Source organism: Drosophila serrata, unplaced genomic scaffold (assembly GCF_035046125.1).
Source record: "Drosophila serrata isolate PLE 108 unplaced genomic scaffold, ASM3504612v1 contig_107, whole genome shotgun sequence".
Lineage (NCBI taxonomy): Eukaryota > Metazoa > Arthropoda > Insecta > Diptera > Drosophilidae > Drosophila > Drosophila serrata.
Genome location: NW_028257005.1, coordinates 1 through 72,089, shown reverse-complemented (window position 1 = coordinate 72,089; position 72,089 = coordinate 1). Strand labels below are relative to the sequence as shown.

Below are 72,089 nucleotides of genomic sequence, written 5' to 3'. Positions count from 1 at the left end.
AAAATTAAAGTATTGACATCTTTTATTATTCGTAAATTTTGTGTCAAATTTTCTAAAAATCGGAACGATCAAGAAATTAAAAATATTAAAAATTCTACCTTATTCTGTTTTCAACAGATTTGCATCAAATTTGAGATATAGCAATTTTTATATTACTCTTTAATTCTCTGTAAAATTTTATGAAAATCGGACTAATATATCATAAGCTCCCATAGGAACGATCGAGAAATTAATACAATTAAAAATTATATCTCTTTCAGTTTTCAACAGATTTTCATCAAATTTGAGATGTTGCCATTTAATATTATTCTACAATTTTGTGTAAAATTTTTTGAAAATCTGACTACTGTATCATATCGAACGATCGATATCATAGGAACGATCCAGAAAATAATAAAATTAAAAATTATAACTAAATAAATTAAAAATTATAAATTAAGGAATAGGCATCTTTTATTATACTTAAATTTTGTGTCAAATTTTATAAAAATCGGAACGATCCAGAAATTAATAAAATTAAAAATTATAACTTTATTATTTTTCAAAAGAATTTTATAAAAATTAAAGTATTGACATCTTTTATTATTCGTAAATTTTGTGTCAAATTTTCTAAAAATCGGAACGATCAAGAAATTAAAAATATTAAAAATTCTACCTTATTCTGTTTTCAATAGATTTGCATCAAATTTGAGATATAGCAATTTTTATATTACTCTTTAATTCTCTGTAAAATTTAATGAAAATCGGACTAATATATCATAAGCTCCCATAGGAACGATCGAGAAATTAATACAATTAAAAATTATATCTCTTTCAGTTTTCAACAGATTTTCATTAAATTTGAGATGTTGCCATTTAATATTATTCTACAATTTTGTGTAAAATTTTTTGAAAATCTGACTACTGTATCATATCGAACGATCGATATTATAGGAACGATCCAGAAATTAATAAAATTAAAAATTATAACTTTTTTATTTTTCAACATAATTTTATAAAAATTAAAGTATAGGCATATTTTATTATTTTAAATTTTGTGTCAAATTTTATAAAAATCGGAACGATCAAGAAATTAATAAAATTAAAAATGTTAACTTATTTTGTTTTCAATAGATTTGCATCAAAATTGAGATACAGCAATTTTTATATTACTCTTTAATTCTCTGTAAAATTTTATGAAAATCGGACTAATATATCATATAGCTCCCATAGGAACGATCGAGAAATTAATACAATTAAAAATTATAACTTTTTCAGTTTGCAACAGATTTTCATCAAATTTGAGATGTTGCCATTTAATATTATTCTACAATTTTGTGTAAAATTTTTTGAAAATCGGACTTTTGTAACATATTGAACGATCAATATCATAGGAACGATCCAGAAATTAATAAAATTAAAAATTATATCTTTTTTATTTTTCAACAGAATTTTATAAAAATTAAAGTATTGACATCTTTTATTATTCTTAAATTTTGTGTCAAATTTTATAAAAATCGGAACGATCAAGAAATTATAAAATTAAAAATGTTAACTTATTCTGTTTTCAACAGATTTGCATCAAAATTGAGATATAGCAATTTTTATATTACTCTTTAATTCTCTGTAAAATTTTATGAAAATCGGACTAATATATCATATAGCTCCCATAGGAACGATCGAGAAATTCATACAATTGAAAATTATATCTTTTTCAGTTTTCAACAGATTTTCATCAAATTTGAGATGTCGCCATTTAATATTATTCTACAATCTTTTGTAAAATTTTTTGAAAATCTGACTACTGAATCATATCGAACGATCGATATCATAGGAACGATCCAGAAAATAATAAAATTAAAAATTATAACTAAATAACTTAAAAATTATAAATTAAGGAATAGGCATCTTTTATTATTCTTAAATTTTGTGTCAAATTTTATAAAAATCGGAACGATCAAGAAATTAATAAAATTAAAAATTCTACCTTATTCTGTTTTCAACAGATTTGCATCAAATTTGAGATATAGCAATTTTAATATTACTCTTTAATTTTCTGTACAATTTTATGAAAATCGGACTAATATATCATATAGCTCCCATAGGAACGATCGAGAAATTAATACAATTAAAAATTATAATTTTTTCAGTCTTTAACAGATTTTCATCAAATTTGAGATGTTGTCATTTAATATTATTCTACAATTTTGTGTAAATTTTTTTTTGAAAATCGGACTACGATCGATATCATTGGAACGATCCAGAAATTAATAAAATTAAAAATTATAACTTTATTATTTTTCAAAAGAATTTTATAAAAATTAAAGTATTGACATCTTTTATTATTCGTAAATTTTGTGTCAAATTTTCTAAAAATCGGAACGATCAATAAATTAATAAAATTAAAAATTCTACCTTATTCTGTTTTCAACAGATTTGCATCAAATTTGAGATATAGCAATTTTTATATTACTCTTTAATTTTCTGTACAATTTTATGAAAATCAGACTAATATATCATATAGCTCCCATAGGAACGATCGAGAAATTAATACAATTAAAAATTATAATTTTTTCAGTCTTTAACAGATTTTCATCAAATTTGAGATGTTGTCATTTAATATTATTCTACAATTTTGTGTAAATTTTTTTTTGAAAATCGGACTACGATCGATATCATTGGAACGATCCAGAAATAAATAAAATTAAAAATTATAACTTTATTATTTTTCAAAAGAATTTTATAAAAATTAAAGTATTGACATCTTTTATTATTCGTAAATTTTGTGTCAAATTTTCTAAAAATCGGAACGATCAAGAAATTAATAAAATTAAAAATTCTACCTTATTCTGTTTTCAACAGATTTGCATCAAATTTAAGATATAGCAATTTTTATATTACTCTTTAATTCTCTGTAAAATTTTATGAAAATCATAAGCTCCCATAGGAACGATCGAGAAATTAATACAATTAAAAATTATATCTCTTTCAGTTTTCAACAGATTTTCATCAAATTTGAGATGTTGCCATTTAATATTATTCTACAATTTTGTGTAAAATTTTTTGAAAATCTGACTACTGTATCATATCGAACGATCGATATCATAGGAACGATCCAGAAATTAATAAAATTAAAAATTATAACTTTTTTATTTTTCAACAGAATTTTATAAAAATTAAAGTATAGGCATATTTTATTATTTTAAATTTTGTGTCAAATTTTATAAAAATCGGAACGATCAAGAAATTAATAAAATTAAAAATTCTACCTTATTCTGTTTTCAACAGATTTGCATCAAATTTGAGATATAGCAATTTTTATATTACTCTTTAATTTTCTGTACAATTTTATGAAAATCGGACTAATATATCATATAGCTCCCATAGGAACGATCGAGAAATTAATACAATTAAAAATTATAATTTTTTCAGTCTTTAACAGATTTTCATCAAATTTGAGATGTTGTCATTTAATATTATTCTACAATTTTGTGTAAATTTTTTTTTGAAAATCGGACTACTATCGATATCATAGGAACGATCCAGAAATTAATAAAATTAAAAATTATAACTTTTTTATTTTTCAACATAATTTTATAAAAATTAAAGTATAGGCATATTTTATTATTTTAAATTTTGTGTCAAATTTTATAAAAATCGGAACGATCAAGAAATTAATAAAATTAAAAATGTTAACTTATTCTGTTTTCAATAGATTTGCATCAAAATTGAGATACAGCAATTTTTATATTACTCTTTAATTCTCTGTGAAATTTTATGAAAATCGGACTAATATATCATATAGCTCCCATAGGAACGATCGAGAAATTAATACAATTAAAAATTATAACTTTTTCAGTTTGCAACAGATTTTCATCAAATTTGAGATGTTGCCATTTAATATTATTCTACAATTTTGTGTAAATTTTTTTGAAAATCGGACTTTTGTAACATATTGAACGATCAATATCATAGGAACGATCCAGAAATTAATAAAATTAAAAATTATAACTTTATTATTTTTCAACAGAATTTAATAAAAATTAAAGTATTGACATCTTTTATTATTCTTAAATTTTGTGTCAAATTTTATAAAAATCGGAACGATCAAGAAATTAATAAAATTAAAAATTCTACCTTATTCTGTTTTCAACAGATTTGCATCAAATTTGAGATATAGCAATTTTTATATTACTCTTTAATTTTCTGTACAATTTTATGAAAATCGGACTAATATATCATATAGCTCCCATAGGAACGATCGAGAAATTAATACAATTAAAAATTATAATTTTTTCAGTCTTTAACAGATTTTCATCAAATTTGAGATGTTGTCATTTAATATTATTCTACAATTTTGTGTAAATTTTTTTTTGAAAATCGGACTACGATCGATATCATAGGAACGATCCAGAAATTAATAAAATTAAAAATTATAACTTTTTTATTTTTCAACAAATTTTTTAAAAATTAAAGTATAGGCATATTTTATTATTTTAAATTTTGTGTCAAATTTTATAAAAATCGGAACGATCAAGAAATTAATAAAATTAAAAATGTTAACTTATTCTGTTTTCAATAGATTTGCATCAAAATTGAGATACAGCAATTTTTATATTACTCTTTAATTCTCTGTAAAATTTTATGAAAATCGGACTAATATATCATATAGCTCCCATAGGAACGATTGAGAAATTAATACAATTGAAAATTATATCTTTTTCAGTTTTCAACAGATTTTCATCAAATTTGAGATGTTGCCATTTAATATTATTCTACAATCTTTTGTAAAATTTTTTGAAAATCTGACTACTGAATCATATCGAACGATCGATATCATAGGAACGATCCAGAAAATAATAAAATTAAAAATTATAACTAAATAAATTAAAAATTATAAATTAAGGAATAGGCATCTTTTATTATTCTTAAATTTTGTGTCAAATTTTATAAAAATCGGAACGATCAAGAAATTAATAAAATTAAAAATTCTACCTTATTCTGTTTTCAACAGATTTGCATCAAATTTGAGATATAGCAATTTTTATATTACTCTTTAATTTTCTGTACAATTTTATGAAAATCACACTAATATATCATATAGCTCCCATAGGAACGATCGAGAAATTAATACAATTAAAAATTATAATTTTTTCAGTCTTTAACAGATTTTCATCAAATTTGAGATGTTGTCATTTAATATTATTCTACAATTTTGTGTAAATTTTTTTTTGAAAATCGGACTACGATCGATATCATAGGAACGATCCAGAAATTAATAAAATTAAAAATTATAACTTTTTCAGTTTTCAACAAATTTTCATCAAATTTGAGATGTTGCCATTTAATATTATTCTACAATTTTGTGTAAAATTTTTTGAAAATCTGACTACTGTATCATATCGAACGATCGATATCATAGGAACGATCCAGAAATTAATAAAATTAAAAATTATAACTTTTTTATTTTTCAACAGAATTTTATAAAAATTAAAGTATAGGCATATTTTATTATTTTAAATTTTGTTTCAAATCTTATAAAAATCGGAACGATCAAGAAATTAATAAAATTAAAAATGTTAACTTATTCTGTTTTCAATAGATTTGCATCAAAATTGAGATACAGCAATTTTTATATTACTCTTTAATTCTCTGTGAAATTTTATGAAAATCGGACTAATATATCATATAGCTCCCATAGGAACGATCGAGAAATTAATACAATTAAAAATTATAACTTTTTCAGTTTGCAACAGATTTTCATCAAATTTGAGATGTTGCCATTTAATATTATTCTACAATTTTGTGTAAAATATTTTGAAAATCGGACTTTTGTAACATATTGAACGATCAATATCATAGGAACGATCCAGAAATTAATAAAATTAAAAATGATATCTTTTTTATTTTTCAACAGAATTTTATAAAAATTAAAGCATTGACATCTTTTATTATTCTTAAATTTTGTGTCAAATTTTATAAAAATCGGAACGATCAAGAAATTAATAAAATTAAAAATGTTAACTTATTCTGTTTTCAACAGATTTGCATCAAAATTGAGATATAGCAATTTTTATATTACTCTTTAATTCTCTGTAAAATTTTATGAAAATCGGACTAATATATCATATAGCTCCCATAGGAACGATCGAGAAATTCATACAATTGAAAATTATATCTTTTTCAGTTTTCAACAGATTTTCATCAAATTTGAGATGTTGCCATTTAATATTATTCTACAATCTTTTGTAAAATTTTTTGAAAATCTGACTACTGAATCATATCGAACGATCGATATCATAGGAACGATCCAGAAAATAATAAAATTAAAAATTATAACTAAATAAATTAAAAATTATAAATTAAGGAATAGGCATCTTTTATTATTCTTAAATTTTGTGTCAAATTTTATAAAAATCGGAACGATCAAGAAATTAATAAAATTAAAAATTCTACCTTATTCTGTTTTCAACAGATTTGCATCAAATTTGAGATATAGCAATTTTTATATTACTCTTTAATTTTCTGTACAATTTTATGAAAATCACACTAATATATCATATAGCTCCCATAGGAACGATCGAGAAATTAATACAATTAAAAATTATAATTTTTTCAGTCTTTAACAGATTTTCATCAAATTTGAGATGTTGTCATTTAATATTATTCTACAATTTTGTGTAAATTTTTTTTTGAAAATCGGACTACGATCGATATCATTGGAACGATCCAGAAATTAATAAAATTAAAAATTATAACTTTATTATTTTTCAAAAGAATTTTATAAAAATTAAAGTATTGACATCTTTTATTATTCGTAAATTTTGTGTCAAATTTTCTAAAAATCGGAACGATCAAGAAATTAAAAATATTAAAAATTCTACCTTATTCTGTTTTCAACAGATTTGCATCAAATTTAAGATATAGCAATTTTTATATTACTCTTTAATTCTCTGTAAAATTTTATGAAAATCATAAGCTCCCATAGGAACGATCGAGAAATTAATACAATTAAAAATTATATCTCTTTCAGTTTTCAACAGATTTTCATCAAATTTGAGATGTTGCCATTTAATATTATTCTACAATTTTGTGTAAAATTTTTTGAAAATCTGACTACTGTATCATATCGAACGATCGATATCATAGGAACGATCCAGAAATTAATAAAATTAAAAATTATAACTTTTTTATTTTTCAACAGAATTTTATAAAAATTAAAGTATAGGCATATTTTATTATTTTAAATTTTGTGTCAAATTTTATAAAAATCGGAACGATCAAGAAATTAATAAAATTAAAAATGTTAACTTATTCTGTTTTCAATAGATTTGCATCAAAATTGAGATACAGCAATTTTTATATTACTCTTTTATTCTCTGTGAAATTTTATGAAAATCGGACTAATATATCATATAGCTCCCATAGGAACGATCGAGAAATTAATACAATTAAAAATTATAATTTTTTCAGTCTTTAACAGATTTTCATCAAATTTGAGATGTTGTCATTTAATATTATTCTACAATTTTGTGTACATTTTTTTTTGAAAATCGGACTACGATCGATATCATAGGAACGATCCAGAAATTAATAAAATTAAAAATTATAACTTTTTCAGTTTTCAACAAATTTTCATCAAATTTGAGATGTTGCCATTTAATATTATTCTACAATTTTGTGTAACATTTTTGGAAAATCTGATTACTATCATATAGCTCCCATAGGAACGATCGAGAAATTAATAAAATTAGAACTTATAAATATTTCAGTTTTCAACCGATTTTCATAAAATTTGAGATATACCCATTTTATATTAGTCTTAAATTTTGTGTCAAATTTTATGAAAATCGGACGATTATATCATATAGGTGCCATACAAACGATGGTTAGATATAGAGGAAAATTGCAAATCTGTGAATGTAAACTGTAAATATAATATGTATAGGTGAATGAAATGAAAGCAGGTACTACTTCATTGTTTTTTAACATAAATATATATAATTTATATTGTATGGATTCCTAGTCATCTATGTTCTATCTGCAAGGGTACATAAACTTCGGCGTGCCGAAGTTATCTTCCTTTCTTGGTAACAATCGTATGTATGGCATCTACATGATATAGTAGTTCGATTTTCATAAAATTTGTCGCAAAATTCTAGATTAATATATAATGGTTAAATATCAAATTTTATGAAAGTCAGTTGAGAACTATCTAAGGTAAAAGTTGTATACCCTTACAGGGTATTATAATTTCAGTCAGAAGTTTGCAAGGCAGTGAAGGAGGCACCACGGACCATATAAAGTATATATATCCTTGATCAGGATCAACAGCCGAGTCGATCTAGCCATGTACGTCTGGTCGTCTGTAGTTGGTCTTCAATAAACTCTCACTCGGGTATATGTCGGAACGTGCCGGATCGGACGACTGCCATAGGAATGATCGGAAAATTTTTACAAAAAAAATGATAACATTTTCAGTTTTCATCAAAAGTTAACCAAATTAGAGATAAAGCTAATATATTTTACTTTACAATTTTGTGTAAATTTTTATAAAAATCGTACTAATATATCATATAGCTCCCATAGAAACGATCGAGAAATTAATAAAATTAAAAATGATAACTTATTCTGTTTTCAACAGATTTGCATAAAATTTGAGATATTGCAATTTTTATATTACTCTATAATTTTTTGTAAAATTTTATGAAAGTCGGACTAATATATCATATAGCTCCCATAGGAACGATCGAGAAATTAATACAATTAAAAATTATAATTTTTTCAGTCTTTAACAGATTTTCATCAAATTTGAGATGTTGTCATTTAATATTATTCTACAATTTTGTGTAAATTTTTTTTTGAAAATCGGACTACGATCGATATCATTGGAACGATCCAGAAATTAATAAAATTAAAAATTATAACTTTATTATTTTTCAAAAGAATTTTATAAAAATTAAAGTATTGACATCTTTTATTATTCGTAAATTTTGTGTCAAATTTTCTAAAAATCGGAACGATCAATAAATTAATAAAATTAAAAATTCTACCTTATTCTGTTTTCAACAGATTTGCATCAAATTTGAGATATAGCAATTTTTATATTACTCTTTAATTTTCTGTACAATTTTATGAAAATCATAAGCTCCCATAGGAACGATCGAGAAATTAATACAATTAAAAATTATATCTCTTTCAGTTTTCAACAGATTTTCATCAAATTTGAGATGTTGCCATTTAATATTATTCTACAATTTTGTGTAAAATTTTATGAAAATCTGACTACTGTATCATATCGAACGATCGATATCATAGGAACGATCCAGAAATTAATAAAATTAAAAATTATAACTTTTTTATTTTTCAACAGAATTTTATAAAAATTAAAGTATAGGCATATTTTATTATTTTAAATTTTGTGTCAAATTTTATAAAAATCGGAACGATCAAGAAATTAATAAAATTAAAAATGTTAACTTATTCTGTTTTCAATAGATTTGCATCAAAATTGAGATACAGCAATTTTTATATTACTCTTTAATTCTCTGTGAAATTTTATGAAAATCGGACTAATATATCATATAGCTCCCATAGGAACGATCGAGAAATTAATACAATTAAAAATTATAACTTTTTCAGTTTGCAACAGATTTTCATCAAATTTGAGATGTTGCCATTTAATATTATTCTACAATTTTGTGTAAATTTTTTTGAAAATCGGACTTTTGTAACATATTGAACGATCAATATCATAGGAACGATCCAGAAATTAATAAAATTAAAAATTATAACTTTATTATTTTTCAACAGAATTTAATAAAAATTAAAGTATTGACATCTTTTATTATTCTTAAATTTTGTGTCAAATTTTATAAAAATCGGAACGATCAAGAAATTAATAAAATTAAAAATGTTAACTTATTCTGTTTTCAACAGATTTGCATCAAAGTTGAGATATAGCAATTTTTATATTACTCTTTAATTTTCTGTACAATTTTATGAAAATCGGACTAATATATCATATAGCTTCCATAGGAACGATCGAGAAATTAATACAATTAAAAATTATAATTTTTTCAGTCTTTAATAGATTTTCATCAAATTTGAGATGTTGTCATTTAATATTATTCTACAATTTTGTGTAAATTTTTTTTTGAAAATCGGACTACGATCGATATCATAGGAACGATCCAGAAATTAATAAAATTAAAAATTATAACTTTTTCAGTTTTCAACAAATTTTCATCAAATTTGAGATGTTGCCATTTAATATTATTCTACAATTTTGTGTAAAATTTTTTGAAAAGCTGACTACTGTGTCATATCGAACGATCGATATCATAGGAACGATCCAGAAATTAATAAAATTAAAAATTATAACTTTTTTATTTTTCAACATAATTTTATAAAAATTAAAGTATAGGCATATTTTATTATTTTAAATTTTGTGTCAAATTTTATAAAAATCGGAACGATCAAGAAATTAATAAAATTAAAAATGTTAACTTATTCTGTTTTCAATAGATTTGCATCAAAATTGAGATACAGCAATTTTTATATTACTCTTTAATTCTCTGTAAAATTTTATGAAAATCGGACTAATATATCATATAGCTCCCATAGGAACGATCGAGAAATTAATACAATTAAAAATTATAACTTTTTCAGTTTGCAACAGATTTTCATCAAATTTGAGATGTTGCCATTTAATATTATTCTACAATTTTGTGTAAAATATTTTGAAAATCGGACTTTTGTAACATATTGAACGATCAATATCATAGGAACGATCCAGAAATTAATAAAATTAAAAATGATATCTTTTTTATTTTTCAACAGAATTTTATAAAAATTAAAGCATTGACATCTTTTATTATTCTTAAATTTTGTGTCAAATTTTATAAAAATCGGAACGATCAAGAAATTAATAAAATTAAAAATGTTAACTTATTCTGTTTTCAACAGATTTGCATCAAAATTGAGATATAGCAATTTTTATATTACTCTTTAATTCTCTGTAAAATTTTATGAAAATCGGACTAATATATCATATAGCTCCCATAGGAACGATCGAGAAATTCATACAATTGAAAATTATATCTTTTTCAGTTTTCAACAGATTTTCATCAAATTTGAGATGTTGCCATTTAATATTATTCTACAATCTTTTGTAAAATTTTTTGAAAATCTGACTACTGAATCATATCGAACGATCGATATCATAGGAACGATCCAGAAAATAATAAAATTAAAAATTATAACTAAATAAATTAAAAATTATAAATTAAGGAATAGGCATCTTTTATTATTCTTAAATTTTGTGTCAAATTTTATAAAAATCGGAACGATCAAGAAATTAATAAAATTAAAAATTCTACCTTATTCTGTTTTCAACAGATTTGCATCAAATTTGAGATATAGCAATTTTTATATTACTCTTTAATTTTCTGTACAATTTTATGAAAATCACACTAATATATCATATAGCTCCCATAGGAACGATCGAGAAATTAATACAATTAAAAATTATAATTTTTTCAGTCTTTAACAGATTTTCATCAAATTTGAGATGTTGTCATTTAATATTATTCTACAATTTTGTGTAAATTTTTTTTTGAAAATCGGACTACGATCGATATCATTGGAACGATCCAGAAATTAATAAAATTAAAAATTATAACTTTATTATTTTTCAAAAGAATTTTATAAAAATTAAAGTATTGACATCTTTTATTATTCGTAAATTTTGTGTCAAATTTTCTAAAAATCGGAACGATCAAGAAATTAAAAATATTAAAAATTCTACCTTATTCTGTTTTCAACAGATTTGCATCAAATTTAAGATATAGCAATTTTTATATTACTCTTTAATTCTCTGTAAAATTTTATGAAAATCATAAGCTCCCATAGGAACGATCGAGAAATTAATACAATTAAAAATTATATCTCTTTCAGTTTTCAACAGATTTTCATCAAATTTGAGATGTTGCCATTTAATATTATTCTACAATTTTGTGTAAAATTTTTTGAAAATCTGACTACTGTATCATATCGAACGATCGATATCATAGGAACGATCCAGAAATTAATAAAATTAAAAATTATAACTTTTTTATTTTTCAACAGAATTTTATAAAAATTAAAGTATAGGCATATTTTATTATTTTAAATTTTGTGTCAAATTTTATAAAAATCGGAACGATCAAGAAATTAATAAAATTAAAAATGTTAACTTATTCTGTTTTCAATAGATTTGCATCAAAATTGAGATACAGCAATTTTTATATTACTCTTTTATTCTCTGTGAAATTTTATGAAAATCGGACTAATATATCATATAGCTCCCATAGGAACGATCGAGAAATTAATACAATTAAAAATTATAATTTTTTCAGTCTTTAACAGATTTTCATCAAATTTGAGATGTTGTCATTTAATATTATTCTACAATTTTGTGTACATTTTTTTTTGAAAATCGGACTACGATCGATATCATAGGAACGATCCAGAAATTAATAAAATTAAAAATTATAACTTTTTCAGTTTTCAACAAATTTTCATCAAATTTGAGATGTTGCCATTTAATATTATTCTACAATTTTGTGTAACATTTTTGGAAAATCTGATTACTATCATATAGCTCCCATAGGAACGATCGAGAAATTAATAAAATTAGAACTTATAAATATTTCAGTTTTCAACCGATTTTCATAAAATTTGAGATATACCCATTTTATATTAGTCTTAAATTTTGTGTCAAATTTTATGAAAATCGGACGATTATATCATATAGGTGCCATACAAACGATGGTTAGATATAGAGGAAAATTGCAAATCTGTGAATGTAAACTGTAAATATAATATGTATAGGTGAATGAAATGAAAGCAGGTACTACTTCATTGTTTTTTAACATAAATATATATAATTTATATTGTATGGATTCCTAGTCATCTATGTTCTATCTGCAAGGGTACATAAACTTCGGCGTGCCGAAGTTATCTTCCTTTCTTGGTAACAATCGTATGTATGGCATCTACATGATATAGTAGTTCGATTTTCATAAAATTTGTCGCAAAATTCTAGATTAATATATAATGGTTAAATATCAAATTTTATGAAAGTCAGTTGAGAACTATCTAAGGTAAAAGTTGTATACCCTTACAGGGTATTATAATTTCAGTCAGAAGTTTGCAAGGCAGTGAAGGAGGCACCACGGACCATATAAAGTATATATATCCTTGATCAGGATCAACAGCCGAGTCGATCTAGCCATGTACGTCTGGTCGTCTGTAGTTGGTCTTCAATAAACTCTCACTCGGGTATATGTCGGAACGTGCCGGATCGGACGACTGCCATAGGAATGATCGGAAAATTTTTACAAAAAAAATGATAACATTTTCAGTTTTCATCAAAAGTTAACCAAATTAGAGATAAAGCCAATATATTTTACTTTACAATTTTGTGTAAATTTTTATAAAAATCGTACTAATATATCATATAGCTCCCATAGAAACGATCGAGAAATTAATAAAATTAAAAATGATAACTTATTCTGTTTTCAACAGATTTGCATAAAATTTGAGATATTGCAATTTTTATATTACTCTATAATTTTTTGTAAAATTTTATGAAAGTCGGACTAATATATCATATAGCTCCCATAGGAACGATCGAGAAATTAATACAATTAAAAATTATAATTTTTTCAGTCTTTAACAGATTTTCATCAAATTTGAGATGTTGTCATTTAATATTATTCTACAATTTTGTGTAAATTTTTTTTTGAAAATCGGACTACGATCGATATCATTGGAACGATCCAGAAATTAATAAAATTAAAAATTATAACTTTATTATTTTTCAAAAGAATTTTATAAAAATTAAAGTATTGACATCTTTTATTATTCGTAAATTTTGTGTCAAATTTTCTAAAAATCGGAACGATCAATAAATTAATAAAATTAAAAATTCTACCTTATTCTGTTTTCAACAGATTTGCATCAAATTTGAGATATAGCAATTTTTATATTACTCTTTAATTTTCTGTACAATTTTATGAAAATCATAAGCTCCCATAGGAACGATCGAGAAATTAATACAATTAAAAATTATATCTCTTTCAGTTTTCAACAGATTTTCATCAAATTTGAGATGTTGCCATTTAATATTATTCTACAATTTTGTGTAAAATTTTATGAAAATCTGACTACTGTATCATATCGAACGATCGATATCATAGGAACGATCCAGAAATTAATAAAATTAAAAATTATAACTTTTTTATTTTTCAACAGAATTTTATAAAAATTAAAGTATAGGCATATTTTATTATTTTAAATTTTGTGTCAAATTTTATAAAAATCGGAACGATCAAGAAATTAATAAAATTAAAAATGTTAACTTATTCTGTTTTCAATAGATTTGCATCAAAATTGAGATACAGCAATTTTTATATTACTCTTTAATTCTCTGTGAAATTTTATGAAAATCGGACTAATATATCATATAGCTCCCATAGGAACGATCGAGAAATTAATACAATTAAAAATTATAACTTTTTCAGTTTGCAACAGATTTTCATCAAATTTGAGATGTTGCCATTTAATATTATTCTACAATTTTGTGTAAATTTTTTTGAAAATCGGACTTTTGTAACATATTGAACGATCAATATCATAGGAACGATCCAGAAATTAATAAAATTAAAAATTATAACTTTATTATTTTTCAACAGAATTTAATAAAAATTAAAGTATTGACATCTTTTATTATTCTTAAATTTTGTGTCAAATTTTATAAAAATCGGAACGATCAAGAAATTAATAAAATTAAAAATGTTAACTTATTCTGTTTTCAACAGATTTGCATCAAAGTTGAGATATAGCAATTTTTATATTACTCTTTAATTTTCTGTACAATTTTATGAAAATCGGACTAATATATCATATAGCTTCCATAGGAACGATCGAGAAATTAATACAATTAAAAATTATAATTTTTTCAGTCTTTAATAGATTTTCATCAAATTTGAGATGTTGTCATTTAATATTATTCTACAATTTTGTGTAAATTTTTTTTTGAAAATCGGACTACGATCGATATCATAGGAACGATCCAGAAATTAATAAAATTAAAAATTATAACTTTTTCAGTTTTCAACAAATTTTCATCAAATTTGAGATGTTGCCATTTAATATTATTCTACAATTTTGTGTAAAATTTTTTGAAAAGCTGACTACTGTGTCATATCGAACGATCGATATCATAGGAACGATCCAGAAATTAATAAAATTAAAAATTATAACTTTTTTATTTTTCAACATAATTTTATAAAAATTAAAGTATAGGCATATTTTATTATTTTAAATTTTGTGTCAAATTTTATAAAAATCGGAACGATCAAGAAATTAATAAAATTAAAAATGTTAACTTATTCTGTTTTCAATAGATTTGCATCAAAATTGAGATACAGCAATTTTTATATTACTCTTTAATTCTCTGTAAAATTTTATGAAAATCGGACTAATATATCATATAGCTCCCATAGGAACGATCGAGAAATTAATACAATTTAAAATTATAACTTTTTCAGTTTGCAACAGATTTTCATCAAATTTGAGATGTTGCCATTTAATATTATTCTACAATTTTGTGTAAAATTTTTTGAAAATCGGACTTTTGTAACATATTGAACGATCAATATCATAGGAACGATCCAGAAATTAATAAAATTAAAAATTATATCTTTTTTATTTTTCAACAGAATTTTATAAAAATTAAAGCATTGACATCTTTTATTATTCTTAAATTTTGTGTCAAATTTTATAAAAATCGGAACGATCAAGAAATTAATAAAATTAAAAATGTTAACTTATTCTGTTTTCAACAGATTTGCATCAAAATTGAGATATAGCAATTTTTATATTACTCTTTAATTCTCTGTAAAATTTTATGAAAATCGGACTAATATATCATATAGCTCCCATAGGAACGATCGAGAAATTCATACAATTGAAAATTATATCTTTTTCAGTTTTCAACAGATTTTCATCAAATTTGAGATGTTGCCATTTAATATTATTCTACAATCTTTTGTAAAATTTTTTGAAAATCGGACTTTTGTAACATATTGAACGATCAATATCATAGGAACGATCCAGAAATTAATAAAATTAAAAATTATAACTTTATTATTTTTCAACAGAATTTAATAAAAATTAAAGTATTGACATCTTTTATTATTCTTAAATTTTGTGTCAAATTTTATAAAAATCGGAACGATCAAGAAATTAATAAAATTAAAAATTCTACCTTATTCTGTTTTCAACAGATTTGCATCAAATTTGAGATATAGCAATTTTTATATTACTCTTTAATTTTCTGTACAATTTTATGAAAATCGGACTAATATATCATATAGCTTCCATAGGAACGATCGAGAAATTAATACAATTAAAAATTATAATTTTTTCAGTCTTTAACAGATTTTCATCAAATTTGAGATGTTGTCATTTAATATTATTCTACAATTTTGTGTAAATTTTTTTTTGAAAATCGGACTACGATCGATATCATAGGAACGATCCAGAAATTAATAAAATTAAAAATTATAACTTTTTCAGTTTTCAACAAATTTTCATCAAATTTGAGATGTTGCCATTTAATATTATTCTACAATTTTGTGTAAAATTTTTTGAAAATCTGACTACTGTATCATATCGAACGATCGATATCATAGGAACGATCCAGAAATTAATAAAATTAAAAATTATAACTTTTTTATTTTTCAACATAATTTTATAAAAATTAAAGTATAGGCATATTTTATTATTTTAAATTTTGTGTCAAATTTTATAAAAATCGGAACGATCAAGAAATTAATAAAATTAAAAATGTTAACTTATTCTGTTTTCAATAGATTTGCATCAAAATTGAGATACAGCAATTTTTATATTACTCTTTAATTCTCTGTAAAATTTTATGAAAATCGGACTAATATATCATATAGCTCCCATAGGAACGATCGAGAAATTAATACAATTTAAAATTATAACTTTTTCAGTTTGCAACAGATTTTCATCAAATTTGAGATGTTGCCATTTAATATTATTCTACAATTTTGTGTAAAATTTTTTGAAAATCGGACTTTTGTAACATATTGAACGATCAATATCATAGGAACGATCCAGAAATTAATAAAATTAAAAATTATATCTTTTTTATTTTTCAACAGAATTTTATAAAAATTAAAGCATTGACATCTTTTATTATTCTTAAATTTTGTGTCAAATTTTATAAAAATCGGAACGATCAAGAAATTAATAAAATTAAAAATGTTAACTTATTCTGTTTTCAACAGATTTGCATCAAAATTGAGATATAGCAATTTTTATATTACTCTTTAATTCTCTGTAAAATTTTATGAAAATCGGACTAATATATCATATAGCTCCCATAGGAACGATCGAGAAATTCATACAATTGAAAATTATATCTTTTTCAGTTTTCAACAGATTTTCATCAAATTTGAGATGTTGCCATTTAATATTATTCTACAATCTTTTGTAAAATTTTTTGAAAATCTGACTACTGAATCATATCGAACGATCGATATCATAGGAACGATCCAGAAAGTAATAAAATTAAAAATTATAACTAAATAAATTAAAAATTATAAATTAAAGAATAGGCATCTTTTATTATTCTTAAATTTTGTGTCAAATTTTATAAAAATCGGAACGATCAAGAAATTAATAAAATTAAAAATTCTACCTTATTCTGTTTTCAACAGATTTGCATCAAATTTGAGATATAGCAATTTTTATATTACTCTATAATTTTTTGTAAAATTTTATGAAAGTCGGACTAATATATCATATAGCTCCCATAGGAACGATCGAGAAATTAATACAATTAAAAATTATAATTTTTTCAGTTTGCAACAGATTTTCATCAAATTTGAGATGTTGCCATTTAATATTATTCTACAATTTTGTGTAAATTTTTTTGAAAATCGGACTTTTGTAACATATTGAACGATCAATATCATAGGAACGATCCAGAAATGAATAAAATTAAAAATTATAACTTTATTATTTTTCAACAGAATTTAATAAAAATTAAAGTATTGACATCTTTTATTATTCTTAAATTTTGTGTCAAATTTTATAAAAATCGGAACGATCAAGAAATTAATAAAATTAAAAATTCTACCTTATTCTGTTTTCAACAGATTTGCATCAAATTTGAGATATAGCAATTTTTATATTACTCTTTAATTTTCTGTACAATTTTATGAAAATCGGACTAATATATCATATAGCTCCCATAGGAACGATCGAGAAATTAATACAATTAAAAATTATAATTTTTTCAGTCTTTAACAGATTTTCATCAAATTTGAGATGTTGTCATTTAATATTATTCTACAATTTTGTGTCATTTTTTTTTGAAAATCGGACTACGATCGATATCATAGGAACGATCCAGAAATTAATAAAATTAAAAATTATAACTTTTTCAGTTTTCAACAAATTTTCATCAAATTTGAGATGTTGCCATTTAATATTATTCTACAATTTTGTGTAAAATTTTTTGAAAATCTGACTACTGTATCATATCGAACGATCGATATCATAGGAACGATCCAGAAATTAATAAAATTAAAAATTATAACTTTTTTATTTTTCAACATAATTTTATAAAAATTAAAGTATAGGCATATTTTATTATTTTAAATTTTGTGTCAAATTTTATAAAAATCGGAACGATCAAGAAATTAATAAAATTAAAAATGTTAACTTATTCTGTTTTCAATAGATTTGCATCAAAATTGAGATACAGCAATTTTTATATTACTCTTTAATTCTCTGTAAAATTTTATGAAAATCGGACTAATATATCATATAGCTCCCATAGGAACGATCGAGAAATTAATACAATTAAAAATTATAACTTTTTCTGTTTTCAACGGATTCTTATCAAATTTGAGATATTACCATTTCATATCATTCTTCAATTTTGTGTTAAATTTTATGAAAATCGGACTTTTGTAACATATTGAACGATCAATATCATAGGAACGATCCAGAAATTAATAAAATTAAAAATTATATCTTTTTTATTTTTCAACAGAATTTTATAAAAATTAAAGCATTGACATCTTTTATTATTCTTAAATTTTGTGTCAAATTTTAGAAAAATCGGAACGATCAAGAAATTAATAAAATTAAAAATGTTAACTTATTCTGTTTTCAACAGATTTGCATCAAAATTGAGATATAGCAATTTTTATATTACTCTTTAATTCTCTGTAAAATTTTATGAAAATCGGACTAATATATCATATAGCTCCCATAGGAACGATCGAGAAATTCATACAATTGAAAATTATATCTTTTTCAGTTTTCAACAGATTTTCATCAAATTTGAGATGTTGCCATTTAATATTATTCTACAATCTTTTGTAAAATTTTTTGAAAATCTGACTACTGAATCATATCGAACGATCGATATCATAGGAACGATCCAGAAAATAATAAAATTAAAAATTATAACTAAATAAATTAAAAATTATAAATTAAGGAATAGGCATCTTTTATTATTCTTAAATTTTGTGTCAAATTTTATAAAAATCGGAACGATCAAGAAATTAATAAAATTAAAAATTCTACCTTATTCTGTTTTCAACAGATTTGCATCAAATTTGAGATATAGCAATTTTTATATTACTCTTTAATTTTCTGTACAATTTTATGAAAATCGGACTAATATATCATATAGCTCCCATTGGAACGATCGAGAAATTAATACAATTAAAAATTATAATTTTTTCAGTCTTTAACAGATTTTCATCAAATTTGAGATGTTGTCATTTAATATTATTCTACAATTTTGTGTAAATTTTTTTTTGAAAATCGGACTACGATCGATATCATTGGAACGATCCAGAAATTAATAAAATTAAAAATTATAACTTTATTATTTTTCAAAAGAATTTTATAAAAATTAAAGTATTGACATCTTTTATTATTCGTAAATTTTGTGTCAAATTTTCTAAAAATCGGAACGATCAAGAAATTAAAAATATTAAAAATTCTACCTTATTCTGTTTTCAACAGATTTGCATCAAATTTAAGATATAGCAATTTTTATATTACTCTGTAATTCTCTGTAAAATTTTATGAAAATCATAAGCTCTCATAGGAACGATCGAGAAATTAATACAATTAAAAATTATATCTCTTTCAGTTTTCAACAGATTTTCATCAAATTTGAGATGTTGCCATTTAATATTATTCTACAATTTTGTGTAAAATTTTTTGAAAATCTGACTACTGTATCATATCGAACGATCGATATCATAGGAACGATCCAGAAATTAATAAAATTAAAAATTATAACTTTTTTATTTTTCAACAGAATTTTATAAAAATTAAAGTATAGGCATATTTTATTATTTTAAATTTTGTGTCAAATTTTATAAAAATCGGAACGATCAAGAAATTAATAAAATTAAAAATGTTAACTTATTCTGTTTTCAATAGATTTGCATCAAAATTGAGATACAGCAATTTTTATATTACTCTTTAATTCTCTGTAAAATTTTATGAAAATCGGACTAATATATCATATAGCTCCCATAGGAACGATCGAGAAATTAATACAATTAAAAATTATAACTTTTTCAGTTTGCAACAGATTTTCATCAAATTTGAGATGTTGCCATTTAATATTATTCTACAATTTTGTGTAAATTTTTTTGAAAATCGGACTTTTGTAACATATTGAACGATCAATATCATAGGAACGATCCAGAAATTAATAAAATTAAAAATTATAACTTTATTATTTTTCAACAGAATTTAATAAAAATTAAAGTATTGACATCTTTTATTATTCTTAAATTTTGTGTCAAATTTTATAAAAATCGGAACGATCAAGAAATTAATAAAATTAAAAATTCTACCTTATTCTGTTTTCAACAGGTAGGTAGGTAGGTTGCAGTGGTGAGGCCCATTGCTGGGGCCTCCAATTAGAGCTAAGCTCCTTTTTGCTCCACTCCCTCTGTTTGTTGTTGATTATACACCATCAGTACCATCCGGAGTCAGCCAGGAAACCTAGGATTGCCGAAACTTTCAGCTTTCCTATGTTTCTCAGTGACTCCATCTGGTAGGCACCGAAGTAGCGAAATCTGATGTGGTTTAGCGCTGGGCAGAAGCATAGCAGATGTTCCGGTGTCTCTTGCTCTGTAGGTTGCTTACAGCTTCTACAGATTGCGTTGTATGGCAGTCCCAGCTTCATTGCGTGCGAACCGATCGCCCAATGTCCCGTGGTGAGTGCCGTGAACCTACTGATATCCCGCTTGCTGTTGGATAGCAGTTCCCTGGTTCGTTTTTCGTCGTACCTCGGCCAGTATTCCCTTGACCTTCTGTGATCACTCTTGCTTTGCCATTCTTTATTGGCTATCTGCCTAAAGTAGTCATGGATCCTCGTCTGGATCGCGTTTAGGGAGATCGGTAATTCGAAGTCAGAACTTAGCCCTGCCGAGCCTGCACGGGCTAGTTCGTCCGCCTTCTCATTTCCTGGGATCACGTTGTGTCCCAGTACCCAAGTTACTTGTACCTTATTTTTGTCGGCAAGTCTATTAAGGGCCTTCTTGCATTCTGCCACAAGTCGTGAATTCGTTTTCACGGCAGATAGGGATTTTATAGCCGCTTGGCTATCCGAGTAGATTCGAACTCTATTGCCCCTGAGGTCCTGCCTTAAGGAAAGTTCGACTGCTTCCCTTATGGCTAGTAACTCAGCCTGAAAGACCGTCGCTGAGTTAGAGAGATTGAAAGCCTGTTCAATTCTCCAATTTTCAGCGAAGATCCCAGCCCCTACGCCGCAGCTCATTTTTGAGCCATCGGTGTAGAGGGACACCTCGTTCTCCTCTACCACTCTGCCCCTACTCCAGTCTTCCCTTGATGGGTATGATGTCGAGAATGCATTCCCGAATTTCATTTCCGCGATCATGTAGTCGGTCTTAACGTCTGTGTTAATGCCACTGTTTGCAAGGATCTTGCCGTGCCCGGCGCCGTAGTCCCTCCAGCAATTGCTCGCCTTCAGTCTTACTGCGCTCTGTGCCGCAGTGTCCTTCACGAACAGCTCTATCGGCATTATATGCAGGATGGCGTTGAGAGCAGCCGCGGGGCATGAGCGCATTGCACCCACTGCCCCCGCACTCGCTGCCCGTTGCATCCGTGTCAGCTTCGTTCTGTTGTAAGCCCTAGTTAGTGCCGGCCACCATACTAGGGCTCCGTATGTAAGAATTGGTCTTACCACTGCAGTGTAGAGCCATAAAATTATCTTTGGGTGCAGTCCCCATTTGTTTCCAAACATTTTCCTGCAGGAGTAGAATGCGATGCTTGCTTTCCTTACTCTTTCTGCAATGTTATCTTTCCATAAGAGCTTTTTATCCAGGATAACTCCTAGATACTTCGCTCGCTCCGATAGTTTCAGCTCCATGCCATTAATACTGGGCATGTTGAAGGGTGGTATCTTAGTTCTTCGCGTTTTCAACAGATTTGCATCAAATTTGAGATATAGCAATTTTTATATTACTCTTTAATTTTCTGTACAATTTTATGAAAATCGGACTAATATATCATATAGCTCCCATAGGAACGATCGAGAAATTAATACAATTAAAAATTATAATTTTTTCAGTCTTTAACAGATTTTCATCAAATTTGAGATGTTGTCATTTAATATTATTCTACAATTTTGTGTACATTTTTTTTTGAAAATCGGACTACGATCGATATCATAGGAACGATCCAGAAATTAATAAAATTAAAAATTATAACTTTTTCAGTTTTCAACAAATTTTCATCAAATTTGAGATGTTGCCATTTAATATTATTCTACAATTTTGTGTAACATTTTTGGAAAATCTGATTACTATCATATAGCTCCCATAGGAACGATCGAGAAATTAATAAAATTAGAACTTATAAATATTTCAGTTTTCAACCGATTTTCATAAAATTTGAGATATACCCATTTTATATTAGTCTTAAATTTTGTGTCAAATTTTATGAAAATCGGACGATTATATCATATAGGTGCCATACAAACGATGGTTAGATATAGAGGAAAATTGCAAATCTGTGAATGTAATCTGTAAATATAATATGTATAGGTGAATGAAATGAAAGCAGGTACAACTTCATTGTTTTTTAACATAAATATATATAATTTATATTGTATGGATTCCTAGTCATCTATGTTCTATCTGCAAGGGTACATAAACTTCGGCGTGCCGAAGTTATCTTCCTTTCTTGGTAACAATCGTATGTATGGCATCTACATGATATAGTAGTTCGATTTTCATAAAATTTGTCGCAAAATTCTAGATTAATATATAATGGTTAAATATCAAATTTTATGAAAGTCAGTTGAGAATTATCTAAGGTAAAAGTTGTATACCCTTACAGGGTATTATAATTTCAGTCAGAAGTTTGCAAGGCAGTGAAGGAGGCACCACGGACCATATAAAGTATATATATCCTTGATCAGGATCAACAGCCGAGTCGATCTAGCCATGTACGTCTGGTCGTCTGTAGTTGGTCTTCAATAAACTCTCACTCGGGTATATGTCGGAACGTGCCGGATCGGACGACTGCCATAGGAATGATCGGAAAATTTTTACAAAAAAAATTATAACATTTTCAGTTTTCATCAAAAGTTAACCAAATTAGAGATAAAGCCAATTTATTTTACTTTACAATTTTGTGTAAATTTTTATAAAAATCGTACTAATATATCATATAGCTCCCATAGGAACGATCGAGAAATTAATACAATTAAAAATTATAATTTTTTCAGTCTTTAACAGATTTTCATCAAATTTGAGATGTTGTCATTTAATATTATTCTACAATTTTGTGTAAATTTTTTTTTGAAAATCGGACTACGATCGATATCATTGGAACGATCCAGAAATTAATAAAATTAAAAATTATAACTTTATTATTTTTCAAAAGAATTTTATAAAAATTAAAGTATTGACATCTTTTATTATTCGTAAATTTTGTGTCAAATTTTCTAAAAATCGGAACGATCAATAAATTAATAAAATTAAAAATTCTACCTTATTCTGTTTTCAACAGATTTGCATCAAATTTGAGAAATAGCAATTTTTATATTACTCTTTAATTTTCTGTACAATTTTATGAAAATCGGACTAATATATCATATAGCTCCCATAGGAACGATCGAGAAATTAATACAATTAAAAATTATAATTTTTTCAGTCTTTAACAGATTTTCATCAAATTTGAGATGTTGTCATTTAATATTATTCTACAATTTTGTGTAAATTTTTTTTTGAAAATCGGACTACGATCGATATCATTGGAACGATCCAGAAATTAATAAAATTAAAAATTATAACTTTATTATTTTTCAACAGAATTTTATAAAAATTAAAGTATTGACATCTTTTATTATTCGTAAATTTTGTGTCAAATTTTCTAAAAATCGGAACGATCAAGAAATTAAAAATATTAAAAATTCTACCTTATTCTGTTTTCAACAGATTTTCATAAAATTTGAGATATACCCATTTTATATTAGTTTTAAATTTTGTGTAAAATTTTATGAAAATCAGACGATTATATCATATGGGTGCCATACAAAGATCGTTAGATGTAGAGGAAAAATGCAAATCTGTGAATGTAAAACTGTAAATATAATATGTATAGGTGAATGAAATGAAAGCTGGTACTACTTCAATGTTTTTTAACATAAATATATATAATTTATATTGTATGGATTATGGGTACATTAACTTCGGCGTGCCGAAGTTATCTTCCTTTCTTGGTAACAATTGTATGTATGGCATCTACATGATATAGTAGTTCGATTTTTATAAAATTTAACACAAAATTCTAGAATAATTTATATTGGTTACATATAAATTTTATGAAAGTCAGTTGAGAACTAAAAAAGGTAAAATTTGTATACCCTTGGAGGGTATTATAATTTCAGTCAGAAGTTTGCAACGCAGTGAAGGAGGCACCACCGACCATATAAAGTATATATATTCTTGATCAGGATCAACAGCCGAGTCGATCTAGCCATTTACGTCTGTTCGTCTGTCCGCTTCTAAGCAAACTAGTCTCTTAGTTTTGAAGGTATCTGAATAGAACTTTGTAGTTGGTTTTCAATATAGTCTCACTCGGGTATATGCCGGAACGGCCCGGATCGGACGACAGCCATAGGAATGATCGGAAATAAAGAAAAAAAAATTATAACATTTTCAGTTTTGAGATATAGCCAATTTATTTTACTTTACAATTTTGACTAAAATTTTACGAAAATCGGACTACCATATCATATAGGAACCTATCGAGAAATTAATACAATTAAAAATTATAATTTTTTCAGCTTTTAACAGATCTTCATCAAATTTGCGATGTTGTCATTCAATATTATTCTACAATTTTGTGTAAATTTTTTTGAAAAATTTTGAATCGAACGATCGATATCATAGGAACGATCGAGAAATTAATACAATTAAAAATTATAACTTTTTTATTTTTCAACAGAATTTTATAAAAATTAAAGTATAGGAATCTTTTATTATTCTTCAATTTTGTGTCAAATTTTATAAAAATCGGAACGATCGAGAAATTAATACAATTAAAAATTATAACTTTTTCAGTTTTCAACAAATTTTCATCAAATTTGAGATGTTGCCATTTAATATTATTCTACAATTTTGTGTAAAATTTTTTGAAAATCTTACAACTATCATATAGCTCTCATAGGAACGATCAAGAAATTAATAAAATTAAAACTTATAAATATTTCAGTTTCAACCGATTTTCATAAAATTTGAGATATACCCATTTTATATTAGTCTTAAATTTTGTGTCAAATTTTATGAAAATCGGAGGATTATATCATATAGGTGCCATACAAACGATCGTTAGATGTAGAGGAAAAATGCAAATCTGTGAATGTAAAACTGTAAATATAATTTGTATAGGTGAATGAAATGAAAGCAGGTACAACTTCATTGTTTTTTAACATAAATATATATAATTTATATTGTATGGATTCCAAGTCATCTATGTTCTATCTGCAAGGGTACATAAACTTCGGCGTGCCGCAGTTATCTTCCTTTCTTGGGAACAATCGAATGTATGTCATTCACATGATATAGTAGTTCGATTTTTATAAAATTTAACACAAAATTCTAGATTAGTATATAATGGTTAAATATTAAATTTTAAGAAAAAAAGTTGAGAACTAAATAAGGTAAAATTTGTATACCCTTGCAGGGTATTATAATTTCAGTCAGAAGTTTGGAACGCAGTGAAGGAGGCACAACGGACCATATAAAGTATATATATCCTTTATCAGGATCAACAGCCGAGTCGATCTAGCCATGTACGTCTGTTCGTCTGTAGTTGGTCTTCAATAAACTCTCACTCGGGTATATGTCGGAACGTGCCGGATCGGACGACTGCCATAGGAATGATCGGAAAATTTTTACAAAAAAAATTATAACATTTTCAGTTTTCATCAGAAGTTAACCAAATTAGAGATAAAGCCAATTTATTTTACTTTACAATTTATTGTAAAGTTTTATAAAAATCGTACTAATATATCATATAGCTCCCATAGGAACGATCGAGAAATTAAGACAATTAAAAATTATAACTTTTTCAGTTTTAAACAAATTTTCATCAAATTTGAGATGTTGCCATTTAATATTATTCTACAATTTTGTATAAAATTTTTTGAAAATCTGACTACTGAAACATATCGAACGATCGATATCATAGGAACGATCCAGAAAATAATAAAATTAAAAATTATAACTAAATAAATTAAAAATTATAAATTAAGGAATAGGCATCTTTTATTATTCTTAAATTTTGTGTCAAATTTTATAAAAATCGGAACGATCAAGAAATTAATAAAATTAAAAATTCTACCTTATTCTGTTTTCAACAGATTTGCATCAAAATTGAGAAATAGCAATTTTTATATTACTCTTTAATTTTCTGTACAATTTTATGAAAATCGGAATAATATATCATATAGCTCCCATAGGAACGATCGAGAAATTAATACAATTGAAAATTATATCTTTTTCAGTTTTCAACAGATTTTCATCAAATTTTAGATGTTGCCATTTAATATTATTCTACAATTTTGTGTAAAATTTTTTGAAAATCTGACTACTGAATCATTCGAACGATCGATATCATAGGAACGATCCAGAAAATAATAAAATTAAAAATTATAACTAAATAAATTAAAAATTATAAATTAAGGAATAGGCATCTTTTATTATTCTTAAATTTTGTGTCAAATTTTATAAAAATCGGAACGATCAAGAAATTAATAAAATTAAAAATTCTACCTTATTCTGTTTTCAACAGATTTGCATCAAATTTGAGAAATAGCAATTTTTATATTACTCTTTAATTTTCTGTACAATTTTATGAAAATCGGACTAATATATCATATAGCTCCCATAGGAACGATCGAGAAATTAATACAATTAAAAATTATAATTTTTTCAGTCTTTAACAGATTTTCATAAAATTTCAGATATACCCATTTTATATTAGTCTTAAATTTTGTGTCAAATTTTATGAAAATCGGACGATTATATCATATAGGTGCCATACAAACGATGGTTAGATATAGAGGAAAATTGCAAATCTGTGAATGTAAAACTGTAAATATAATATGTATAGGTGAATGAAATGAAAGCAGGTACTACTTCATTGTTTTTTAACATAAATATATATAATTTATATTGTATGGATTCCTAGTCATCTATGTTCTATCTGCAAGGGTACATAAACTTCGGCGTGCAGAAGTTGTCTTCCTTTTTTGGTAACAATCGAATGTATGGCATCTACATGATACAATAGTTAGATTTTTATAAAATTTAACACAAAATTCTAGATTAATATATAATGGTTAAATATCAAATTTTATGAAAGTCAGTTGAGAACTAACTAAGGTAAAATTTGTATACCCTTGCAGGGTATTATAATTTCAGTCAGAAGTTTGCAACGCAGTGAAGGAGGCACCACCGACCATATAAAGTATATATATTCTTGATCAGGATCAACAGCCGAGTCGATCTAGTCATGAACCATCTACCATATCATATAGCTCCCATAGGAACGATCGAGAAATTAATAATATTAAAAATGTTAACTTATTCTGTTTTCAACAGATTTAAATCATTTTTGAGATATAGCAATTTTTATATTACTCTTTCATTTTTTGTAAAATTTTATGAAAATCGGACTACCATATCATATAGCTCCCATAGGAACGATCGAGAAATTAATACAATTAAAAACTATAACTTTTTCAGTTTTCAACGAATTTTCATCAAATTTGAGATGTTGCCATTTAATATTATTCTACAATTTTGTGTAAAATTTTTTGAAAATCTTACAACTATCATATAGCTCTCATAAGAACGATAAAGAAATTAATAAAATTAGAACTTATAAATATTTCTGTTTTCAACCGATTTTCATAAAATTTGAGATATAGCCATTTTATATTAGTCTTAAATTTTGTGTCAAATTTTATGAAAATCGGACGATTATATCATATAGGTGCCATACAAACGATCGTTAGATGTAGAGGAAAAATGCAAATCTGTGAATGTAAAACTGTAAATATAATATGTATAGGTGAATGAAATGAAAGCAGGTACAACTTCATTGTTTTTTAACATAAATATATATAATTTATATTGTATGGATTCCTAGTCATCTATGTTCTATCTGCAAGGGTACATAAACTTCGGCGTGCAGAAGTTATCTTCCTTTTTTGGTAACAATCGAATGTATGGCATCTACATGATACAATAGTTAGATTTTTATAAAATTTAACACAAAATTCTAGATTAATATATAATGGTTAAATATCAAATTTTATAAAAGTCAGTTGAGAACTAACTAAGGTAAAATTTGTATACCCTTGCAGGGTATTATAATTTCAGTCAGAAGTTTGGAACGCAGTGATGGAGGCACCACGGACCATATAAAGTATATATATCCTTGATCAGGATTAACAGCCGAGTCGATCTAGCCATGTACGTCTGTTCGTCTGTAGTTGGTGTTCAATACACTCTCACTCGGGTATATGTCGGAACGTGCCGGATCGGACGACTGCCATAGGAATGATCGGAAAATTTTTCCAAAAAAAAATTATAACATTTTCAGTTTTCATCAGAAGTTAACCAAATTTGAGATAAAGCCAATTTATTTTACTTAACAATTTTGTGTACAATTTTATGAAAATTGGACTTCTTTATCATATAGCTCTCATATGACGATCGAGAAATTAATAAAATTAAAAATTATAATATTTTCAGTTTTTAACAAACTTTCATCAAATTTAAGATGTTGCCATTAAATATTATTCTACAATTTTTTGTAAATTTATTTGAGGATCGGACTACTGTATCATATCGAACGATCGATATCATAGGAACGATCGAGAAATTAATTAAATTAAAAATTATAACTTTTTTATTTTTTAAAAGATTTTCATAAAATTTGAGCTATAGCCATTTTATATTAGTCTTAAATTTTGTGTTAAATTTTATGAAAATCGGTGCCATACAAATGATCGTTAGATGTGGAGGAAAAATGCAAATCTGTGAATGTAAAACTGTAAATATAATATGTATAGGTGAATGAAATGAAAGCAGGTACTACTTTATTGTTTTTTAGCATAAATATATGTAAGGTAGTGAGGTTCAGGCGGACAACGGATACATATGGGTTTCGTTGTGAATAGCGTTTGAACGATCGAGAGAGCAGAGGGAGCGTGGATGAGTTGCGAAAAAGAAGTAAACAGAAGCAGTCGCATTTTTCGGGAGTCTTTCGAAAGTTGTTAAAATCGTTAAAGTTGTTAAAGTCGTTTAAGTTATTATATTATTCTCAGCATACTAATTCTAAATAAACATTATAATACAAACTCTACATTTGGGGGCTCGTACCGGGTCTGAGATAAACAATTAAGAAAAGAGTTAAATTAACTAGTGAGTGACTAAAAGCTGTGAACAGAAGTTGTGAAATTCGGTTGAAAAAAGAAACTGCGTAGTAAAGCGATTCAGGTAGAAAAAAGATCAAAGAAGACAACTGCGCAGTTTAATTCTGTACTCTTATATTCCTTTCGCTGTGACTTGGATACGGAAAAAAATAACGCGTAGAACGCCGGCAAAAAATAGAAGAGAAGTACAAGATATGGAAGAAGTCGATGAGGAGCAGAAAGAAGCAGTGGAACTGAAAGAAAATGAGAATGTATTGGAAGTTTCAGATATGAAGAATAAAATCGACAATATATTGCAGTTGTTGTCATTAAAAATTCAAATTGATGAGAGCACAAATGGCCGCGCCAAGCCACAAATTGATAATTTTGAGAAAGTGGTAAACGATTTTGATGGTCAATTGGTGCAACAATGGTTTGAAATGTTCGAAAAAAATGCAGATGCATACGATCTCACACTTAAACAGATGTATGTACAAGCCAGAGGCAAGATGATAGGTGCAGCCAAATTGTTTCTACAGTCAGTGTGTGTGAGCGAATATAATGAGCTAAAGAGAGCACTGATAGAAGAGTTTTCAAGCAGTACCACCAGCGCCGACGTGCATCGCCAGTTGCAAAGCAGGAAGAAAAAGAAGAGCGAGACATTTCACGAATATATTTTACATTTACGTCAGATTGCCATGGCAGGAAAGGTTGAGGAATCAGCGGTGCTGCAGTACATCGTAAACGGACTAGTTGATGTAAAAAATGAGTACAAAGCAATACTTTATTCGTGCAAGACCTTCAAATCCCTCAGAGAACAATATGAAATTATAATGCAACTGGACGATAAGCCTCGTAATTCGTGGAACAAGCGGAGTGCATCACCAAATAACCAACAGAAACGAAAGGAATTCTGTTTCAAGTGTGGTTCAGCAGAGCATAAAATCAAAGATTGTCAGTCTCCAACGAAGTGCTTCAAATGCAATGAGAACGGTCATATTGCTAAAAATTGCCCGTTTGTAGAAGCAAATGTTCGCAAGGTGGTTGACCAAAGCCGTTTCAAACTAATCTCCGTAAATGGTGCTGAAATAAATTGTTTGATCGATACAGGATCGGATGATTCACTTGTCACGAAGAAGATTGCTGAAAAAATTGGAAACATTGATATTTATAAAAGTGCATCGTTGTTGAGTGGTCTGGGCCAGAAAAAAACAAAGCCTATTTGATTTTTCACCGCTGAAGTTGTTGCCAATCAGTTATTCACGCAGCAAATGTTTCTAGTCGTGCCCAATGACGTCATCGATTGTGGAGCGTTGCTAGGTCATGATTTTACCAGAAAGTTCAACTTTTACTTGGACGACAATGGCTTCAAATTGACGGGTTTGAGAACTGAAGATAAAGAAGCAGATGGATTTGGCTCCGATGTTTATAATATTAAAGAAGCATCTAATTTGGTTACTGTTTCACCCAGGTATAAAGAAGCAGTGTCAAAACTCGTCGAAAAAGTCCAGAGAAGCCCATCAAACCCTTCTAACCAGTGTCCAGTCGAGCTGAAGATCACTTCAGATGGCGTAATAAAACCATTTCATCAGTCACCATCTCGTCTGTCTGGAAACGAAGCCGAGGCTGTTAAAAACCAAATAACCGAATGGTTGACCCAGGGAATAATAAGTAAGTCATCATCGAACGTGGCCAGCAGAGTTGTAGTGGTCAAGAAGAAAGACAGTTCCCTTCGAGTCTGTATTGACTACAGAAAACTGAACAGCATGGTTGGCGGATTGTTTTCCAGTACCGTTGATGGAAGAAGTATTGGAAAAACTTCAAGAGGCCGCATTTTTCTCAACTCTGGATCTTGAAAATGGGTTTTTTTCACGTAGTTGTGGCGGAGGCTAGCAAACCGCTTACTGCATTTGTAACAAAAGAAGGACTCTTTGAATTTAACAAAGCTCCGTTCGGATTTAAAAATTCACCGGCGGCATTTATCAGATTTGTTAATCACATATTTCAAGACCTGATCAACGACAATGTGATGCAGTTATACATGGACGTCATTATTGTATACGCATCCACAGCGGACGAATGCATGAAAAAGACAAGACGTGTACTAGAAACAGCAATGCAGTTTGGACTGAAGATAAAATGGAAGAGATGTAGCTTCATGCAGTCCCGAATACACTTTTTAGGACACACTGTGGAAAATGGAAAGATATGGCCAGGCGAAGAAAAAACATCGGCTGTAAATAAATTTAAAAAACACAAAAATATACGAGCGGTGCAGTCATTTCTTGGTTTAACAGGTTTTTTCAGAAATTTAATTCCAGGTTACGCTAATATTTCCCGACCGTTGACCAATCCCCTCAGAAAGGACGTCGAATTCCAAATAGGAAGCGCAGAACTGCAGTCCCTTCAAGAGCTTAACGGATTCTCTCCTGCGAACCGGTGCTACACATATACTCGCGAACAGCACAAACTAAGCTGCACACCGATGCATGTAAGGACGGATTTGGGGCAGTTTTACTGCAGGTATTTAATGGCCAACTGCACCCGGTTTATTTCTGAAGTAAGAAGACGTCAGCTTCAGAGGCCGAAAGACATAGCTACATCTTAAAGGCGAAGGCTATCTATTTAGCGCTCAGAAAGTTTCGTCATTTCCTCATGGGCATTCACTTCAAGCTTGTCACAGATTGCTCCGCGTTCAAAGACACCACCAGAAAAGACGATATTCCGAGAGAAGTTGCAGCGTACGTAATGTATCTACAGGACTTCAGTTGCAATGTTGTTCACAAGCCAGGGAACAAGATGAAACACATGGATCACCTGAGTCGCCATCCAGAGTCAGTTTGGATTGTAACAGCAGAAGTAGCAGAATGACGAATACAGTAAAGCAATTCTGGTCATTCTCCAGGATGGTCCATATCAAAATTTTAAGATGAAAGGCGATATCCTTTACCGAACAGTCGAAGGCAAGGATCTTATTGTTGTGCCTAAATCGATGGAAAAAGATGTCATTCGAGAGTCTCATGAAGTCGGCCACTTTGCAGTTAAAAAAACAATTTATTCCGTAAAGCAGCAGTTTTGGATCCCTCACCTAGAGCGGAAGGTAACGAATTTTATAGCCAACTGTATTAAATGCATTATTTACAGTAAGAAGATGGGAAAGCAAGAAAGGCTATTGCACTGCATCGCCAAAGGAGATACCCCGTTGCATACACTACATATCGACCATCTGGGGCCAATGGACGCCACATCAAAGCAGTACAAATATATACTGGCAATTGTTGATGGATTCGCCAAGTTTGTTTGGCTCTATCCCTCGAAAACTACAGGACAGGAAGAGGATATCAGGAGATTCACTGATTGGTCCAATGTGTTTGGATTTCCTAAACGTGTTGTCAGTGATCGTGGCTCCGCATTTTGGAGCGTTTAAAGAGTGGCTGAATATCAACAAAGTGGAACACTTCAACTACTGGAGTAGCTCGTGGAAACGGCCAAGTTGAGCGTATTAACCGATCAATCATTGCTGTCATCGCCAAGGTATCGGCAGAAGAGCCTAGCAAGTGGTTCAAATATGTGCCTCAGGTGCAAAAAGCTATAAACTCACAAGTAAATTCCTAAACAAAAATGTCGCCATTTGAGCTGTTGTTTGGGACACGAATGTACAGCCATGCAGAAGAGCGTTTGCAAGAAATCCTAAATGAACAGTTTGTCTCTCAGTTTAATCTTGAGCGACAAGAAATGCGAGAAACAGCTAAAAAAAACATTGAAGAGGCGCAGCAAATATATAAGCGAAACTACGACAAAAAGCGCAAGCGTGCTCACAACTACAGATTGGGTGATCTCGTCGCAATCAAGAGGACTCAGTTTGTCGCAGCAAAGAAGCTGGCTAGCCCGTATTTAGGACCATATGAGGTCGTCCAAATTAAGCGAAATGGGCGGTACGACGTGCGCAAAGCAACCGAAGTGGAAGGACTAAACTTAACCAGTACTAGCTGCGATAACATGAAGCTGTGGAGGTTCGTAGCCCACAACGACGACGAGTTGGTTTCATCTGGGTCAGAGTGTAAAGTAGTGAGGTACAGGCGGACAACAGATACATATGGGTTTCGTTATGAATGGCGTTTGAACGATCGAGAGAGCAGAGGGAGCGTGGATGAGTTGCGAAAAAGAAGTAAACAGAAGCAGTCGCATTTTTCGGGAGTCTTTTGAAAGTTGTTAAAGTCGTTAAAGTTGTTAAAGTCGTTTAAGTTATTATATTAATCTCAGCATACTTATTCTAAATAAACATTATAATACAAACTCTACATATATATAATTTATATTGTATGGATTCCTAGTCATCTATGTTCTATCTGCAAGGGTACATAAACTTCGGCGTACATAAACTTCGAACGATCGAGAGAGCAGAGGGAGCGTGGATGAGTTGCGAAAAAGAAGTAAACAGAAGCAGTCGCATTTTTCGGGAGTCTTTTGAAAGTTGTTAAAGTCGTTAAAGTCGTTTAAGTTATTATATTAAATGGAACGCGAAACTCGAAAATGGAACGCGACCACGAATCGACATCAGAAGTGGGATCGGGTCCTCAACCTAATACATTAGTTGGACCATGGCGTTCCATCATGGAACTACCAAATCAAAATTTAATCGAACTTGGGCGAGAAATTAAAACAACAGATCCTGATGCAGAACAAAGAAAAGCTAAGTACAAAGTTTTCTGGTAAAAGATTGAATAATATTGTTATGTTAAGAGGCATTGGGAGTAATGGAATATGTAGTACTGTACAAGTTCTAAGTAACGTAAAAATTGATAATAATTATATTGAAATTTTGTTTTATGTAATAGGCGATGATCACATGCAAAAGGATATCGTCATTGGACGTAAAATACTAAAACAGGGTTTTGATATTGTCATTTCATTAAACAAATTTACGATTTCAAGAGCCAAAATAATTAATTTGTGAGCCAGCTGATATTGATACAGAACTTGACAGAGAAAATAAAAAAAAAACTAAATTCATTGTTGGCAAAGTACTCAAATTGTTTTATCAAAGGAATTCTATGCACTAAAGTTAAAGTAGGTGAAATGAAAATTAGATTGATCGATCCTAGTAAAACTGTTCAGAGAAGGCCATACCGATTAAGTCCATGCGAGCGAGATTTAGTTCGAGGGAAAATTGAGGAGCTGTTGAGGTGTAATAATAAGGCCAAGCTGTTCACCTTATGCAAGCCCTATACTGTTAGTTAAAAAGAAAAATGGTTCGGACAGACTCTGCGTTGACTATAGAGAGCTAAATTCAAACACAGTGGCTGATAAATATCCGCTGCCACTTATACAGGATCAAATAAATAGACTTCGAGGAGTTAATTATTTTACGTGTCTAAATATGGCCAGTGGATACTACCAAATTCCTATGGATGCTGATTCTATAGAGTACACAGCGTTTGTGACGCCAGATGGTCAGTATGAATTTGTGTCTATGCCATTCGGGCTTAGAAATGCGCCTTCTGTTTTTCAGCGATTAGTAATCCAGGCGCTAGGGGATTTTGTCGAATTCTTATGTTATCGTCTATATGGATGATATTATGATAACTACCACAACATTAGAGGAAGCTTTTGAAAGATTGGAGATTGTTTTAAATGTTCTGACAGAGGCTGGATTTTCGTTTAATATTACAAAGTGTTCCTTCCTGAAAACATCGGTGCAATATTTAGGCTTTAGTGTCAGTGCTGGGGAATTCGTCCAAACCCTCAGAAAATTTAAATTTTTAAATTAAATAAATTTAATTGGAAAGCAGAACATGAGCAGATACGGAAGAAGGTTATTTCTATACTTACTGATGAGCCAGCTCTTGTTATTTTTGACCCAAATTATCCAATTGAACTGCATACAGATGCAAATTGCAGTGGCTACGGTGCAATTTTATTACACAGAATTAATAACAAACCCCAGGTAATAGAATATTTTAGCAAAACAACTTCACCTGCAGAGTCAAGATATCACTCGTATGAGTTAGAAACCTTAGCGGTCGTAAACTCCATTAAACATTTTCGACATTATTTGTTGGGCAGGAACTTTACAGTTTTTACCGACTGTAACTCATTGAAGGCGTCAAGAAATAAGCAAGATTTGACTCCTAGAGTACAGCGATGGTGGGCCTTTTTGCAGTCATTTACATTTGATATTCAATATAGAGAAGGGAAAAGAATGGCACATGTTGACTTTTTGTCGAGAAACCCTATCGCACCAGGGTACTTTGCTGTAAAAGTAGTTGAAGAGAAGAGAGTTAACTTGGCTGAAATTTCAAGTAATTGGCTAATTGCTGAACAACGTCGAGACTCAGACATAGCCGAAATTGTAAACAAATTAAAAGACATTTCTCTTGCTGAAGATATTGCGAAAACTTATGAACTAAGGGCAGAAATTCTCCACTGAAAAATTCAGAATAATGGCAGAACCCTTTGTTTACCGGTGGTGCCGCGTGCTTTTAGATGGTCCGTCATAAACCAAGTCCATGAGTCAATTATGCATTTAGGCTTTGAAAAGACACTTGATAAAGTTTACGATTTTTATTGGCTTGATAATATGTCAAAATACATTAAGAAATTTGTAGAGAATTGCATCACTTGCAAAATGTCGAAATCACGTTCAGGAAAAATTCAAGCTGAACTGCATCCAATCCCAAAAGTAAATATTCCTTGGCATACTAACCACATCGACATAACAGGGAAATTAAGTGGTAAAAGTGACCAGAAGGAGTATATTATTGTTCAAGTTGACGCGTTTGCCAAGTATGTCTATCTTAGTCATACTCTTAAACTAGACAGTGACAGTTGCATAGAAGCTGTAAAGTCCGCTGTTTCGTTGTTTGGAGTACCAAACCGAATAATAGCCGACCAGGGAAGGTGTTTTACAGGAGCAAAGTTTAGTCAATTTTGTTCTGATCAGAAAATAAATTTGCATTTGATTACCACCGGTACTAGTCGAGCTAATGGCCAAGTCTTGGCAGGATGTGCTAGGAGAGGTGCAGTTAGCAATTAATTGTACAACTAACCGAGTGACGAAGGCAAGACCTCTAGAAATGTTATTGGGAAAAGTATCAAGGCCGAAGTTAACCTGTCAAACGTGAGAGCGCAAGCTGAAAAGAATGTTGTATCTACAGAAGTGTATGATAAAGAACAGTTTGATAAAAGTAAGGCGAAAGTACGTAGACACAATGTTGCAGATTTTGTTTTACTAAAAAAACGAGCAAAGGCATCAAACCAAGTTGAGTCAAAAATTCAAGGGGCCTTTCGAAATAACAGAGGTATTAGAGGGTGACAGGTACGTTTTAAAGTCATTAACCAGTAAACGAACTTATAAGTATGCGCATGAAGATTTAAGAAAGTTACCAGAAGGGAAAGTACCCGATGAGCTGAATGTGTTTGATGACTATAATAATGAAAATAATGAGAATATTGAGAATGTTGAACATGTTGAAGTTATTGACGAAAGAGAAGTGCCTCAATAAGGGTGGCAAAGATATGTTGTACTGCTGGCCAAAGGAAATGGCAGAGTACTTGGATGGTGTAATGTAAGCACAAAAATGAAATGTTTGAAAAGAGAATGTAAAGAGACAGTATCGTGGCCTGAGTGGACGATAATGAGATAATGTAATATTAATGTAAGCACAAGTGCAAAATAAGCTGATGTTTGTTTTGATCATGGCGTGTGGTGCATTAGATATTTGGAATATTGAATTGAGTTAAAGAATTGGATTAAAGAAAAAGAAAAGAAGAAGTCTGTATGTGTGAACATGAAACATAATTTTTAAAGACCTGAAGTATTAAAGAAACCCAAACAGAATGGTAATGTTTATGCTAAAGTTTGTTTTAAGAAAGTTTGATACTATTTTGATAAGTTGACATTAGTTAAGAAAGGTAAATAGGATTACTTGAAAAATATTTGTTTAAATTAAAGAAAAGGGGGCAAAAAGAGAAACGTTCAGTTACTTATACACGAGGTCGTTTTAGAGTCAGTATGGCCGTGTCGGCAAATGGATATACCATTCGTATACCAGCGTATGCAAAATGCTAGTTCCTGGAAAGTTTGTCTTACGCGGAACTTTGGCATCCTTGGTTCTCTTCTTCGATTGGTCCTCTTAGTTCGTTGTGGCGCGACACACCTGCGCTGTCGCGTCGCTGTCGCCGTGTGTGGTTCGAAGGCAGTTCTTAGGCAAAACGATCGGGTCGTCAGCGATCGTCAGCCAGGAAAGTAGAAACTCACTCCGCTCGAAAATGGAACGCGACCACGAATCGACATATATGTATATATTCTTGATCAGGATCAACAGCCGAGTCGATCTGGCCATGTACGTCTGTCCGTTTCTACGCAAACTAGTCTTTCAGTTTTGAAGCTACATATGTAAATGAATCTTTGTAGTTACTTACAAAAAAAATTATAAAATTTTCAGTTTTCAACAGAATTTAATGAAATTTGACATATATGTAGCTATTATATATTAATCTAGAATTTTTTGTCAAATTATATAAAAAATGACTACTATATCATCGTTTGATATAGAGGAAAAATGCAAAACTGTGAATGTTAAACTGTAAATATAATATGAATTGGTTAATAAAATGAAAGCAAGAATTACTGCATTGTTTTTTAACATAATTTATATTGCATTAATTGTTGATCGAATTTCAATCTGCAAGGGTATATAATCTTCGGAGTGCCGAAGTTAGCTTCCTTTCTTGTTTTCTTATAATTTTCCGACCGTTCCTATGGCAGCTATATGAGATAGTTTGCTTCCTTTTTTGTTTTCTTAAATTTTTCCGACCGTTCCTATAGCAGCTATATGAGGTAGTCGCCCGATCCGGCCCATTTCGAAATATATATATATGTACGTGAGAGAGTATATAGAAGACTAACAGCGAAGTTTTATTTAGACAGCTTAAAAACAGAGACTAGTTTGCGTAGAAACGGGCAAACGGACATGGCTAGATCGACTTTACTGTTGATGCTCGGATGTGTCGGAGATGACTCCTTCACTGGTTTTCAAAGTTCTGATTGAAATTATAATACCCTACAAGGGTATAACTTCTTGACTGGACTCTAACTTTCTCTGTAAATAAATCAAAAACTAAATTTTATTGTAAATAACATATTAGTTTATTACTTAATTTTGAATCTTTCCTTTTTGTCGGTATCGGGTTTCGGTTCTGCTCAACCCTCCCCAACTCTCTTTAATATGTTGTAGGCGGATTATGAAATAAAAAATAAAATTGAATTAGAACGCTTAAAAAGATTAACAATTTTTTTAATTAATTAAGTTAGTATATTTTCTGTTAACAGCTGTTATTTAATAGTAACCAACATTTTTTTTTACTTTTAAGTTTTATAATCTTATGGCATTTTATTTCAAAGGCCACGACTTAAACATATCCAATTTAGGAAGATTTTCAAGCTACATTACAAAACTATTTATTTAATAGCTTGTTCGGCATTGCTCGATTATTGGTATTAAAACTTTTCCAGCCCCAACGAAAAGTTTTAATGTTTGTAAGTACTTCATTAATATGCTCAGCACTTTATTAATATGGTAGCTTGAATAGTATTAAATGCCAGAGGAGTGTGCCAGTAAAAACTCCACATGTTGGTCAATCCATGTTCAGGTTTTTTCTTGTCGTTAAGCCTCTTATTTCATATATTTATTAGTTGAATTAACTTCCCATTTCCGCACATGAGTAATGGAGTTTCGGTCGTTGCTGTATTGAATAAAGATGTACATCTACCGAATAATTATTTCAAAAATATCATGAAACTTACATGAGGCAGCGGTAACATTTGTTTATGCCGAAAAACGTGCAAGGTAACAGGCAGGGAAATTTAGTCTTTGGAGCACTGGAACATTTGACAGTCTTGCTTTTGCTATAAGGAGACGACACATTTTTGGCGTTTCGTTTTCCATACCGAGAATTAAGAAAAAATCGTTCGTTTCGTGGAACAATTATAAGGCGTCTGGATTTAGAGGTTCCCGTGCTAGCCGCGGTTCCTGATGGATAAGTACTGCTTGAACGACCAAAACGACTACCTATAAAAAAGGCCGGGCGTTTTTGTAAATCCATTCCTAGAAACAAATAACATTTAAATACTTTAAATTATTATAATTTATGTGTTCTATATCTGAAACTAAGTAAAACAAACCGTTGTTTTTATCGATATTAGATATTGTATATGATGAATCTCTTGGAATTGCAATTACACTTTCCAACAGCATTAAACACATTGGAATTAGTATTATGCTAGTATAAAATTGTGGCAGCTGTGTCAGAAAATGCTGCGATATCCACATCTTTGGGCGTACTGAAAATTATTCTGCAAAAATGTTAAATATAAAGTAATTATACTGAAGTAAATAAAATTGTACCAATGGAATACTATAAAAATCAGCATCAACTAGAAAATCGCAAATTAGGTCTGTCTAAATGGTCAGACATATGGCTTTAATTTAAGCTATTTTAAATTATCAAATTAAACCCTCATACATAGAAATTCGGTATGCAGTTGTTTTATATGCTGTTGATCACGTAATATATATTAATATAAGTGTACGTTTTTTTTAAAATATATTTATATATTTAAAAATATATATTTCTTTTAATTTTTCGTTTTGGTTTTAAATAGCTCTCTAACGAGCTCCTTTGTGTGAAGCTATCTATTAATGATAGCTCCATTTTTTTTAGCTGTTCCTGCAAACCATTACAAGCCATTGTCGGAACTTTCTATTTATTGGAACCACCTTTCCGCTATTTAGATGGTTTCCAGTAGACTTTTGGATAGAGACAGTCCTAGGTGATTTTAATATCCCTGGTGGTCCCTGGTGATATTTGGTAGTCAAATAATTCCATTCCAATATTCTCCATACATCTACACAACATGACTTTATCGCTGGCTTGATCGACATTTTGCTGTCTCAAGTCAACCATGTGCAAAATTCCTTACAGCTCTTGCTTAATATTTGTTTCGTCTCTCATCCTGCAAGAGTCAGTTTAGCCAGGGTGGCGCCTGTGACGCAACCCGAAGATCCGTATCATCCTACTTTCGATGTGACACTTGATATTGGGTCTGACTTACAGAATATATCTGCCCGTCAAGCCAAAAAAGTGCTCTGACTCTGACTCTGACTTTGAACGACTGAATCAATTAATTTACAGCGCTTGATATTTAAGAAATTCTACCCAAGCCTTTAACGTAAACATAAACAGTCACAGCGCATTGATACAAACAAAAGACCCAGCTCAATATTGTAAGCAAAGATTGGTGGCTGATGCAATGAGAGCATAATTTTCGAAATTATTCAGTGTCGCCGAGGCTTCATACAGAATTGTAAACAACTTAGATTTCAGTCTTAAACGAATATCCATTGTGAGCAGAATAAAAATCTTGTGAAATAAAAACCCAAATAGTTTTATTCAAACGAGAAACTTGTTAATATATATGAGTTTAATTGGTCCGATCTATATATACATGTGTACTGACATGGCAGTTGCGTGGATATTTTTTATAACACCATGAATTCATTTTATACTGAATGTGTTCCGTTATACTATCCGCCAATCTCGAATAAACCGCCATGGTTCAGCCTACTAAAAAATATAAAATCTAGGCTGTATGCTTATTTTAAATTCACCGTTTATCAATCTGCCCTTTCATCTTATTTATCAGCTCGGTCAAACCTTACCGTACTGAACGCGCAGTGTTATAAAAACTATTTAACTCGTTGTAGGGCCCAGTTCTCACAAGACTCAAAAAAGTTTTATAATTTTGTTAACACTAAACGTAAGCCTAAAACAAATCCTTCCTCGCTTTAATTTGAAAGTTCTACCTCAAATAATGATCAGGCAATAGATGATTTAATTTCGCAGTTTTTTCAAACAACTTATTTAAACTTTTCGAATTTACACCAGACTTATTCCTACGCCATACCCCAATCAAACTTAATTTTCTGTCCTAGCCTAAACGAAAGCTCTTTTCTTTAGATTTTCATCGTGTCAAGCCAGTTTATTCGCCAGGTCCCGACGGAATTCCTGGCTGTGTGCTTAGGTATTGTGCCGACGCTCTGTGCTATCTCCTTCTAAAATTGTTAACCTAGAACCCTAGAAACCTCCCAGTTTTTCATTATTTGTAAGGAATCGTTTATTAGTCCTCTCCACAAAAAAGGTAGCAAATTGGATGCCAGCAATTATAGAGGAATCTCTAAGTTGTCGGCCTTCCCTACACTATTCGAAAACATAATTACTCTTCACTGGCAGCACCTTTGTAGATCAGGTTATTTCCAGAGCTCGCAAATAACTGTCGACCGTTTCTCGTTGTCTGCAAATAAGTGTCTTTTCCTGACACTTTACGAAAAAACTCAGAGAGCAACCGAAATAAGAGTGCTTAACTGAGCTCGCTCGCGCTCAGAGCGAAACCGTTTTTTTTAATTCTGTTTTGTTCTGGTTGTTCCAAGACCGTTTTGTCGTGTTCAGTGAAGCAAAAAGTCTTTTGCATATGTATTGGTATACACTCACACGCATAGGCAAGCAAGTCGTTAAGCGTCTGTATTGCGATCGTGAATTGAGTGTGTGTGAGTAAATGCAAAGACCGTTTGCGTTGAGTTTTTCGGTCAAATAACTTATTTCTCTATGTCAATATGGTTTTAATAAGCGAAGATCAACAACAACAAATCTTTTGGAGCTCTCTTTCTATATTATTAAGAGCTTCTATAATAATTTTCAGACAGATGTAATTTTTACTGATTTCAGTAAAGCAGTAAACCATTCTCTCCTCGTAAGAAAACTCGATTTAATGGGTCTTCCAAGTGATCTTCTTAATTGGATCTCAAGTTATCTGAATGGCAAGACGCAAAAGGTCATTTTTATACCCTTGCAGGGTATTATAATTTCAGTCAGAAGTTTGCAACGCAGTGAAGGAGGCACCTCCGACTATATAAAGTATATATATTCTTGATCAGGATCAACAGCCGAGTCGATCTAGCCATGTCCGTCTGTCCGTCTGTCCTTCTGTCCGTCTGTCCGTCTGTCCGTTTCTACGCAAACTAGTCTCTCAGTTTTGAAGCTATCTGAATGAAACTTTGTAGCTAGTCTTCTATATACTCTCACTCGTATATATGTCGGAACGGGCCGGATCGGACGACTATATCATATAGCTGCCATAGGAATGATCGGATAATTTTTACAAAAAAATTTTTAACTTTTTCAGTTTTCAATAGAATTGGATCAAATTTGAGATATAGCCATTCTACTATACTCTACAATTTTGCATAAAATTTTATGAAAATCGGACTACTATATCATATAGCTCCCATAGGAACGATCGAGAAATTAATACAATTAAATTTATAACCTTTTTAGTTTTCAACTGATTTTCATCAAATTTTAGGTATAGGCATTTTATATTAGTCTTAAATTTTGTGTCAAATTTCATGAAAATCGGACTATTATATCATATAGGTGCCATACAAACGATCGTTTGATGTAGAGGAAAAATGCAAATCTTTGAATGTAAAACTGAAAATATAATATATATAGGTGAATACAATGAAAGCAGGTATTACTTCATTGTTTTTTAACACAAATATATATCATTTATATTGTATGGTTTTTTATTCATAGAAGTTCTATCTGCAAGGGTATATAAACTTCGGCGTGCCGAAGTTAGCTTCCTTTCTTGTTAAGAATAATTTATCTAATGCTCTAAGGGTTACATATGGCGTCACTCAAGGAAGCCATTTGGGACCCTTATTGCTTACATTATTTATAAATGACCCACAGTCTTGACTAACTCCAGAGTGCTTATGTATGCTGATGACGTCAAGCTTTTCGTGCAATACAAGGACGTCGCCTGCCAGTCGGATTTACAAAACGATCTCAATTTACGTACTTCGTTCCTAAGCTTGCTACTTACACGCTGAACTGCTGCTCGTTGGAAAGAATTAATTCAGTTGATGATTTTGGCGTCCGCTTGGACCCAAAACTTGACTTTATTGATCATATTAAGTCTATAGTGAATAGAGCCAGGGGTGTGCTTCAATGATCCCTATGTTAATAAAGCCTTATATACCTCTTTAGTTCGTCCTATCTCAGCCTCTCAGTTTCGCGCCTACTTATACTTAACCCAACCGGCACGTGCCTAGTTTCATACGGGTCACTTGTATGTACTGGCCGTAATGCATCAACGTCAAGAATAAAAGAAACGTTTTAAGCCACCCAAAGAAAGTAAAGAAAATATGGATATGTAAATTTTTCCGATTTTCTCCAGGCTGCACTGCCATCTGATTTCAAGCGAACCGAACCCCCTCTAAAGGAAACCTTCTCAATTAGCAGAATTCGCAAAGTTGGTTCTAATTTCACCTTTCCATTATAAACTATTATTTGGATCACCATTCCAAAATATATATATATTTTTTTTTATATTATTGTATCCCTACTCCCACCCTGCTTATCAACCTAAATATAATTTATTAAAGCAGTGATTAGTCGTTAAGTATCGAAAGTTTAGGAATAGTATCTCGAAACGGGAATAATAAATTTTAATTTTTAACGATTTAGTTTGACCTCTGAAAAGCAAGTGTTTTTATGTATGCTCTTTAAATTTAGCATTTAAAATATCTTTACCCATACAGGAAGCTAACGGAAGGCACGCAGAAGTTTGTATACCCTTGTAGATTGCAAATCAATTTTTTAAGTTAATACAATATAAGTTGTAAGGATGTTAATCACGGGCCAGGTTAAATTCAAAGTCGGACCAGGGTCCTCCACAGAAACATTTCTTTGTTTGCGAGGACTTGTCAGGATAGTTGGCCAAATGGCCTAAATTAAGGTTGGGATAGGATAAGAAGGTGGGAAAGGGTTGATCCGTAAAGGATCCTTCATGGCATCCAGCTGACCAGGATCGGCCTTGTCACCCGGTTGTACCGACCCGTTTCCAGCCGACAACCGTGCGTGAGTTGACTCGACGTCACAGCCTCCGTCACTTGGTGGCGTGCACCTCGATCTGGGAGAAATGACTCGTTCGGGTTGGGTTGAGATGGTCCCGGTTCCGGGCACCGGCCGCTCCAAAACCCTACTAGGGTGCTGGCAGGAGCCTCCCCGATCTCGTCAGACGGTTTCGGATACGTCGTATTCCATGTAGCTGACGTGGAATTTTACTCCCGAGGCACGTCTGTACCTTGCATGCACTAGGTGGACTGATTGTATGTGTTGAGAATCTGAAGACAAAGCGACAGCATCTAGTGAATGAGTAAAGCTTCTGTTTGTGGTGAGAATACTTACTGATTTTATTAATGAAACTTAACGGGGTTTATAGCTAACAATGGATTGACAAAAATGCATATGTTAACATAAATAATGTGTAAGAACTAATGTGGGTTACGGTGTCTTATTACATGGAACTAAGAACATTGCCCCACTCCACTTGCTCATGTCAGCAGAATATACATACGTACTTGACCTGGTAATTGAAACTTAATTTTATGAGAAAAACATATTGCTGCGATTGAAGAGTTATTACATAACATATTGTTGTTTTTGATTATTATCGCTTAAATTTACTGGCGCGACTTAATAAAGGCCACCTTGTAAAAAGCTAGTCGGAGTAGAGGCTACCCACACAGCTGCATCGATTGTGCCTGACCCGAGCTGTGTGTATGCCTACCGGCAGCCAATATCATGACCAGGCGTTGCCTACATACGCCTTGGTCCGGATTTTCATCATTTACCAACGGCCAGGCGTTGCCAACACCCGCGTACGGCCATCATCTCCGCCGGTCTCAGCACACCTGCGCCATCATCATCATCGCAGCCAGCCAGGCGCAGCACGCTAACACGAACATCATCATCACCATCATCATTAGCCGGGCGCAACACACTTGTGCACGCAGACCACGAACTTAATAGTTGTTTGTTTTTTACCTGGAAACCCTATAGAATGGAGTGTTCTTACAAGAAGAGGGTGATTAACCTAGTCGAAAGCTTTACTAAAGTCCGTGTAGATCACATCGGCTTAAAGGTTACGTTGGAAGCCTCTAATAACAAATGAGGTACTTTCCAAAAAACTAGTTGTTGTTGATTTTCGCCTCATAGAACCATGCTGACATGGTGAAAAGCCGATCTGCCTAAGTGTTGCAAGTGGCGAATAATTACATTCTCGACGAGTTCAGTGATTGCAGGGGGGGGGGGGGGGGGCACAAGCTTCGGCACAATACCTTACCTGGTGAATATATTGGCTTAACACATTGAAGATCTAAAATAAATACCTTTATCTCTGACTTGAAGTGGTAGAGGGAGAATAAGTTATTTTAAAATACTCCGCAATAAGATCGGCGATGGCCGGGCAGAGTTTAAGGTGGTGTCTTAATATGTAAGCGAGGAGGGCTATAAATTTGGTTTACGCTTAAAGTTAATGCGGTCAATTAGAGACCAACGGATAGGTTACCGGAACACTTAACGAAAAGAAAGAGTTCATGGCACTGTACAAAATGTCCACAGTGGTTGCCATGTCAGATCACGTGTACAGATCGGACCAATGAAATTCGGATATTAAAGTACCTCGCTTCTGGTAGTCAGCTTTTCAAAAGCAGCGGACTTTAAAAGCTTTTGGATTAGGATTAATTTCTATGATAATACCCGTATCGATAGTCACTTTGAAAGCTGGATGATAAGAATCTTCAGGTTGCGTCAATGGAGGAACTCTACTAAGCTTAACACCTACAGGATCAGAGACGAAGCACAGATCAAGTAAGCGGTTTAATAAGTTTTGCACATGGTTACCTTAAGGAAAGGACAAATCAAGCAAGCCATCTATGAGGTGATGCTGTGCCGCAGTCTGAAGGACATTTGACACACCATCAGAAGACTAGCGAGCTCCAGGTATATTAAAATCCCCAGAGACAGTAGTTGGTCCCTTTCTGAAAGCCTTTTGAAAACGGCTCGAAAGGTGTTTCCAATAAGAAGGCTTTTTAGACGATGGGGGGATATACGAACAACTTTCAACAGTTTCACACAGATAAATTCTCTATGCGTGAAATCTTCAGACACTACCATTTCCGATATAAGTCAGGAGTCAACTGAAATTAAAAATCCACCTACTCGCTGGAAAAGCCGGTCTAATCTATAAATTGTGTACTTACCCGGAAGAATTTCGGCTCAGAGTATCTCCGTCCTTAGATTTTGCCGGCTTGGGTTGTGCTCCCACAGGTCGTGTTTTCTTTTTTAGCCACGTAATCCTTAACTACTACGTAAAAAGTTTGAAGGATATGCTTATATTAAATGATGAAATGGCTCTGGTATATGAAAATTTAAATTCTTCCACCTTGACATTATCGGCCTGGGTTTTGCCTTGTAGAACATCTTCCGATGCGAGATCAAGGGCAAGCCTTGAAACAAAAATAGTTTTCGATGATGAAATTGTCGACCGATAGTCCGGGCGTTAAGGGGCCCTAAAATGGAATCAAACGCAGTCAATGATTCTGACACCGCAGCGGACAAAACGGAAATTACTAGCGAAGCTGTTACCGTTATCCCCACGCTTGATTCGGTTGCCGAATCCTTTTTCGCTCCAGATCTCAGAACCATTGGACTTGGTACTGGATTCAGGAGGTGTGGCGCGGATTGTGGGAGGTAATGCGTTGCTGTGACTCACACAGTTGCTGTCGACCAGTAGCGGATTTTATGAGTTTTTAACTGTTTCATACTGTTAAACTGAGTGTCTAACATAATTTAATCCGTTCCTGGTCTGGCGCATGAAGAACATAATTTCCCTTTCAACCGATCAACAGGCCTAACAGCAATAATGAAATCCCTGGGGAGCGGGAGAGTAAGAAAGAGAGAGAGAGAGAGAGAGAGAGCAAGAGAACAATTGCGCGTGAGCTGGAGCTTTAAACCACTTAGCTGCAGCCAAAAGCAAAACGAATCTCAGGCGGGCAGAAAAAAGAACGGGATAAGAACAAAAGGAAAGTAAGAAAAACGTAGCATAACGGTGTATATAATTAATAATATTTAATGAAGAATTGAATGAAACCCCGGTGATTTAACTCAAATAAACACACAAATTCGGAGCGCAAAACAAAAACCCGACCGTCCGCTATGAGGTGATAGACGAAGATTAAAAGCACTCAACAGTGAAGGAGTAAAAGTGGTAGCATACGCAGAATATATAGACATTTGGCATTATCCCTTGTAAAAATAAAATTAAGCGTTTCACAAGAAGAAAAAAGATCCTCAAAATTCCTCGCATAGAAGCTAGGGAACTAGAACTATCACAATCAAGCAATGTATCTGGGAGTGATACTACTATCATAGAAAAAAAACATGAATGAAAGAGTCGAAAAACCAAGCTTGGCATTTTACTCATGTAGGAAAATGTTTGAAAGACCTGGCCTACCACCCAAAGATAATAATATGGTTCTTCACAGCGGTTGTTAGACCCATACTAACAAATGCAGCACTGGTAAAATGGTCAACATTAGCTAAGACCTATAAAATCCAGAAACTTACTAGGATTCAGGGATCGGCATGCGCAGGTGCCACGGGTGTCCTCAGGATCAGGCCCCGAGGCCTGTTCATTCTGAACATTATCCCAATAGAATATTTAATCAGGAAGAAGCACTAAGCAGACTAGTAGAGGAAAACAAATAGCTTGGGTGCCCGGACTCAACGACATCCCAGAAAATGAAAAAACTGACGAGCTGACTGAAAGGGTTAGAGGAAAACTTTGAACACAACAGACACTCTAGTCTCTCTGAACTCTGTCCAGACGGAAATTCACGATCAATAGAAACTACTAGCCTGCCAGGTAGAGCCGTATGATGACAGAGCACAGGCGACCGAAACTATGTAGACCAGAATTTAATAAGGGGACGATTGAGCAACCATCTGGACCACTGGATCGGCCTGCCCTATAATACACACTGCAGAAGATTCAAGGAACTGAACGAGCAGGAACACCAAAGTCATCTTACAAAAAAAAAAAAAAAAACCATAGACATCAAATAACAAATGCTTCATTGTAAATTTAATCTCTACGGCAGTAGTTAGTAATCCTACTATATAAAAACTCATAAAATCCGCTACTGGTCGACAGCAACTGTGTGAGTCACAGCAACCCATTACCTCCACAATCCGCGCCACACCTCCTGAATCCAGTACCAAGTCCAATGGTTCTGAGATCTTTGGAGCGAAAAGTATTCGGCAACCGAATCAAGCGTGGGGATAACGGTAACAGCTTCGCTAGTAATTTCCGTTTTGTCCGCTGCGGTGTCAGAAACATTGACTGCGTTTGATTCATTTCAGGGCCCATTAACGCCCGGACTATCGGTCGATGTTAGTAGCAATACGTTACAAGCAATTCCATCATCGAAAACTATTTTTGTTTCGAGGCTTGCCCTTGATCTCGCATCGGAAGATGTTCTACAAGGCAAAACCCAGGCCGATAATGTCAAGGTGGAAGAATTTAAATTTTCATATACCAGAGCCATTTCATCATTTAATATAAGCATATCCTTCAAACTTTTTACGTAGTAGTTAAGGATTACGTGGCTAAAAAAGAAAACACGACCAGTGGAGACACAACTACCAAAGCCAGGAAAATCTAAAACCGGAGATACTCTGCTCTGAAATTCTTCCGGGTAAGTACATAATTTATTGCAGTTGACTCCTGACTTATATCGGAAATGGTAGTGTCTGAAGATTTCACGCATAGAGAATTTGTCTGTGTGAAACTCTAATTCCGGGTAGTTTTGTTTTACCTCTTTGTTCGTATATCCCTCCATCGTCTTAAAAGCCTTCTTATTGGAAACACCTTTCGGCAGTTCGGGCCGTTTCCAATTTCTTTCAGAAAGGGACCAACTACTGTCTCTGGGGATTTTAATATACCTGGAGCTCGCTAGTCTTCTGATGGTGTGTCAAATGTCCTTCAGACTGCGGCACAGCAACACCTCGTAGATGACTTGCTTGATTTGTCCTTTTCTCAAGTTAACCATGTGCAAAACTCATTAAACCGCTTACTTGATCTGTGCTTCGTCTCTGATCCTGTAGGTGTTAAGCTTAGTAGAGTTCCTCCATTGACGCAACCTGAAGATTCTTATCATCCGGCTTTCGAAGTGACTATCGATACGGATATTGACGTCATACTTTTTTATCCGAATTTCATTGTATTGCTCCCAGCTGACGATGATGGCGATGATGATGATCGTGGTTGGCGCGGGTGTGCTGTGACCGGCGGAGATGATGGCCGTACGCGGGAGTGGGTAACGCCTGACCGTTGGTGAATGATGAAAATCCAGACCAAGGCGTGTGTTGGCAACGCCTGGTCATGATATGGACTGCCGGTGGGCATACACACAGCTCTGGTCAGGCACAATCGATGTAGCTGTGTGGGTAGCCTCTACTCCGACTAGCTTTGTACAAGGTGCCCTTTGTTAAGTCGCGCCAGTAAATTTAAGCGATAATAATCATAAACAACAATATGTTGTGTAATAACTCTTCAATCGCATTATGTTTTTCTCATAAAATTAAGTATCAATTACTAGGTCAAGTGCATATGCATATTCTGCTGACAGAAGCAAGTGGAATGGGACACTATTTTCAGTTCCATATAATCCCACATTACTTCTTACACATTATTTCTGTTAACATAAGAATTTTTGTCAAACCATTGATAGCTATAAATACCGTTAAGTTTCATTAATAAAATCAGTAAGTATTTTCGCCACAAACGAACCTTTTACTCTTTAACCAGAGGTTGTCGCTTTGTCTTTCAGATTCTCAACTCATACAATCAGTCCACTTAGTGCATGTACTAGTTGCGACAGCGAAAGGCAATAACTTATGCACTAGAACCTCGAAATATTTAAGGTTCTACAATGACTTTCGTTGAGTCATATGACAAATACAGATCGGTCATAACCGAGGCAATGGCTCAAACTGCAAGCCTAGTCAGATGCTGCGAAATTTAAATCAGCGTGTGAGTGCGGCTCATATCGGCATGACGCCGACAAAAAGCGGAAGCCGATTCCATCAAACGGGCTCTGAAAGAGTTCTCAACGACCGGAATGATCATTACGAGTGGTTTGATAAAAATACTTTGGTCACAATCCTCAGAAATCCACTTTTCGGTTCATGAAGAATGCGAGGACCCGGTCGAGGAAAAATATGACATGCAGGCTTTCCTCCGCCTAGAATGGAATATTCAAACAGAGTTAGGGGCAAAATCAAAACTCATCAAGCCATAAGACGGCACTTGTAGATTTAGCCTTCCACAATACTACGGGGATTTACTCAAATGGACACAATTTCTGATTTATTCAATTGCATGGTCTTTAATTCTAACATGCCGAAGGGTACGAAAAATGTGGTATTCTAAAACCACCGTAGCTGAAAGATTGAAAGACATATTGATCTAAAAAAAAAATACTACATGAGCGCAAAGGAAATATTCGCTAAGGCAACTAACCAGATACCCCAGACATAGTGGCAACAACAACACATAAATAGTACCGTTCCGATGTCATTAAAGAAGTTTTATATTACAACTAATGAGTCTCTGGTTTTGGATACCTTAGTGATTGCAGTTATCAAGCATTGGATTTTGAAACATAGCAGCTTGAACGAGTGTTAAATAGTTCTAGAGAACCAAAAGAATCAGCAAGTTCAAGATATGGGAACAGGAACAGGAGGCCAACAATCAAAAAGGAAGCAGATAGCACAAGGATGTATTTCCGCCAGCGCTGGGAAGTTACGAAACTGTCCATTCTGAAAACGGAGTCATTGTCTATTTAAATGTGATGTGATGTGATGATTTTCGCAGCAAAACAATACCCGAACGCGTCAATTGGGTACAAAAACAAAGAATGTGTGTTAACTGTTTCAGCAGTGACCACAAGGCAAATATAGGCCGAAGCCGTACGTTTTTTAAATGCGATAAAAAACACCATACATTGCTTTATCTTGAAACCACATCAGGCTCAATAACCGAGCCACAATCATTTTCTGTCGGTGCAGCAAGTAACATGAGATACAACCTACTGCCCACAGTCAAGTGTCAGTGCAAGCAAGCAACGGTGAGATGGCCACGTTCGAGCTCTGATTGATTCAGAATTAAAAGTAAATTTGATCTCTGAACGAATGGTTTTAATGCTGCCACTGAAATTCAATTGTAACTCTTTACGTAATGACGGTTATTGGAGGCAATCCAAACACTAGCCGACCCAGAGTCAACGTTCTTATGAAATCCATTTATAACCACTTTACGCAACAAGTACAAGCGTTTGTGCTAACACACATCATAGCTTATCAACCGGCTCATCAGTTAAAGTCAAGTCTACAACTCCCAAATTACATTGCCCAGCCAGATCAAAACTTTGACAAGCCGGAAAAATTGACATGCTTATCGGAAGCAGAACATATTGAATAATCCATCGCTACTACCAATCCAGATGCAACTTAAGCCTAGAGGCCTAAGTCTCCAAAAAACAAAACTCGGATGGATGGTCGCCGAAAAAGTTTCATCGAAGCACAACTTAGCAGCGGCAACGCAGCGGCAACAAAGAGGAAGAAAATCAAAACATTTTAGAAGCAGAAATTTAGACACCATAGAAAAACCTCTATTATCGACAGAAACTCATTGCGAAAATCATTTCTTAGGAAACCTCCAAGTTGCATTAGATGGCAGGTTCTTTGTAAAACTTAAATTTTCTGAAAAATCCTCAGCTTTGTGGGCGTCTCAGAAAACTGCAACAGACAGATTCCTGGCATTGGAGCGACGGGCTTTACCAGAGATCTGTAAAGGCTTTGTAGACTTTATGGAGGAATATAAACAACTTAGGCACATAAAACTAGTGGATCCCAAAACCACACCACTGTGTGCGGAAACCTGAAAGTAGCACTACAAAACTACAGGTAATTTTCGATGCTTCCTGAAAGACAAGAAGCAATAAATCATTGAATGATATGTTGTACAGAGCAAACTGTTTGCAATTTTGCTACGCTTTCGCACACTCAAGTACGTGTTGACAGCAGACAAAGAAAATTTATCGCCAGGTGTGGATTCTATCTGATGTTCAGTTCCATCAACTAATCGTCTGGCGAAAGAAAACATCAGACGATCTCAAGTCTTACCGACTCAAAATCGTCACAACGGTACGACGTCAAATCCATTCCTAGCTACAAAGTGTTTGGATTATTTGGCCGAGAAAACCAAGAACCATTTACATCCGTTCTCTAAATGATTTTTACGTCGACGACAGTCTTACAGGAGCATCCCGGATGCGGTCTAGATTCAATAATAACTAAAAAAAAATACTTCTACCGCACGTAGAATAATCAAGTACTAACAACAATGATTAAGTGCTAACCCAAATCCCACAAAAGAATCTGTTATGTGGACGCTCACAAAAGAGCAAAGCCTCAACTATCACGAAACGAGTGGTAAGTTCTGAATCATTACAAATATTCGATCCACTAGGACTATTGGCCCCCGTTGTGGTAAAGGCAAAAATGTTGAAACAAACCCTGTGGGAGTTAAAAATGGGCTGGGACGACGAGCTTACTCAGCAGCTTCAGATTGACTGGAAAAGTGACCGCGCTGAGATGCAAGCTTTAAATAATATGCAGATTCCAAGGCACATCTTTGATGAAAAGATACCAGTTAGTCAAGAAGTACACACTTTTGTCGACGCTTCAGAGCGCGCATACGGAGCGGCAGTGTATCAACATACCACTCAAAATCGAGAGTAGCACCATCATATTAGATGGGAGAAGTTAGGTTACTTGGAAACCTAGAAAACTGGGAGTGCATACACTGTTTCGGATTTCACCATAACCGCCAAAATTGCATCATCCAGATTTCGTAGTATTGCTATCCCGTTCCAGAAATCAGAGTTCTTGCCATCACCCTTTCTCTCATTCAAAAATCAAACCCTCTTTTTCAATTCCGAGTCAGTCGTTGCAAACACCTGAAACAGGCCAGTCGAGTTACGAAAGCCGAAATTTCCCGTTTAGAAAAAAGTCTATTAATGTAACTTGTGAACTTTACCCAAATCAATTAAAATAATTTGAAATATCCCTACAAATTATTGGGGGCTGATCGGGAAGAGTCCATGTAAAAGTTTAAGAAAAGTATTTTAACACAAATACTAAATGGAAAACTAGCTACAGCGGAGGAAAATACAGACATTTCAGGAAAATTAAATTAAATAAAGCATGGGAGGAAAAACTATTGGAAAGTGTCATCGAAGAAGCATTTTCTAACTGAAAAAGTGAATTCCTGCATGTAGTGGGAGTCTACAAACCCAAAAACTTAGCACCACACAAACGAAAACCATTGTGTGTGAGAGATTCCACGAGAACGACAAAACAGAGGAACTGGCGTACGACAGAAATCAAATTCGACGAAACGAAGCGAGCGAGTTCTGTAAAACTTTTCGAAGACGCCATCGCAGAGTAGCAAGAAAGAGACCACTTGAAAGAAACAGAATTGGAGGAAGGCAAAAAAGAAAAGTAAGACTAAGTAGACTACGTAAAAACGAGAGAGCGAGTAACATCCGAAAAGAGAGACAAGCATCTAAGCAGCGAAGAGTACCTAAGAGACTGATCACCGGCGAATACACCACGAAACGACGAATTTCGTAATGAAGAGCAGCAGTACCGACGAGCGCAGAAAAGCAGACTACACTAAGGCAAGAAAGGAACGTAAAGCTAGTAGAGGTTGCGGAAAAGACGAATTTCGCAACACAGGAGGACTTTACTACCATCGTAATCACTGGCTGTGGGTGTGCGAGAGCCGGTGTCACTTAATCGCATTGTTTGAAGTCACTTTTTGAAGTCTACATATATAATTTAACAATTTAAATTATTTGTAATCTGCTTACGTACTAGACTTCTGCATGAATATACTCATTTGCAGCACAACAGTACTGTACAGTAGTGTAGTGTTCTTAAAAATACTGCACTCATTTCTTACTGTACAGTATCTCAGTAGGCCAGAAAAAGATAGCACAACATTTTCAGTGTACCCACTCCGAGTGAGAGCAATAAATGGTTGTACTCTTCGTAAGTGAGTACTGTATTTGTAACAGCTGTACAGCTGTACAAGCTAGTTGACTGTGTACACCTGTCAGATGAGTGCAAATGAAAACGACATAGAAATAGTTAAAAAATGCCAACTTTCGCTTTTAGGTCTCAGAATTCAATAGTCATAGACAAAATTAAAAAAAATATCACAATATTGCCCTGTTTTTGTTTCCACCCACTAATAAACTAACTTAACTTAACTTAACTAAATTCTCTGAATTAGAAAAGGAACAAACTTTTAAAGATGTAGATGAAATTATGAAAAATTAATTAAGCCTGCACAAGTCATAGATAATATATTTGCCGATTATTCGGAACATGTTCAGAGTACTAATATTTTGCAATATATTCAGGATAAACTTTAAACAAATAAAAATATAAATAAAGCTTACAGTGAAGATTTTGATGTTCTGCAGTGGTGGTCAATTAATAAAGACCGTTTTCCTTTACTGTATCAAATTAGCTGCGAGTAGTGCAGCATCGGAAAGGGCATTTTCTGTTGCCAAAATTTTAATTTGCAATTCAATTCTTTAATCGTATCCTTTTTATGACATATATAAACACGAGAACTCTATATGTGTGTATGTACCAGGCATGAAGTTTCACTCACTTTACAGTAAGTCAACTGCACAGCAAAACATTGTACAGTGCCTTGCTACTGTACACCAATTTCGATGAACTCATCAAAAGCTGTACAACTATGAAATGAGTGAGAACACTGCCAATCGAAACCGACAATACTACCCTCCTCACTGACACCCAAATATACTGAGTAGAAAAAAAAGTGTGCCCACTTTTAGACTGAGTAACGCATTTGCCGTTTTGGGTGCATTAGTGCAGACTATTACGTACTAACATGGAAGCTAGAACGATTCTCGACTTGACTCTTTTAGAGAAAAATTAACGGATTCTGGTTTGAATACGAATGGGCGAAAGAGCGCTTTGCAGGATAGATTGTTTGATCACTATGGCATAGATGTGGGTGCTGGAGGATGAAGATGCCATGAGTGTTTCCGTTCATCCAACTATCAAGAAGCTAGTTAGAATGTTAGTTCAAGATTCACCCTACGCGATGTTCAGGACAGTATTTCATCATTCTCTGGTTTAGATCACGAAGACGTTAATCATTGGTAGTCTGAATTCGAGTACGTTGCAGTAACTGATAAAAGATTCATTTATGCAAAACAACTTTTGAGTGGAGCAGCTAAGCTTTTATATTAAAAGCACCAACAGAATTAGGGGTTGAGTCAGCGTTCAGGCAAGCGGTAATTGAAGAGTTCGGTAAAAAACTATGCTCAGCTGAAATACATAAGATTCTGGCAAAGGCATAAGCAACTAAAGGAGACAAGTATCGAGTATTTGTACAGCATGATGGAGATCAGCAATTCGATTAGTCACATTGCCAAGGACTGCAAGGGAGAGATAGTTTGCTATCATTGCAAGTAGAAAGGGCACATCTCTAAGAACTGCGTTCAGAAGAAAAATAATATCATCGTTAAGAATGAGCAGGCAAATGGTCTTGACGTTAATGCTGGATAACGGTCAATCTATAAAAAGATAGAGAAACTGAAGGTTTGACTTTTGTAGCAATGATTGATTCAGGATGCGACTTGTGTTTAATGAGGGAAGACATTTTCAAAAGTTTTGAAGGTTTAACACTCAAGCCAGTAGTTAAACATCTTAAAGGTATCGGCAAGGGTGAGCTAAAAACGATTGGATGCTTCGATCTCAGTCTTCAAGCAGATGGCGTATGCTTACCACAACTTTTCATGTAGTCAAACAGAATGAGTTGGAGTACGCAGCCATTATAGGAAATGATGTGCTACAGTCTATTGATGTGATGTTCAGTCTGGAAGGAGTCGTATTTAAGGCAAAAGAAAGCGACTTCACTACGGCATTTAAAGGAATGCGAATCACAGAAGTGATCGATGAAGTCTCCGTTCTTGAAAAGATCGATTTATCTCACCTGCAAACAAGTCAGAAGCTGAAAGTAGAAGATCTCGTTAAAGATGACAATCCAGCCAAGTCACTAACATCTCCAGTTAATATGAAGATCGTATTAGAAGATGATATTCCAGTATACCAACGCCCACGACGCACTTCATACGAAAACAAATACTTCATAAATTAGCAGGTAAAATGCTTTCAGAGGGAATAATTGTACCAAGTTGCTTAGAGATCAAAGAGATTTTGTTGCTACTATCGGAAACTTAACCAAAAAATAAAAAAGACAACTTTTCGATGACCTTAATTGACGATGTTCTGGATAGGTTACATGGGTAGAAAATTTTTACCACTCTCGACATGATGAATGGATTTTTTAATATGCCCATTGATAAAGATTCTAGGAAGTTCACAGCATTTGTGACTCATAACGGTCAGTATGAGTTCACGCATGTTCCATTTGGAATCTCAAATTCTCCGGCTGTGTTTTGTCCATACTTTTCAGCCATATATGCGAGAGTTTATTCAAAATAAGACAATTGTAGTATACATGCGGATTATGATTTCTACAAAACGATGGAATCGAGGCTTTGAAAATCATATAAGCGCAGCATGGACAGCTACGAATTAAGTGGGAGAAGGCACAATTTTTGAAGAGCAGAATAAATTTTTTGGGTTACGCGATTGAAAACGGAACCATTTTTCCAACTGACGAGAAAATAAAAGCTGTCGTTTATTTTCCAATTCCCCAGAGCAGGCAAGCTTTGCAGAGATATTTGGGTTTAACATCATATATGGGACGCTTTATCAAAGACTATGCCTCAGCAGCAAAACCTTTGAGTGACATGCTTCGGAAAAAAGGAAACCAGAAGCACGATAAAAACCTTGTTATGACTGAGCAGGGTATCGCTTCCTTAACCACTTGAAACAACTATTGGTATCAGCACCAGTACTCAAACTGTTTGATCCTTTGGCTGTAACGGAAGTACACACAGACGGGAGTAAATACGGCTTCGGCGGCGTTTTGATGCAGAAGGATCCAGATGATCAGCAATTTCACCCCGATAGAATTTATGAGCCGCAAAACAAACCCTTGCGAAAAGAAATACAGCTCCTATGAGCTTGGGGTGTTAGCCATTGTAAATGCATTAAAGAAATGGAGAGCGTATTTGTTGGGAAAATGTTTCACAGTAGTTACTGATTGCAACGCTTTTGCGATGACCATTAAGAAAGACGACCTACCGCCTAGAGTCGTAAGGTAGTCCATGTCATTGCAGGAATTCGAGTTTAATGTGGAACACCGAGCCGGAACAAAGATGAGATGCATTCAGCCGTTTGTCGTGGTTAATTATCTCGGATTCCACAAAATCACGTTTAATTGAAGCACAGAACAGGGATAACTGGATAAAAGCGGTAAAAGTTATATTGGGCAGCAATAAGGAACACGAAGACTTTTATTTGCAAAATAATATCCTTTGCAAAGATCCAGTAAATGAACTGCTAGTCGTTCCTGACTCGATGGCAGTGGAAATCATTGTCAAAGCACACAAGGAAGGTCACTTAGGAATAAAAAGGACCAGAGATATACTGGAGATACATTCCATTACATTCCAGGAATTCAGGTCAAAGTAGAGTCGTTAAAGGATGTGTAGAGTGCCTGATTATAGACTCCAAACGCGGAAAAAAGGAAGGACTGCTTTCGCCGAATAGACAAGGCCCTAAAAACCGCTCGGAACTTACCACATCGATAATGTTGGTCCACTTACCGACACGAAGAAAAAATACAACCACATATTATAGGTCGTGGATGGATTTTCAAAATTTGTCTGGCTTTATCCAATGAAGTCAACCGGAACAGAAGAGGTTATTGGAAAACTTGATAAGCAAGCAGCAGTGTTTGGGAATCCTCGCAGAATAGTTACAGACAGAGGAACCGCATTCACTTCAGGATCGTTTACAGAATATTGTAATCGCGAAAGTATCCAGCTACTTCACATCACAACAGGTTTACCCAGAGGCAACGGTTAAGTCGAAAAAAATTCATAATATTGTCATTCCGATGTTAGGTAAAATGTGTCAAAACAACCCAGTAAATTAGTATCGCCACATAGACAGAGTTCAACAAATAATAATCAATACTCCACCTAGAACAACTAAGTATACCCTTTAATATTTTGACAGGATTAAATATGAGAAATAAACTAAACGATGTAAAAGAACTTCTAGAAGACTTAGAAATTGAACAATTAAATGATTGAAGAGAGACTAAATTAAAAGAAAGCACAGGAAAATATTAAGGGAGTGCAGCAGGAGAACAGGAAAAACTTTAGTCAGAAGAGAAAGGTAGAAACTGAATATGAAGTGGGAGAATTCGTCATAAGGAGAACTCAGTATGGCACAGGAATAAAACTTCGGCCAAAATTTTTCGCCGTATATAATTACCAATAAGTTCAACCATGGTCGTTATGAAGTTATAAAGGAAGAAAATCAAGGTCCAAGAGTCACTTCGACTGCCACCCAATATATTAAAATCGAGTTCATATAGGGGCGAATGAAATTTCAGGATGGCCGATTGTGGGATTGGGAGAAGTTAAGTTACTTGAATTAAAAACTGGGAGTGCTTACAATGTTTCCGATTTCACCATAACCGCCAAGATTGCATCGTCCAAATTTCATAGTATTGCTATACCGATCCAGAAATCAGAGTTCTTTCGTCCCCCTTTCTCTCATTTAAAAATCATACCCACTTTTTCAATTCCGAGTCAGTCGTTGCAAATACCTGAAAGTGATCAATGGAGCAAGTCGAAATTTTCCGTTTAGAAAAAAGTCTATTAATGTAACTTGTGAACTTTACCCAAATCAATAAAAATAATTTGTAATATCCCTACATAAGCGAAATAAACTCTATAAGGTCTGGAACTATGCGCTGCAGTTTTTGTTCGGGAGCTGTACTTACCCACAGATTTAGAACGGATGTAAGCATGCCTAATGATAGGGTATCTGGGTACCTTTGGACTAATTCAACGGTAGTCCTCTAGCCCGATAATTGCATCCGCATCACCACACTTGGGGCGAATCAGATCGCTAAAATCGAAGCTGTTTTACACTAATCTCAGTGGCGCCGTCTATCATCAGCAACCCGGCAGATGTACTATAGCGAGGGATTGCCGCAAGCAAATAAACGAAGCATAACCTTTGACTATATGGACCAGTATTTCTACACGGTTCCTGCGACAAATCGTTCAAAAGTATCGACCACCGTTGCCAACGATCTGGAACGGCGGCGAAAGAAAGTGGATTTTGCCACATGTAAAAAGCAGATTGGAAGCGAGCTATACAATTGGTACAATTTGGTTTTGAATATAAACAACTTCTCACCCACAAAACGGTGGACAAAAGAATAACGATCATATCTTTGTCTCCTATAATTGGTAATCACCGACTTATCAGAGTCAGAGGGAGAAATTAGTCATACATTAACATACGATGCAATGCATCAGATCCTTCTTCCATACAATGATCCAATTGATGATATTGGGAGAAATGCATGAAGATAACTTCCATTTCGAAGCACAATTACTAAGGGCAATTGCCAGACAGCAATATTGGTTTCTGAATGACAAAACAATGACAAGGATCATCATTCACAGTTGTGTCAGATGTATTAGGGCTCGAATAAAATTATTGCAGCAAATTGGGGCAATCTACCAGCTGATCCAAGGGACACAGGCTAGGCCATTCTTCAACTCTGGAGTTGACTACTGCTGCCATGTTTGAATTCATCACAAAATCCATGGGAAAAGACCAGACAAGGCCTATACTGCAGTGTTCTCCTCTTTTGCTACCAAGCCAGTATATCTAGAGTTAGTAAGTGATCTAACGACGGATGCATTCTTAGCTGGTCTTCCACGATTTCTGGGTAGACTTGGAAAATGTCAGACCATTCACTCTGAAAACGAAACAAATTTCGTGGGTGCTAAAAATCAGTTAAAGGCGTTAAAATAAGCTATCTTTACGGAAAGGGCTCAGGCAAAAATCATAAGTCAAAGCAACAAGAAGCAGGTGTAATTTAAGTTCATACCGCCACTAGCGCCATCATTTGGCGGCCTATGGGAAGCTACAATAAAATCTGCCAAGCGACTATTAGTATTAGTTACAGACACCTTTTCATATGATTTGAAGAGCTCAACACAGTGATAATTGAAATCGAAGCGATCCTCAATTCACGGCCCCTTACACCGATGTCATCTGATCCGACGGACACATCACCTCTCACTCCAGGTCATTTCCTGATTGGGGGAATCACTCAGCGCTCCTCCCAATGCAATCTCATCCTACCAGGGAAAACGTTGGCAAAAAAATGGAAATCAGTATCCAGACTAAAGCAAACATTCTGAAATCTATGGTCTATGGAATATCTTCAAGAGCTTCAGATGCGCACAAAATTGAAGACCGCAAAATGTCCAAGAAGGACTTTTGGTACTAGTCAAGGAATACAACTTGCCCGTGATGAGCTGGCCAATGGAAAGAATACTGAAGACATATGCCACAAGGCAGACCGTGTCCGAGTAGTTGATGTCAAAACTGCATTAGGGATCTTTAAACGGCCAGTCACTCGACTTGCTCCCCTATTACATGAAGAAGTAGCCACAAAACGTCCTCGCAGTCCATCGAAGGTTCCACGGTAGAAGAAACTCCAGCACGAACTGACTACTTACCACAGGGATCTACATTTCCAAATCAACTACTGCTGGTATCATGGGAAAATGTTATCCAACTTTACCGACCACTTCATCTTCAAAATATCATTATCGTTGGTGTCCATCGCGCAGCATGAAGTCTTCAGCATCATCCCCATTCCAACATGGAAGGCAGGAAACTGGCAACAGTTAAACCTAAAAACAGAAATCATAGTCGTGAATGGCCATAGAGATCAGTTCATTGGATTCACCAAGAACGAGTTTGAGCATTGTCTAGAGTTGCCAAAGGATGAGCACATATGCTTCAATCACCAAGCCACATTTAGCGTGGAAAATCGATGGGAATTTCAGTTATTTAATAAGGCTGAACCGCTATGTGAGATAACTTAATTTAGGTCAACTGTTGTGGGTGAGCACTTATCAACGAAACAAATGGATGTTTACCACTCACACTCCTAGAAAACTTAAGCTGTGTGAATCGAAATACCTTCAGCACTGCACCTTTTAGGAACGGGCTTATTATCACTGGCCCCAGACTGCACTGAACGTACTTCAAATATCAGAGTTAGCACATTCAGCACCATCGTCAGCGAAACGAAAGCCACATACAGTATGTCAAGAAACTGTTTACACACTGAAAATTTAAAATATTTTTTGATTTTGCATGCAAATATTACGCTTTTAGTAAGATTTTTTAATTTTTTTTTCAATGGATATCTATTTATTGGATAATTCTTAATGATACTATTCAAAAACATAAACAAAACAATTTAAGATTTAACAAAAAATTAATAAAAATTAACTTTTCACATTTCTGACACTGTTAAGAAACTCTTTACACAATATAGAAAACTTACAGCTAAAAGGATATATTTAACAACTTAAACAATAATTTATTAATTTTATACTTTGTGTGCTCCCCCTTAGCATTTACTACATGCTGGATGCGTTTTTTCATGGAATTGGTTAAGGTTTCCAAGAGAATTCCAATGGAATTCTCTGCCACTCTTCCAGCACTGCAGTTTTGAGGTCTGCTCGATTCCTCAGTTGCCTTTTAGCCACTTTTTTCTTTGAATGAACCCACAAATTTTCAATGGGGTTCATGTCAGGGCTCTGAGGAGGTGTATCTATAACCTTTTGGCAGTTATACAGGAGCCATGGCCGCAAAGTTTGCTCCTTATGTTTCCCGGGGTCATTATCTTGGTAAAATTTGAATTTCGGCTTTTCTTCGTCCATTAAGCCAAATTTTTTAGCACTCTGCCTCAAATTTGATTGGAGTATGGAGAGATACTGCTCCAGCATTCATAGTGCTTTCTATGAATGCGAGCTCCCTGACTCCCTTGCTGCTTATACACCCCCAAACCATAACCGATAGTTTGCCAAATTTTTAAAACGCTTTACTGAAATCAGTATAGTTTACATCTGTCTGAAAATTATTATGGAACCCCTTTATAATATAGGAAGAGAGCTCCAAAAGATTTGTTGTTGTTGATCTTCGCTTAATAAAACCATGTTGACATAGAGAAATAACTGATCTACAAAGGTGCAGCAAGTGAGGAGTAATAATAGTTTAGAGATAGCCGACAACTTAGAGAGACCTCAATAATTGCTGGCATCCAATTTGCTACCTTTTTTGTGGAGAGGAATAATAAACGATTCCTTCCAAATAATGGAAAGTGGGAGGTTTCCTAGGACAAGGTAAACAATTTCAAAAGGGAATAGCATAGGGCGTCGGCACAATACCTAAGCACACAGCCAGGAATTCCGTCGGGACCTGGCGAATAAACTGGCTTGACACTATGAAGATCTAAGAGGAGAGAGCTTTGGTTTAGGCTCAGGACAGAAAATTAAGTTTGATTTGGGTATGTCGTAGGAATAGGTCTGGTGTAGATACGAAGAGCTTGAATAGGTTGTTTGAAAAAACTGCGAAAATTGATCGGCTATTGCCTGATCATTATTTGCGGTAGTATTTTCAAATGAAAGCGAGGAAGGATTTGTTTTAGGCTTACGTTTAGTGTTAACGAAATTATAAAACTGTTTTGGGTCCTGTGAGAACTGGGCCCTACAACGAGTTAAATAGTTTTTATAACACTGCGTGTTCAGCACGGTAAAGTTTGACCGAGCTGATAGAATAAGATGAAAGGGTAGATTGAGGACCGCTGAATTTAAATTTAGCGTACCATTCTCGATTTTTATAACGGAACACATTCAGTAAAAAATGAATTCATGGCACTGTAAAAAATATCACGGCAACTGCCATGTCAGTGCACATGTATAGCTCGGACCAATTGAACTCGCTTATAAAATTATTCAGCCGTTTAAAGTCCATCCTGCGAAAACATAGGACTTTATTGGCTGGACGGTCAAAAATATTCTGTACTTCACACCCGATATCAAGGGTCACATCGAAAGTTGGATAATAAGGATCTTCGGGCTGTGTCAGTGGCGCCACCCTTGCTAAACTGACTCTCGCAGGATCAGAGACGAAGCAAAGATCGAGCAAGCGCTGTAAGGAATTTCGCACATGGTTGACTTGAGACAGCGAAATGTCAAACAAGCCAGCGTAAAGTCATGTTGTGTAGGTGTATGGAGAGTATTGGTGGAATTATTTGAGCACAAATAGCACCAGGGATATTAAAATCTCCTAGAACTACCAACTCGTCTCTATCCAAAAGTCTACTGGAAACCATCTGAATAGCGAAAGGTGATTCCAATAAATAGGAAGTTCCGACAGTGGAGGTATGTAGGAACAGGTAATAAAAATGGAGCTACCTTTGATAGATAGCTTCACACAGAGGAATTCAACATCGTTGAATTCCTCGAAGGTTAATAATTCTGACGTGAGTGAGGAGTCCACCGCTATAAGAACTCCACCCCCGCGTCTGATAGGGCGATCTAGCCGATATACCGTGAACACAGCTGGAAAAACTTCGGAGCTCAGAATCTCCGGCTTTAACCAGGTTTCTGTGAGCACAATAACCTGAGATGCAAACGAAAGGCTATCAGAATACAAGTGCGGAGCCTCGTAAGCCTCTTGCATTCTGATAGGAAATAGCCTAAGGAGTGGGTTAGTTTTTTGGGTCGGGATTGGAAGACGTAGAAGGCGCAGTGGTATGATCAGGCCTGGGAAGAGTTATTCCTACAGGCCGCTTTTTCTTTTTCTTTCGCCTCGAACTCCTTAACAACGATATACTCTGGCCAGAAGTTGGGAGAGCAAATAGTGTTAAAGAGCTCGTTAGGGACATTTATTTTGAAAGATGAAATGTCCCTTGCGTAAGAAAAATTGAACTTTTCCACCTTTATCATAATTTTTTCGGCTCTGGTTTTGCCTTGTATAAAGGCGAGAACATCTTCCGATGTTTGGTCAGGGGAGAGCCGCGAGACAAAAATATGTCTCGTTGGTGGAACCGCTATCGGCTTTTGGCAAGGCAGATTGGTTATCTGCCGTGCCATTGTGGCCGGAATTCCGGGCCTAACACCCTGGGCAGATATATTTGTGTGCACGGGACTTTGAGGGATAAAATGTCGACCCCCAGGAATAAACAGAAATCACCGGCGGTACGGGCACTCCCGCTGCACATTCGGATACCGAATCTTTTCTAGCGCTCGATCTCAGCACTCTTGGAATTAATGCTGAGGTCGAGGGCTGTGCCGTGGCAGGCTGCTGCTGAGAGCCTGTTGCAGGTAGTTGGGGTCCGTCTACATGCTGCCCACCAATAGCAGTTATTTTGCGCCTAGGAGACTCATTTAATAGCGTAAGGCTATTAAATTGGGTGTGCCAGCGCCAAGAACATATCAAGAGTTTTACGAATACTCGTTAAAATGCCCTTAAAAGCGTTTTTGGTTTGCCGCATGAAAGACATCATGTCCTTCTACATCGCGAGAGGCCTCACAACAGTAACGCAGGCCGATGTTTTTCCTTACATCGTCCACCGTCCGAGCTGCAACTCCAAGCAGCCAGCAGCCGATTGTAAGGTCACCTGCAGCAATTGCCTTTTTGCTGGTTTTGACGAAACAGACAATATTTCAGGACATTATAAGGACTTACCACTGTACTTGTACTTGGAAAAAATAACAATAGAGCTATGAAGAAAGAAGTGAAAGAGTTCACAGCGAGAGCGAGAGAGCGGGAGAGCGAATGATATAAGAAGTGCAGCGGCACAGCTAAAGCGAGAGAGTGGGAATGCGTGGGAGATAAGTAGATAAATCGTTTGTCTGTTGCGACGGCGCAGACCAAAGCTAGACGAAGAAGGCACAAAAAGGAATGCAAAATATGCTAAAGCTAGCACTAGCAGCACAACTAAATTGGAAAATAAAACCAATTATATACACAAATTAGAATAGCTGCATGCACACGCGAAGTGAACGGGAAGTTATAAACACAAATTAGAAAATTTAAGTTAACCCCGTGGGATTTAGATTCAAATTTTAATACAAACGAGAGCGCAAGAAAAAACACGTCCGTTCACTTGGAAAGATGAGATGTTTTCCTGTTATTTGTTAGTTGAATTAACTTCTCATTTCCGCACATGAGTAATGGAGTTTCGGTCGTTGCTGTATTGAATAAAGATGTACATCTACGAATAATTATATTAAAAATATCATAAAACCTACATGAGGCAGCGGTAACATTTGTCTATGGAAAGGCGGGGAAATTGAGTCTTCGTAGCACTGGAACATTTAACAGTCTTGCTTTTGCTATAAGGTGACGACACCTTTTTGGCGTTTCGTTTTCCATACAAGAGGTACAAAAATCGTTCGTTTCGTGGAACAATTATAAGGCGTCTGGACTTAGAGGTTTCCATGCTATCCGCGGTTCTTGATGGATTATTACAGCTTGACAACCAAAAGGACCATCTATAGAAAAAAGACCGGTCGTTCTTGGAAAGAATGCATTCCCGGAGAAAACAAAAGATTAATAATTTTAGAATTTGGTTATCATTCGGAACTGTAACTGGAAATAAAACTATAATAATTAAATAAACAAAACAAATATCAACACTAACATCAGTTAGTGTATATGAAGAATTAATCACAATTGCAATCGAACAGTATCAAACATATTAAAATTAGTATTATAACCTTATAAAGTTTTGCCGGCTTTGTCACCAGCAGTAACATCCGCGCATTAAGGAATGACATATCAATATTATGAAAATGAAAAATCTGATTCCTTCTTTTTCTCGAAATTGCTCCAAACATTTTCAAGGGCGAATTCACTATCGAGGGGCGCTTTGTAATCACCAACTAACCAACTTATCAACTAATAATAAATTAATTCAGATATAATTTTTAGGTAATTCGGCAGTTAAATTAAATAAATATCTATAGTTTATCATATTATCTCAACTGGTGAGATTCACCTAAATTACATACAAATTTAAATAATTTTTTATTAGAGACGAAGTTCGCCGCGCCCGCTTGTAATATATATTAATTAAAAAAAACAACGAATATATTTACAGTTTTACAGTATGACATCTATATAATATAGTCTTTAGAGTTCAGAAAACTTAAACCAAGGAAAAGGAAGCTAACTACGGCCCGCCAAAGTTTATATGTATGTCTACCCTTGCAGATAGATCACTAGAAATTAGTACAATATAAATTGTATATATTTATGTTAAAACAAAGGGAGCACTTCGGCACGCCAAAAATTTATATACCCTTGCAGATAGAACTGCTATGAAAACGAATCAATACAATATAAATTATAGATATTTGTGTTAAAAAACAATGAAGTAATATACCTGCTTTCATTTCATTCACCTATACATATTATATTTGCAGTTTTACATTCACAGATTTGTATTTTTCCTCCACATCAAACGATCGTTTGTATGGCACCTATATGACATAGTCGTCCGATTTTCATGAAATTTGACACTTTTAAGACTTATATAAAATGGCTATACCTCAAATTTGATGAAAATCAGCTAAAAATGAAAAAGTTATAAATTTAATTGTATTAATTATTACGTTGTCTTATAAATTGCGTCAGATATTTACTATGGGGCGGGGGGTTCCGGGGATCTTCTACACGTTTTCTTCTGGGATTCCTATCTGATTCTACTCTGAATTCCGCTACGATTACTACCTGATTCGTCCAAATTCCTGAATGATTCTGTTCAGAATCCCTTTCGAAATTCCCTTCTGATTCGGGGGGGAATTCAGCCCGAAATTCACGACAAATTCCTGGCAGGATTCCTTTATGATTCCTTGAAAATTCCTCGGGTAGTCCGAATTCAGGTTTGCTAACGCCTACTGTATGCAAATTCCTGGATGGCTTGTATGAAAGCTCCCTAATGATTCAGGATGGAGTCCATTCCATTCCAAATTCCCCTACGATTCCTTGCTGACTCCGCCTGGTATTCCTCGGAGATAAGTGTCCAATTCCAAACCTGAATTCGGACTACCCGAGGAATTTTCAGGGAATAATAAGGGAATCCTGCCAGGAATTTGTCAGTGAATTTTATATCATTTATTAAGCTGTCCAAAATCCCCTCTTAGGTATCATTAGAAAATGTAAGGAATGTAAAAATCAAATTTGAATTTATTGTTGTCTCTAATGAGTCAATGAAACATGATGCAGTCCTAGGGAGGGATTTTATAAGTCATTATAAGTGTCCAATTCCGCTGTGAATTCTCATACAATTCATAAATGAGTCCTAAGCAAATTCCCCTACGATTCCTTGCTGATTCCGCCTGGTATTCCTCGGAGATAAGTGTCCAATTCCGCTGTGAATTCTCCTACAATTCATAAATGATTCATAAACGAATTCCCTTACGATTCCTTGGTGATTCCTATCTGATTCTACTATAAATTCACCTACGATTACTGCCTGAATCCGTCTCAAATTCCTGTATGATTCTGTTCAGAATCCCTTCCGAAATTCCCTTCTGATTCAGGGGGGAATTCGTGTGGAAATTCATGACAAATTCCTAGCAGGATTCCTTAATGATTCCTAAAAATTCCTCAAGTAGTCCGAATTCAGGTTTGCTAACGCCTACTGTATGCAGATTCCTGGATGGCTTGTATGAAAGCTCCCTAATGATTCAGGATGGAGTCTAGAACATTCCAACCTGATTCAGACCTGAATCCTAAAGGATTGGTACTGAAGGGTATGGTTTGAGCATGAATCTAGGCACCCTTGGTATTGATGGAGATATTAATTTTAGTAAAGAAGACGCATATGATTTGAACTTGGAGATGAAATTGTTAAGGAAAAAGTGTTAGGAAATGAAACTTTTATAAAAACAACTTTAGAAAATAAAACTGGTAAGAAAAAATCAACTGTTATGGGAAAACTATACGGAAGATGCAACTGTTGGGTTTAAATTGTTAGAAATAGAAACGGCTAGCGGAAAGAATATAGGAAGCAAATTGCATGAAAGAACGACCAATGTTTTGATGATATGTCGCAAAATGGAATACAAGGTGCGTTCCAAAGTAAACAGGACTTTTTGAATCTAGCGTCATCTAGTGGCGCCATCTATATGTCAACTGGTGGCTTTCAGAATCTCCTATCCTTTATCGACTTCCAGTAAGTGAGGACATAAATGACAATAGCCAAAACCCAAAAAATCGCGCCTGGAGAAGTCAAAGTGAAGACAATGCTGATTTGTTTTTATGATTCCAAGGGTATTGTCCACAAAGAATTTGTTCCACCCGGCCAAAACGTTAATGCGGTATTCTACCTTGGAGTTTTGAAGCGTTTGGTGCGCCGTATTGACGTGTTCGGCCCGAATATCGCGAAGATGGAAGTTGGCGTTTGTTGCACGATAATGCGCCGTCTCATCGATCGACGCTTGTGACCGACTATTTAACCAAAAATCACATTTTAACCATCAACCACTCCCCGTATTCACCTGATATGGCACCGTGCGACTTCTACCTTTTCGGAAAAATGCATTTGCCGATGAAAGGAAAGCGTTATGCAGACGTCGAGGCCATTCAAAAGGCTTACCGGCATACTGGCGGCCATACCGGGCAAGCCGCTAAAACACTCGTTCGACATGCTTTTGGACCGTGCAAAAAGCTGTATTAAAGCAGAGGACTGTTTTGAAATAAATAAATTGATTTTGCCGAAAAAACTATTTGTTCAATTTTTTTGTTAAAAGTCCTGTTTACTTTGGAACGCACCTTGTAGTATACATTTTTGAACAACTTTGAAAATAAAATGTTGAATATCAATATGAATAATTTAAAGAATAAACAGGAGATATGCGTTTATGCAATGTCTATCAAAGTCAATAAAGGACAATCCGTTGCCTTCAATAGATTACCTTCTAGAAAACTTAATTTAAATAAATAATAGTTTAAATTTTAACTCTGAATTTAGTTGATCTTGTTTATAATTATATACTATTGCTCTGAATTTAATTATTTTGTTTGTAATTATAAATTATTTTCTTCTTTTTAGTTCGGTTATTTATAAAAGCGTGTTTTGGGGTTATAATTTAAAGAATAAACAGGAGATATGCGTTTATGCAATGTCTATAGAAAATTGAATAAAGGACAATCCGTTGCCTTCAATAGATTACCTTCTAGAAAACTTCAATTTAAATAAATAATAGTTTAAATTTTAACTCTGAATTTAGTGATCTTGTTTATAATTATATACTATTGCTCTGAATTTAATTATTTTGTTTGTAATTATAAATTATTTTCTTCTTTTTAGTTCGGTTATTTATAAAAGCGTGTTTTGGGGTTTTTCCTGTTAACTTTGAGCAATCAAGTTATGCTTGTCCAGCAGGCATGCGCAAATCGCTCGCTAGCTTTGTCTCTCTTACTCCTTTAAAAAAAGAGAATTTATCAATCCTGACGATCCTAATTAGGATAATGAAAATTTTTAACAAATTATTGCATTGTCATCGGTCCTTGAGAAGTATGCTAAGTTTCAAGCTTATCAGATATTTGGAAACCCTTCAAAATAGTGTTCAAAAATTCCGTTACATACATACATACATCCCGAACTAATATAAGCGTATTCAAAAGGGACATTTTCACGTATTCGTTGGTGAAGATTCAGTTAAATATACATAATTTGTCACTCGATTAGCGTAATTTGAATTTTTAAGGATGCCCATGGGCATCAAGGACGCATCAGCAGTATTCCAGCGCTTTGTAAATAAGATTGTTTCGGGTTTAATACGCGAAAATAAAGTCATTTTATACATGGAAGACATAATGATAGCCAGATTCGTACTGACAGTACTGCGATTCGGCTCGGAAGTTCATCCCAAAGCTAAAGTGTTACCTTTTTTTCGAAATGACAGATTCTTGTAATAAATGGAATAAATATATTATTTTTAGATTTAACTGTTTTTATTTGTTAGTATGTGGTGTTACATTATTTTTTTGAGGAGTTTTTAATCATCCTGACTTGTTGCTATGGACTGCAATAGTTTACATTTGTTGATGATATTAGGATATTTTTTTAATATTATGATCAATCCCTTATAAGATATAATTAAAAATGTAGACATTTTATAAATCGCATAGTGTTGAATTAATGTTTAATGTTTAAAAATATATGTAATTTAATTATAATTTATTATTTTTTTATTTGAAATGTTGACTTTAGACAGAGTTATCAGAGATTAACTTTAGTCTGTCTATTTTGAGCTAGTTTTTGTTCAGTTTTGGCCACTTCTAAACATTTGTGATTTAATTTGATTTTTGTGTTCCTATTGTGGTTTCTAAGTATTTGACTGATCTTAATTTCGATTACGACAATGTCGTCATAATCGGGGATACTTGCTATTCATTTGTACATTTGTACTTTATTATACCCTTGCAGGGTATTATAATTTGTGATTGAGAAGTTTGCAACTCAGTGAAGGAGGCACCTCCGACTATACAAAGTATATATATTCTTGATCAGGATCAACAGCCGAGTCGATCTCACCATGCTCGGTCTGTCCGTCTGTCCGTTTCTACGCAAACTAGTCTCTCAGTTTTGAAGCTATCTGAAGGAAACTTTGTAGTTAGCCTATATATTCTCAATCGTATATATGTCGGAACGGGCCGGATAGGACGACTATATCATATAGCTGCCATAGGAATGATCGGAAAATTTTTATAAAAAAATTTTAACTTTTTCAGTTTTGCAATTGATTTGGATCAAATTTAAGATATAGCCATTTTACTATATTCTACAATTTTGCATAAAATTTTATGAAAATCGAACTATATCATATAGCTCCCATAGGAACGGTCAGAAATTAATACAATTAAATTTATAACTTTTTCAGTTTTTATCTGATTTTCATCA

At 33.0% G+C, this 72,089-nt stretch overlaps 1 long non-coding RNA gene across 3 annotated transcripts; it reads right to left on the bottom strand.

Moving 5' to 3' along the window:
• Window positions 1-39,185: 39,185 nt before the first annotated feature.
• Window positions 39,186-66,545, bottom strand: LOC147644740 (uncharacterized). Of its 3 annotated transcripts, none has more exons than XR_015273539.1 (4): window positions 66,427-66,545; window positions 40,245-40,415; window positions 39,867-40,167; window positions 39,186-39,805 (listed from the first exon to the last, which is right to left on the bottom strand). It is a non-coding gene; the product is annotated as an uncharacterized LOC147644740 (long non-coding RNA). The 3 variants fall into 3 exon arrangements; XR_015273540.1 differs by lacking the exon at window positions 66,427-66,545 and adding an exon at window positions 55,561-55,838; XR_015273538.1 differs by lacking the exon at window positions 66,427-66,545 and having other exon boundaries at window positions 40,245-40,468.
• Between the last annotated feature and the right edge of the window lie 5,544 nt (window positions 66,546-72,089).